Below are 72089 nucleotides of genomic sequence, written 5' to 3'. Positions count from 1 at the left end.
TTACAATTAGTAATCTGTAAAGGTTCTCAAAGCATGTAAAGAAAATAAAAGTTAAGTGCAAACATTTAGGTGCAGTTTGGATAGTGAGATTGGCATTTTAATAATAGTTTTAGTAATAGATTACTACATGTGGTCAATTACTGACATTGGTAAATGACCCAAGGAAAATTGATTATAATTCAATACATGATACGTGAGAAAAATCTACTAATTCATTTTATCTATTTTATTCATATTTTATTCAAATGCTTGATCCTCTTCCCCAGGGTTTTCGCATGAGGGATCCCTAGGAGAGCCGCCAACTCCAACTACCATCCATGTACGATCCATCCCAGCCCTGATCCAACCAAGTTCTATTGATCATGTCCCCTTCCCAACAGTTCTACCTTGTCCTGTAACTCAGCGGTAGAGTAGCGAACTCCAGGCAAATCTGAAGTGCATGGATACGAGTTATGCCTTGGAATGGACATTTCCGAAACCACTTTGTTTAAGAACAAGGAAGCTATAAGTAATGCAACCATGAATCTCATGGAGAGTTTGATCCTAGCTCAAAATGAATGCTGGAGGCTTGCTTAACACAAACATTGGTGAGAATCCAATGCCCTGAAAACCTAAGGGGTTCATCTACAAGGTTCATCCATGGAGGGTGAGTCGGCCTAAGATTAGGCTGGAAGGGGTAGTTGATGGACAATAGGTGAAAATTTATGTACTGCCCCTTGTTGGTCACAAGGGATGGAGGAGGCTAGGTTAGCCTAAAGATGGTTATTGGCTGAAGGACGCAAGGTGCCCCTGCTTTTTCAGGGTAAGAAGGGGTAGAGAAGATACCTCGAGCCAATGTTCGAGTACCAAGCGCTACAACGCTGAAGCAACCCATGCCATACTCCCAGGAAAAGCTCAAACAACCATCAACAAAAGAAGAACTCGTCTTCTTTCCTTTTTTTTATTACCTTCTTGGCGTATGTATAAGATAAGATCTAATCCATTCAATTTCTAAAAAGGATTACTAATCCTTAACTTTTCAAGGAATCCTTTATCATTGGTTGTGAATTCGCGTCTGATCTTCCACAATTTCTCATAGACTGATGTTGGGATATCGTGAAAGAGGATGTAATGGGGGTCTTTCATGAATTTGATTCTTTAAGAAGTTCGAAAAGAGCCTTAAAGACTTTCTTAGCTCTTATCCCGAAGAAAACGGGGGCCTCAAAGGTGAAGGATTTTTGTCCCATTAGTCTTGTGAATGGGGTTTATAAAACCATTTCTAAGGTCCTTTCCAATCGTACGAGTATGGTTATGGAGAGGTTCATATCGAAGGCTCAAAATACCTTTGCTAGGAAAAGACAAACTCTAGACTCAGTACTTATTGCCAATAAATGCTCAGAGAGAATAATTAGAGTTAAAGTTCCTGGTATCCTTTGTAAGCTGGATATGAAAAAGATTTATGATCATGTGAATTGGGACTTCCTCCTTTATCTTCTTAGGAGATGTGGTTTCGGGTAGAGGAGGTGTATGTGGATTAAGCATTGTGTATCTACAACATGCTTTTCTATTTTGGTAAATGGTACCCCAGTGAACTTCTTTTCTAGCTCTCTTGGATTGAGGCAAGGGGACCCGCTGTCCCCTTTCCTCTTCGTTATTTTGATGGATGCACTTGGTTGGATGGCAAAGGCTGCAATTGGAAAAGGGTTTATCTCCGGTTTCCCGACAGATGTTCTAACAATGGTTTTATCAATGTTTCCCATCTTATTTTTGCAAATACATCACTCTTTTGCAAGTTGGATTATGGCCAAGTCCAATCATTAAGGGCTCTATTGCTCTCTTTTGAAGCAGAGCTTTTGGTCTCAAGGTAAATCTTGCGAAGTCCGAGATGGTCCTAATGAGAGTGGTGAGCTATGTTAGAGGTTTGGCAAGCATTTTAGGATGTAAGGTTGCTTCTTTGCCTATGAAATATCTCGGTCTCCCCTTGGTGGCTTCAATTAAAGCTAAGCCCATATGGGATGGGGTAGTTGAGAAGATCGAGAAAAGACTGGCAAGGTGGAAAATGATGTATCTGTCGAGAGGGGGAAGAATAACTCTTATTATCTTTCTAATCTTCCTACTTATTTTCTATCATTGTTTCCTTTGCCTTCAGGGGTGGCTAATCGAATTGAAAGGTTATTTTGTCTTTTCTTATGAGGATGAGGTTAAGTTCCATCTTGTTAGTACAAGGTTTGCTCTCCAATTTCTGGCGGAGGGCTGGAGTTTCGCAATTTGAGGATTTTTAATAAGGCCCTCCTTGGTAATGGTTGTGGCAAATATCATCAAGAGGGGGAAGTCTCTCTGAATGGAGGTACTTGATTTGAAGTATGGGAGTGACTAGGGGCTGGTGCTCTAATGATGTGAGGGGAGTGTATGGGGTGGACCTCATAAATTTATTAGGAAAGGATGGGAGGTTTTTGCTAATTATATTAGTTTTATGGTTGGAGTGGGGTCTAGGATCATATTTGGGTATGATGTTTGGTGTGGTAATTTTGCTCTCGACGGTGTTTCTAGCTCTTTTTCGAATTGCTTCTAACCAGGATGCTTTAGTGTTGGATCTTTTGGACAGCTCTGATGGCTCTCATCAGTGGAATGCTCGTTTTATTAGAGCAGCCCAAGATTGGGCAATTGAAGTCGAAGTTCCTTAGCTTGTTATCACTCTTTGAGCATTGGTAATCATGGGGTGGATGGGTTGCTTCGGAGGCAACTGGGAGCAAGAATGTAACATACGGGTCCCAAATTAGGGTTTAGAATTATTATTTTATTATTATTAGTAGTAGTAGTACTATTTTTAGTAATTTTTTTATAAGATCTGTTTTGAGATAGTGATTTTATTTAGGGTTGAACAGTAACCAGCTGGATCGGCCGCCAGATTCAGGAACCTGCCGAAACTGGTGGAGAACCGATCGGCTGGTGGCATAAATTAGTTCAAACCAACGTAGGCCGGTTCGTTCCCGGTTTGAACCAGGGAAAAACCGCTGAACCGGTGGATGGTTTATATCTATTTATTAGTTATATATGAAACAACGCCATTTCACTTAAGTGAAACAGCGTCATTTTAAGTCCAAAGTTTTGAAAAAAATATATATATGAAATGCCCCCCCCCCTTCTTTTTCTCTAGTCGTTTCTTCTTCCTCCAAGCTTTCCCTCTCAAATCTCTCATGCCTCTCATCTAGGCTCTCATAGTAGAATCGCAGATCTCTCATCCCTCATTTCAGATCTCTCATCTCCCTCTCTGTCTTAGTCTCATCTCCCTCAAGTCCCATCTCCATTGCAGAACCCTCATCTCCCTCTCAATCTCAAATCTCTCATCCCCCTCTGAGTCTCAGTATCAGTCTCATCTCCCTTGCAGATCACTCATCTCGCTCTCAGTCTCAATCTCATCTCCCTCGAGTCCCATCTCCATCGCAGATCTCTCTATCTCAATTACGCACTCTGCAATCGCGCAGTCTTGACCTAGATTCTTTTTTCTATGTTTCGGTTGTTTGGTTATTTGTAATTTTGTTGTGCGATAAGGAGATTTGCTTGAGTTGAGAATCTTAGATCTCATATTTGTGAGATTTTTTTATCAAAGAGTGAAACCGAAGGGGAGACCGATGAATCGAGGATAACAGGCCGAAACTACACCAGCAGGTTTTACCCCCCTTCATCGACCGATTTTGGTCAAGACAATCGCCTGAAAAACATATTGGTGCGGTTTCGGATTTTGGACTGAAACCGCACCGTTATGAACGGTTTTCACCCCTAATTTTATTTAGGTGAGATTCTTCCACCCTCTTCAAACCCATGTACCTCTCAATTTTAATTTCCTAGTTGAAAACCTTTCTAATTGGTAACCAATTCACACAGCAAAACCCTAGAATAAATACTCTTTTCCCCCACAACAGTCCCTCCATCAAACCAACATCATCCTTGCAGCCACAACCTCCCCACGGGAAATCAAATTTTCTCCTACACCTCAAACTAGAGCTACATAGCAATTAAGCACCTACCTTGTTGGAAACCACCACAGAGCACGCCGACCCCTAAACCTCTCTCCATCGCTCTCTCTCCACTGTCAATAACCAAACAGCCCTTGTGTTTTGCTCAGCCCAACGTTGACCACAGGGAACGTCAGAACACTACCCAAGTTGCTCAGAACTCGCTGACCAGGCACTCCCAGCCACCCTAAGCAGCTGTCGCATCTCCTTTCTCTCTCAGTGAGTTGAATCCTTCCCTGTCGCATGATGCTCCTCTCCCGTAAGCCTCTATGCTTCTTTTTATTGTTTTGTTTTCAGCTTTCCCAAAAAGTGCATGCTTGTTTTTGGTTATTACAAAAACACCCTTCCATTGCCCTTAGATTTCCGTAAAGCCTTGGATACTTTTTTTTTTAATAGGTAATAAAGCCTTGGATACTTTTTTATGATGTAAAGCCTCGGATACTTTTAAGCCTAATTTACACTTCTGCCCTCATTTGCAAGTCTCTTATTGGTTTTATTGTATTTCAGAAACTATTATAATATTTTAAGTGGGCTGACTCCATGTGGGCCTGATGTTTAAATTTGGCTGGTTGTATTTTACAGAAAAACCCTTTAATATTTTTTTACATGGGCTTGATTTTACTTGGGCAAATATTAGCTCAAAAACCTTATTTCTCAGAAAATGCTTAGGAGTTAAATTATGTTATTAGGTATTAATATTTTTACAAATCAATTTACAGCAGTATTTTACAAAGGCTCAGATTTTATTTTCTTAAGCATTTTGAACGTTATTAAAACTATGTTATAAAGTGAGATTTCCGCAGCTTGTCTAATAGATCTGTATAAAGCTGAATTTACGCTACTAAGTATATTTGAAAGATTAAATATGATATTTGCGTTTAAATAATTATATGATATTAGTATTTACTGAATTCAGTATATATCTGAATATTTTGTTAGATTAAAGTTCATGATATGTATTTAATTGAGTAAAATGCTACGGCACGTTCTTCTAGAAATTTAGTAATGTCTAGAACCTCGTATAGGTAACGAGCTATGAAGTAGGATCCAAGAAGCAGCACTAAGAGATCAGTAGCATGATCATAACTTTATGTGTGCCGTACATATTCTGTTTCTAGAAGATTCCAGGGACGAGCCTAGTCCCATCTGCTGTTTGCCTCCAGCGCCTTTATGGGCTGGGCTGGGCTGGTTTACATTCAAACTGGGTCCTTCAAAAGGTTGATGAAATTCGCAATTGTGTAGGGATATCTTGTGATGGTTTCAAGGATCAGTTTAAAGCTCTTATTATAGTCATTGAAGCAGGACAGCCCCTTTTAGCTAGATCTGCTTCTAAAAAAGAGAGGGAGCTTAAGAGACTTTCTTGTTCTATCAATTATGATGCAAGGGAAGAATGTGCCAGTAGGGGGAGGCACAATGATAGGGAGAATCTTGGTGTTTTATGAAGCCTAAAATAATAAGAAGTTTGTGGGGTTGCTCCTATACGGGATGGGTTTCTCTCACTTCCAAGGGTGCCTCAGGTGGTATTATAGTGATGTGGGATAAGAGAGCAGTTAATTTGGTAGAGTATGTCGGTGAATTTGTAGCGGCTTGCTCTTTCAAGAACGTGGAAGATGGTTTTGGGTGGGGTTTTGCTGGAGTATATGGGCCCAAGGTTTACAGCAATAGAAAATTTCTTTGGGATGAGCTTACTGGTTTATGCAGTTGGTGGGCTGGCCCTAGGTGTATTGGATGGGATTTTAACATCACTCAGTTCCCGAGTGAAAGGTTAGGGGACTCTAGTTTTGGTTCGCCCATGACTGACTTCTCCTTTTTAATCTTTGAGCTGGATTTGGTTGATATTCCTTTGGATGGAGGAGACTTCACTTGGTCTAATGGGAGGGCTTGGTCTAGGCTGGACAGATTTATTGTCTCCTTCATGGGAGGCTCATTTCCCTGACCTATGTCAGAAACGTCTTCCTAGGCTATGCTCTGATTATTTCCCCCTGTTATTGGATTGTGGGGGTCTACATAAAAGGCGGAGATACTTTAAATTCAAGAACATGTGGCTGAAAGTTGATGGATTTATGAATAAAGTTAGGCCGTGGTGGTCCTCTTATCATTTTCGGGGACTCCTAACTTGTTTTTGGTTGGGAAACTTAAAGCCCTAAAAAAGGATTTGATAAAATGGAACATGACAGTCTTGGGGAACATTAATGAGCAGCGGAATATCCTTTTTCAGGAGCTGCAGTGTTTTGATGAAAAAGAGGCGGACGGGGCTCTCTCTATTGACAAGGCAAGGAAAATCATTGTGGTGACCAAGCTGGAAAAAATCAACCTCATGGAAGAGATCTCTTGGCGACAAAAATCTCAGGCTCTTTGGTTGAAGGAAGGGGACAAAAACACAATATTTTTCCACAAAGTAGCTAACTCCCACCGAAGATACAATGCCATTGAGGTTCTTCACTTGGAAGGTAGGGTACTCACGGATAGGTGGACAGCACTGAAATTAAGGACCATATTGTTCACTTCTATGATAAGTTCCTCTCAGAACAACACCCTTGGAGGCCTAAGGTAGACGCTCTAATTTTTTATCTGATTTATCAGTCAACCTCGTCTTGGTTGGAGAGATCGTTTGAAGAGGATGAGGTGCCTAGTGTATTAAGGGGGATGGACAAAGACAAAGCACCGGGACCAAATGGCTTCTCTATGGCTTTCTTTCAAGCTTATTGGGACATTGTTAGGGACGACATCACGAAGGTTTTTCTCGAATTTCACTCATTAATGAAATTTGCGAAAGTCTCAACACTTCATTCATTGCCCTTATTCAAAAAAGGGCAAGGTCGGTGGAGGCGAAAGAATTTCATCCCATAACCCTGGTAAGTGGGGTATACAAGATCATTGCCAAAGTTCTAGCTAATCAGATGAGCTAAGTCATGGGGAAGATCATCTTGAAGTCACAAAATACCTTTGTTAAAGGAAGACAAATTCTTGACTCAGTACTTATAGTTAATGAATGCTTGGGCAGTAGAATCATAATCGACACCCCACGTATTCTTTGCAAACTGGATATGGAGAAGGCGTTTGATCATGTTAACTAAGATTTTTTGGTGTGTATTCTTGGCAAATATGACTTTGGGGTGAGATGGTGCCAGTGGATGAAACATTGCATCACAACCATCAAATTCTTGATTTTGGTCAACGACACTAGTAAAGGTTTCTTTAACAGCTCTCAGGGTTTGAGACAAGGGCACTCTAATGTCAACTTTCTTGTTTGTTTTAGTTATGGACGTGTTGAGCATAATGTTGAAGGTGGTGGTGGATAGAGGTCTCATCTCGGGGTTTTCAATGTGTGGCTTATCGAATGTTAGTTTAAATGTCTCCCACCTTCTCTTTGCTGACGACACGCTGATTCTTTGTGAGCCAGATCCCGACCAGATTTGTTCCTTGAGGGCACTTTTGCTTTGTTTTGAAGCTGTCTCCGGCCTTAAGGTAAACCTATCAAGGTCTAAAATGGTCCCAGTTGGCTCCATTCATAACTTAGGCGAATTGGCAGCTATCTTGGGCTACAAGGTGTCATCCTTGCCTATGAAATATCTTCATCTTCCCTTGGGGGCTCCCTAGGAATCCAAGGCAATGTGGGATGGGATTACTAAAAAGATTGAATGTAGATTGGCGGGTTGGAAGAGGATTTATTTGTCCAAAGGTCGAAGAGTCACTTTAATCAAGAGCATGCTATCTAACCTCCCAACATACTTTTTATCTTTATTCCTTTTGCCTGCAAGGGTGGTGAATAGATTGGAGAAGTTTTTCGGGATTTCTTGTGGGAAGGCTTAAAAGATGCGAAAAAAATCCACTTGATTAAGTGGGATAAGATTTGCACCCCTTTATCTTGTGGCGGTTTGGGGTTCAAAAAGTTGAGAACCTTTAATAATGCACTATTAGGGAAATGGCTATGGCGGTATCATCAGGAAGGGGATGCTCTTTGGAGGAATGTGATTAATGTCAAATATGGGAGCATTTGGGGAGGTTGGTGCTCAAATGAAATAAGAGGGGCATATGATGTGGGAGTTTGGAAATTTATCCGGAATGGATGGGAAGATTTCTTTAGTGATATCAGATTGGTGGTGGGAAGGGGAACATGAATCAGATTCTAGTACAATATTTGGTGTGGTGATGTTGCCTTGAAAAACGCTTTCCCTTCTCTTTATAGGATTGCGTTGGACAAGGGTGCTTCTGTAGCCAATAACATGGACATTTCTTCTGGCTCTCTTCAATGGTCTGTGAGGTCATTAGAGTTGTCCAAGATTGGGAGGTGGGAGACATTACAGAATTTTACATTGCATTATATGCAATGAATTTAAATGCTAGAGGGGGAGAACAGGTTGCTATGGATCCATTCGGAGAACATGAATTTCTCGATTGGTTCCTTTTTCAAGGTTAAGTCAACCCATTCTCCCAATGTTTTCCCTTGGAACATCATTTGGAGGAGTAATGTTCCTCTCAAAGTTGCTTTCTTTGGCTGGTTGGCCTCCCATGAGAAAATATTGACTATTGACATGTTGAGAAAGCGCGGTCTTCATATATGGATTGGTGCTTCATGTGTAAAACAAATGGAGAATCGGCGGATCATCTCCTTCTTCATTGTGATGTGGTTAAGGCTTTTGGGATGAAATCTTTACTAGGCTTAGCATTGCTTCGCTTGGGTCATGCCTAGAAGGGTGGTCGACTTGCTATCATGTTTGAGAGGAATTCAGCGTACGTGCCAAATTCTGGTTGTATGGAAGATGGTGCCTCTATGTTTAATGTGGTGTACTTAGAACGAAAGGAATGGTCTCTACTTTGATAATCGGGAACGTTCGAGGGGAGGGTTTAGGGACTCCTTCTTTCATACTTTGTTGCTATGGGCTTCAACTATTGTACTGAATGAGATTAGTTTTAATGACTTTTATGCTGCTTTTCACAGCACTTGGCTTGTAATTAGGTTCATCTCTTGTATACTTCTTGTGTACCACAGCCATGCCTAATTTGTGGATTAATAAATTCTTATTACTTATAAAAAAAAAAAAAATTACGTTTCTGCATGAAAAATGTGATGTTTACCTATGCTACGCTACAAGCCAATTCAAGGTTAGCCCATTTTCATGAACCTCGATAAATTACGATGATATGCTTGTCAAATTCTGGTTGTATGGAAGATGGAACCTCTATGTTTAATGTAGTGTACTTAGAACGAAAGGAATTGTCTCTACTTTGATAATCGGGAACGTTTGAGAGGAGGGTTTAGGGACTCCTTCTTTCACTTTGTTACTATGGGCTTCAACTAGTGTACTGAATGAGATTAGTTTTAATGACTTTTATGCTGCTTTTCACAGCACTTGGCTTGTAATTAGGTTCATCTCTTGTATACTTCTTGTGTACCACAGCCATGCCTAATTTGTGGATTAATAAATTCTTGTTACATTAAAAAAAAAAAAAAAAAAAAAAAAATTATGTTTCTGCATGAAAAATGTGATGTTTACCTATGCTACGCTACAAGCCAATTCAAGGTTAGCCATTTTCATGAACCTCGATAAATTACGATGATATGCTTGTAAACGAGACTATGTATGCTCTGCTGATATAGATTATTGTTTTTTTTTTTTTATAAGTGTATAGATTATTGTTAGAATGGATGATATGTTATGAAAATCACATGTATGCCATGTAATGTTCATGTAGTGTTCAGAATATGTTACGCCATGTCTATGCTAAGCTATGTTGCGTAAGACTCATGTTAATATGACATGTTTAATGTTATGACATGCACAAGACTATGTCATGCCATGTAAATTCATGAAGTCAACATGTTCACATGTATTATGAAAGTTAGTAAAAAAACACATGAATGCAAACAAGCTTTTAAGATTGGCCTTATGTTATGGGTGGGTGTGCAAGTCACGGATTCAAGTGTGGTCCACCACATGTAAGCTATTATGTTTTGAGGTGACACAGACCCAAGCATGTTTCACCACAGGTTATGATATGTTACGTAGTGCCACGGACTCAAGTGATTCACCATATGTTATGTTATAATACAGACCCAAGCGTGTTTCACTACATGTTATGATACATTATACGGTGCCACGAACCCCAGCATGGTTCACCACATGATTTATGCGGTCAACAACAATTGGACCGATGCACATATGCTATGATGGCCATTAAATGGGTGAAAGACAAGATGAATAAGTTATGTATGAATGATAGGAAATGCATGGAGTCAGTCATTCATGCATCCATGTTAAATTTCCATGATCATGTTTGATTTTGCTTATGTTACTAATGAAGGCAATGTTAGTATCGCATAGAACTAACTTATATAATTTCTTTTATGTTTCAGCTTTTATGTTATGAACGATTGTAATGCTAGACAAGTTTTATGGTCCAATGGATGAGGTATTTTTATGAGATTGAAACTCTTTACCGGGCATTATGTTACAAATGTACGTAATATTCTTGACTTACAGAAAGGGGCGTTACAAAGAAGTTCACCATTCAATCCATGTACAAGGTGTTGTCTTCTCAAAGTCATCTTTCTTTTCCTTGGAAGAGTATGTGGAGGAGTAAGGTGCCTACCAAAGTTGCGTTTTTCTGCTGTTTGGACCGTCTGTCTTAGGAAAATCTTGACTACAGACAATTTTAAGAAGCAAGGACTTATTATCATGGATTGGTACTATATGTGTAGAAAGAATGGTAAATCTATGGATCACTTACATTGTGAGGTGGCAAGGGCATTATAGGATGAGACATATGGTAGGCCCGGGCTAGTATGGGTTATGCCTAGAAGGGTGGTGGATCCTCTAGCTTGTTGGAATAAGTCTACATGGCAGTCCTTATGTAGCTGCTGTGTGGAGGATGATTCCCTTATATCTTACGTGGTGCATTTGGTTTGAAAGGAATGAAATGAGCTTTGAAGATAGTGAGAGCGTTCTTTGGATGAGCTTAGAAACCTTTTTCTTCACACTATCTTTGGTTTTCTGCTATTGTACTCAATGGAACTAGCATTCATGATTTTCTCATATCATCTTCTAGTTCCTAGATTGTAATTAGGTGTTTTCTTCTTTATACTTCCTGTGTACTCAGGGAACACCTTTTAATGTGTTTCAGTAAAATTTTACATTTACCTATAAAAAAAAGGTATGATAGTACTGAGGCTTCCAATTGTATCAATATGAATAACAAACAGCAACACACTTCATATCAAGCATATGCTCTTATCAAAAGATTCCACCACAAAGGCTAGCAAAAAGGCGAATGCCAGCCTCAGAAGCATAAAACTAAAACTAAATAATGCATCCATTGAATGTTGATGAATTAGCTCTACAAATCACACCATACCTGGAGAGAAGTTGAAAGGGCATGTAAAGGCAAGCCTTTCCCAAGTGCATCTTCATTAGGTCGGAGCAATGCCAACAAAGTCTCCTTTAGGGGCTTCAGTAAGGTAGCATCACTAGCAGCTAAAGGGCCTAAATGGGCGCATGCAACCCTCAGGGCACTAGAATAGTCACCAGAGCTGACCAGCTTAAGGAATTCAACCTACCCGGCAAACAGATCAAACAGTTGCATTTTATGTATTTATACGAATAGAAACTGTTTCATTCAAATAAAGCCGCTGATGGTATAGAATAACTAACCTGCTTTAGTTTGAACAATAACATAGGATTTTGCATAAAAAAGTTAGGATCCATTGCATTAACCTCTTCCACAACCTCAGCAGCCATTCCCTTCCTAGCTAGTTCCTTCAACCCCAGCACAATCTCATATTTATCCTCCCTACTGTTAACATCTAAAATGAAGTGTTTTCCTAAGCCCTACAGAAAATTAATATGTCAATATCTACTTGTCACAAGGACTAAATATAATTATCAAACAGGTACCTGTTGTTCCTTTAAAGTATAAGAACTGGAAACCAGGGTAGTCGTGCTAAGCTCTAGTCCATTGCATTCATCAAAAGACATGCCACATTTATCATCATGTCTTCCCCTCCATCTCTTGCGTTTGCTCCTCTCTCCAGTTCCATGGGTTCTATATCTCTGCAGAGCTCTTGGATTTTCAGACTGATGCAATCCACTGGTGCTACAGTCTTCATGGTTGCTTGATGGCTCACAAGCATATCGTAACTCAACATCCATTCCTTGCATGCTAGAAACATCAGCATTATTTTCAGGAGAACCATCCATATGAGTATTATTAATGGAGGTCTCACCATCAGAATGTTTATTGGCACCAGAATCGACTTCAAGAGAACAATTTCTTGATGAACTACACCTGGGCTCTAGTTGATTAACTTTAGGTTCCAAAATTGCCTGCATTTCTGATGCTGAAAGCATCATGAAACCTTGGTGAGATACAACCAGAATTTCTAAAAAGGGAAAAGAGAATCAGAATTTAAAAAAAGAAAACAAAAAAAGCAGGAAAGTTTGACTTTTACCAGAAGTGGATGCAAGGCCTGAATCCACGATTCCCCTATAAACACAATACTCACAAACAAGCTCATCAAGCATGGAAACATCCAATCTCATCCTACACAATTCATTCTGCAATAAATATAGACACCAATAAATACTTACAGGCTCAATATACCAACTACCCAATGACCAAAAAAGGAATAGAATAGCACTACTCCAGGAGAACAATACAAGTTCACTAATTTGATAAATGAGCATGAAGAAAGCATTTTTTTTTTTTTTTTTTGATAGGTAAAAGAAATTTTATTGATCCTCGTAAATAGGCAAAGCCCGAGTACACAGGGAGTATACAAGAAAAGCCTAGTTACAGAAACTACGTGCTACGGATAGTAGCATACAAATCACTAAGTCCCGTTCCATTCCATGCAATAGAGTGGGCCCAAAGTAACAGAGTATGAAAGAAAAAGTCCCTAAAGCTGTCCGGGGAGAAAGCATATTTTTTAAAATGATAAAACTGAAAATGTTGGTATCATTTAAACTTAGAGGTACAACAAACATGTAACTTCAACAGATATCAGTTAATAAATAAATATTTCCAGCCTGGCACTGTTTTTTTTTTTTTTCTTTTTCAAGTAATAAAAAATATCAATGCTTAAAGTTTCCTTGCTATTTGCTATTTACTATTTTTGTTTAAAATAAAAACCCACAACTCCAAGGATTGTGATGTTACATATAAGGGAAAACTCAAGAACTCTAAGGCTGTGTTTGGATGTTGTGCTACGTTGAGTTGAGTTGAGATGAAAGTTGAATAAAATATTGTTCGAATATTATTTTTTAATATTATTATTATTTTGGGATCTGAAAAAGTTGAATTATTTATTATATTTTGTATTGAAATTTGAAAAAATTGTAATGATTAAATGAGATGAGTCGAGATGGGTTTAGGATCCAAACTGGCCCGTTTCATTCCCGGGTTTCTACTGGTTCAGCCATTGATTAAAAGCAATGCAAATAAGGAACACCTCAGATGAATCAATATTTAATTTCCAAGAAAAAAAAAAAAGGAGGGATAAATTATGCAAAATCATGATGGAATGTGATGCTGTCTTAATTCTTGCAAAGGTGCAACTAGTCTAAATGATCAAAATCTAGGCCCCTCCATCCTCACAGGGTGCCTCCAAGTAGAACCACAAGTACAAATGTAGGAAGTCAATAGCCTCTCAATGAGATTGGTCCACTCTCCTCTATTATGGATGATGGAGATAAGGTTGAATTCTTCCCACTGAACCTCTACCGCATATTGTATATATACTAGAATGTCATTTTTTTGTGCACTTCAAATGAAATGGTGCTTTCACCATCTTTTTCTCTCGATCCAACTTTATGAAGAAAGTTATGAAATGACTATTAATCAGCGCCCGTGCCAATATTAAAGTTGGAAGATAGATCAAAGAATTTTTAGAAGTTTGATCAGGAAGTGAGAAAATACTAGAGATCAAATTCAATGTCAATTTTGTATATATCAAGAGAAAAGAAAAACCCCTTCACCTATAGAATATAATATACAGGACCAATTCAGCTACCCAAGTATAGCTAAATTTCCAATCTCTGAAATATTGCAAGGTGTTGACCTTGCCTCTTACATTTTGCTGTTAAACCCCATGCTACTAAAAGAAAACAAAATCAAGGATATGGTGAAATATAATATTTCTATTCTTATAAACTCTACATTGATAAAAATTTGATAACCTGAAATGCCAGAAATAAATCGCCCTTGGAAAACCTCAAGCTATCAACTGCCCCCTGTCTTGTGAGCTCTACAGCATGTGCAAGAGCTTGTACATCCACCTGGTTTATTAAATCAAATGCAAAATGACAGTTATAAGAGGCATGCTACATTTTTATAGTTGATAGCAAAACCCACGAACAAGAATACCAAATCTTTTTTTTTTTCCTGTTTTAATAAGAATACAAAGTCACTCATTATTTGTTTGATGAAAAATATTTCTACTTCGGGGGAAGATGATGATTTGTTTCTTGTTGTTTGGTTGAAACCTTGAAAAAACTCGTGTTGGTAGCACTGAAGATATCTATGTTTTCTTTATGACGAGGAATCCCGGAGACATTGCAAATGCAACATATCTTTTACACAATTAAACCCCGAACCAATGTAATGGGTCCCCATCACACAAATCAGGTAAATCATCAGCTTTTCACCGATGGGACGTGACCCCAAAAAATTGTTTGCACCCAAGGGTTCAAACATTGACCTGGAGAGAGCATGCAACTAAGACTAAGGCCCTTACCACTTGAACCAACCCCTAAGGGTTCCAAAGATATCTATGTTAAAGCTAATAAAACCCCAACAACATTTATAGGCAATGGTTGTTGCCATTATAGCAGTGGGAAAGTTTTCTTTTCCTTTTTTTTTTTTTTTTTTTTTTTGTTTGTTTGTTTGTTTGTGTGAGGGAGAGAGAGAGGAGGTGGCGGCTGGGCGGTGGCATAGGGAGGGAGGATGTGGTTGTAGTGGGGGTAGGGAGGCATGTAGGGAGAAAGGTGATGGCAATATAGAGAAGAGGGAGGTGATGAGGGGCACATTCTTTGGTACAATTTTCTGTCAAGTGTTAACAAAAAGTTTATCCTTTGAGCAGTAAGATAGTTCTCATTTTACCTCAATTTAACATCTGAAGACAATTAGCTGTAATTCAGAAACCTCACCTCATCAAAAGGAGGTGCTTCATAGAGACTCTCACGTGCTATTGCAGGAGGATCACGCTCATCAAGAAGCAACCTCTGAGTAAGATCTGAAACAGGCGATACAATTCCTTGGCGAAAGCAATATCCTTTGTGTATGCTGCATATCATAGGGAGAAGATTGAAAAATAAAGAGTCAATCAACAACATGCATCACAGGAACACAAGCATCAGAGTGATGATATCAACTGAAAGTGAATAAAAGAAGCTGAATGATACGTTATCAGATATCTCAATGTCATCGAAAAGACTGGATCATATGTGTTTAGATGAGCTCTTAAGACAGAGGACATCAATCCAGCAATGTCATACCTCCTCCTTTCTGACCACTGAAAAAAAGAGCCAAATATATCAAACAATAATAGCAAGAAACACTTAACTTCATCTTTATCAACTAAAACATATGAAACTGAAGATGAAACATCATTTTTTTTTTATAAGAAATCAAATTCATCAAAAACAAAAGGGTGTACCAAAGTACACAAGAAGCATACAAGAAAACCACCTAATAAAAAAGGACGGAAAAGAAAAACTAGCAGACTAAGCCCTAACCCGCGATGTCCAATTCCACAAAAATACACTACCCTCCAGAGACAAAACTCTACTATCGTAATGAACTTCCCCTCCCAAAAAAGCATCAAAAGCCTTAAGAGACTCATAACCATCACACAAAAGTCCCACCATATGATGATTTTCCTTCAATCATTAAAATCCAGGGTGAAGACTTTTTCCCTTCCTTAAACCTTCTTAGCAACTAGCAGACAACAACTCAATGGGAGAGGATCCTCTTCAGAGGACACTGCCAACTCTAGGCCAGATTGAGAGACTGAAAGCCCCCATCAACACCCCCAATCCAACCACATCACACCTATCTAAGTTGACAAAAGCCCTGACTTTTTCCTTCAGATCCATAGGAGGATTAGCCATAACAGCACTCAGCATTACCACAACTCCAGAGGAACCCAAAGAAGCTACTGAGGCACCCTTCACACCAAAACAGCAACAGCAGCTCCATTCAATATCTCAGAGTTGGAATTACCTACAGGGCAAGCCATGTCCACATTATTTGAAAAAGAAGGGGAAACCATTTGAAAAATGCCAGCAGAATCCAAACCTGAGACTTGCCAGAGGGTGTCCCATTCGCTAATCCATTCACACAACATGTGGTTTGGTGGTTAGGCATCTCTAAATTAAGGCCCATACCCACTCTTGAGCTATTACCAGCATTGTCTACCATGACACGTCAATCAAATATAGATGTATCTGAAATAGATTAAGTATAGCAAATAAAATTCGTTCACAATGTCTGAATCTAGGGAGTTTTGGACCAAGACCAGCATTAATTTTATTCCGTGAGATCCTTGTCATTTTGGTGGAGCAGAAAAGACCGGAGGGCACAGACGCATCATAACAACTACCCACAATAGGCTCTCACATGGTTTCAAATTTTCATTGCAGTTGTACTTGGCTTCGCCTATTTTCAATGAAATTCTTATTTACTAATCAAAACAAATTTCATTGCAGTTATTTTTCTCACCAAATTGTCAAGTTCGAAGAAGAGAGATTGTGTTCATTTATCTGTGAAATATCATGGTTACAAGTGAAGATACATAGGTGCAGTTGGTTTTGTTATTTCCATTGTTACTGTAGAGCTTTCAAGTTTGCTGAGAACCTACAGGCCACACTCCATCCACATATTAAAATATTTATCTTCAGAGAAACGTAAAAAAAAAAAGATAGAATTGAAATATGTTACCATATCCTATGATTGACAGGTGAACCAACCTGTTGATCTTTCATAAATAAAAGCCAACAGACATGAAATAAAAAACAATAGAATACATTATAGAGTTTTTGCTGTCTACAAACCAACAACATAAAGTCAAAGTAGTCCAAAAGAACATCAAATACTTCCCACCTCGTTTGCCACTGGAGAAGTTTTATCATCTTTGTCATATATAAAGGCAAGAAGAACATGCTTGAATTCCTCATATGCTTCCTTCAAAACAAATACAGACATCTGTCAGAATTCACAATTTAAACAAGAGAACGGGAATTCCTAACAGGTTCAAAAATTTTGCAATTAACAAAAAATATTATTTCAAACCAAAACAACAAAACTAGGGTTGAACAATGATTTATCCCCAAGAAATTCCGTTTTGATACCAATAAAGTTAAAGGGATTCCTAGTCCTGCTGTTTGGAATTGTTTGGGTTCTGCCGTGATCTTAGAGTTTGAGCTTCAGAAAGGTTGGCATGGGAAGTGCTGCCGGAGGAAAAAATAGGGTTTTAATCAGTTCCAATGCACTTAACCATTGCATCTTCATATTTTCTTGGGATCTTGATGACATTACACGGTTTATGCCCCGCAACAGAATAGAAATGAAATAACTTGCTTTCCACATACTCTGATATGCGAGTTCAATTTTTAACTGCCAATAATTTACTGAACGATTCTCTTGAGATAACAAAAACCTCAATTTTGATACCAGCCCTGTTTTTATTTACATATCAACCTTCCCATTCCTAGAAAGAGAGAATTTATGCATAGTTAAACACTCTATACGATAGGGGAAATTATCCACATAAAAAGGAAAGTGCTAACTTCTAAGGACACTACACGTTTTAGTACAAAGTCTTACAAACTGAGTTGGCAGTTCACGATTGGTACCACATCACCAATATAATAATTACAACGGTAACTTGCCTTTTGATTCTAGCTTCTCATTTGTAATAGTTGGTACCCAACACCTATGTAGTAACATCTGTAGTGTATGTAGCAAGTACAAACAAATTTAAAAATAAAAACAAATAAAAATCAAGGACTCATAAATTGGCAGAATTGAAAGATTATTACTACTCTATCAATAGCAAACGGAAATAGAATAAGTGGTAGCAGTCAACTCTGTCCCAAAGAAATAAAGGACAGAAAGTAGACAAATGCAGAAAAGAAAAAAAAAAATCGGAAATACCGGGTAGGCATCAAGAGCACAAGGAGCGAGAGCGGTCCTCAGGCAAGCCATTGCAGAGTCGCGACCTTCGCTAGTTCCTTTTCTCAACTGCTCAATAAATTTCTTCAACAAAATTTACAAAAAAAAAACACAAATTTCATATCAGAAATCTAGATAAATAACAGATGCCAAAACGCAGCGTTCAGTTTCCCAGATAATTGAGGAAACGAGGAGATAAGAGAACCTCATATTCCAACGGCCACAACTTTTCTGAAACGATTAGAAATGTTCGGGAATGAAAGATTCAGTATTATTTCGCCACATTTCCTCAATAATCAAGCAGAGCATTGCGACGCACTCACCTGCTTCTGTAACCGGAAGAGAAGCCGACGATCGTCGAGAATGGAAGGCGCGTGGGAGCGGAGGAGATCCATGGCGGCGTCAATGTCACCGGCCTCTAACGAGCGTCTGATCTTTGATATGGTCAACCTCGAATGGTAAGACGAAGAGGACAGCGAAGTAGAAGAAGAATAAGAAGAACAAGAAGATGATGAAGGAGAAGAAGGTGGAGAAGAAGAGAATGAGTCCTCGAGCAGGTTCTCTGATTTAGCAAAATCGACGATCAGAGCGTCGAGGGCTTCCCAACTAACTGGCGCGGAATCCATTTCGTTTTTCTCTGGAAAATCTTGAGGGCGAGAAAATCTTACTGTTTGGTTCTCTGTGGAGAAAATTTCTCGGGAAATAAGAAAGGCGGCGATGTAAGGTAAAAAATAAAAAGTTGCTTGGATTTTATATATGTATAGGACCAAAGGTGCCAGGTGTCTTAAGAGGAATGCCAGTGAGTTAAGGTTTTGGTATCCTCACCTGCAATGTGAAATTGAACTATAACTGGCATCGACGTGGAAGTGTAACATTCGACGGACCAACATGAGATCACATGCCTAAAATTATCTGCCCAAGAGGCAAGAGGTTGTTCCTTATTTATCAATGGCCTGTTTCCATAGGGCGATTAATTTTAAAAGTTTTTTAATAAAAAAATTAATGTTAGGATTATTTAATTTTTAATAAGTTAAAAACAACATTTGATAAAAAGCAAACGTATTTTTTTACAAAGTAATTTAAATTTTAAAAAGATTATTAATAAGTAAATACATCTGTATAACTTTTAGATAATTATAATTTTTAAATTGTCTATAGTTATAATTTTTAAAAAAATCAAATAATTATCTTTTATATTTCGTAGACTACTTTTTTAATCTTTTTCTTAAATAAATGTAATATATTTTAAAAGTATTTTAAATATATAGTTACTAATAACAAATAACTTTTTAATTATATAACTTATTACTTAAGTTATAAACAATAAACCCTTAAGCTATAATCTATATTTCACACTGCAATCTCATACATGTACTAAATGTTGAAACTAGACGCGATGAAGCCTTAGTCTCAAATTAAGTGTGTTTGTAGATATATAAATGTGGTCAAATTTATATACCATGTTTATTTTAAAAAGAGTTTTATTACTTACAAATAAATTTGCGTACCGATCTGTATATTAATGCTGCTATCTTTATATTTAAAATTTAAATTAACATAATTTTTATTAAAGTCTTACTTTTTGATCAATCAAATTGAATAAGTGTGCGTATTAGTGTGCAAAATTGCTTATAACTAGATTTTCCATTTTGAAAAATGATTTATGCAATTTTAAAATATATAAGTTTTGCTTTTTTATTAAAAAAAAGGACAAATTTGATAACCATATAAGAAAAAAACTAACTTTTTACAATATACAAGTTTCGCATTAAAAAAAAAAAAAGACAAGTCGGATAATCATATAAAAGAATTCATTTTTATATTAATCTCTAGTATTTTCTAAAGAAAGTGCACATGGCTTACATATTTTAGAACTATTTATAGTATTATTTATTTATTTATATTTAAGTAAAAAAACATTTTAGATAAATAATAGTAGAAAGTATTGATATTAAAATAGTGTTATTCGGAAATATTATTCATCTCTCATTTTTTTTTTTTCCTTTTAAAATTAGCATAGCATCCATTAAATAAAAAGAAAACAATTTAGTGAGTGACGGGAAATTTTCATAATGCCTAAAGAATTTTCGTAATGAAGAATGTCTATATAAGTCACAAATGCAATACAATTGCCTTAGTAATTATCTATTAACATGATTCTAAAGCCTATGCTGAGTCCATGTTGTTTGCTTGAGAGAGAGATATATATATACTACTAGATAGGAGCAACGTGTAAAGTACGTTTATCTAATTTAATGAAATAATTATTTAAAAAAATATTATATATTTCATAAAAAAGTTGATTTCAATCAATATTTTAAAGCATATGGGAAAAAAATATAAAATCTAGCAAATATTTGGGGTAATGATAGTTAAGTAGAGTATAATAATTACATGCTTGCATAGATTAAAAGATAAAAATATTAGTTCAAAATATAACATAGTCTATCACATATTTATAACATCAATAGTTTTAGCAAAATTTCATGTGATAAGTTTAATACAAGCCCAACAAAAACATTAGTTCAAAATATAACATAATCTAACAGATATTTATAGTATCGATAGTTTTAGTAAAGTTGTCTGCGATAAGTTTAATACAAGCCCAACAAAAACATCAGTTTAAAATATGAGTCTTTTGATATTTTTACTCTGATCTATCATTTTGTGTCATCCTGTACAGTATCAATAGAGACGACATTGAAATTCTTGTACTGCTTTTGGTTGAGTCGATTGAGGTCTACTAAAAGTTTAATCATCCACTTTTTCAGTGAAACTTGTGCCATAAGATTTTCTATATATGACAAATGTTCCTACAAAGGGAATTTTTAATTATAATTGCATGATTAATAAAAATTTAAAGACCCTATATGCTGGAAATTTATGTCTTCTAAATTAACACAAATTTTTGAATGCAATGTTTTTAATTAAATTACTATGCACGTTATAAATAAAAATAAACTTGATATAATAGACAAGTATATAAAAATCAATTTAAATAATTTTGTTATAATTTACTTTTAATACTTTTTTTAATATAAACTTTAATGTATTTATAGATAATGTATTAAATATGTTAAAAGATAAACTTTTCTACTCGCAACAATAAAACTAATGGAAAATAAGAAAACGTACATCTCTAATATGATTTATAAGCTCCATTGCCGAATAACCGAATGCTTTTTTTACAACTTCACTATAGAGAATAAAATGTATGTTGTAACAAATATGGTTGCACACAATTAACCAAAAAGTTCTTAACTTTTCAGTAATAAATTAATCGATGGGAAAAAACTAAAATCTTTCTAAAATACTTAGTAAAAAAGATTAAGAATTTGGCATATTTATTACATTTTTTTAGCAATAACAAAACTTATTATAATAATAATTTTCAAAAAACTAAAAACTTTCATCCCTTGCATAGAAAAAGAGATAAAAAAATATATATTTGAACAAAATATCCTAAGTGTTTTTGGTTTTATCATCACAATATAAATTTTGGTTTTTTGAATAATGTAGTGAATTTACAAATTCAAAAATAATATAATATATATTATATTTATGAAGTTATGTAGATGAATATATAAATAATTCAACTGCATTAGATTATAAATAACATTATATTTTCTTACAAATATATAAAACTGTGCCATTTTGAATCATGATGAGTGAAAACCCTAAGCTCTCATCCCCCTCTCACTCCGTATCACTCACACCGCAACCACCCCCCCAAAACACAAACCTATCTTCCCTTTCTTCTTCCTACTTCAGAGAACTATCCTCTCCTCGCCTCGCCTTGTCCCCATCCCCACCTTCTTCTCTTCATTTTCCTCTCTCTCTCCCTCTAGACCACCCACTGTAGCTCAGCACTCAAATCCGCCATGAATCTACCGTATGGGTAAGATTTTCGAACTTATTTTTGCAAACTTCAAAAATTCTTGTGTATTTCTATTTCGTGTTGTCAAATCTGTAGATTGAAGAAAATGCTAGAATATTTTCTAGTCAGATCCGTAGATTTCGAGGAGATTTTTAGGTTTATTTTTCCCTTTTATTACTTTGTCGATTTGGGTCTATTTTATTGAGAATATTTGAATAGAAGAATCTTTGGGGAATATTTGTGGGTTAGATTTGGAAATCTGTAGATTTCATGGAGATTTTAGGGTTTTTTTTGTTTTTATTACTTTGTTGATATGTGCTTGTTTTGATGAAAATGTTTGAATGGAATACTTTTTGAGGAATTTTTTTTGGGTTAGGTTTGGAAATCTGTAGATTTTGTGGAGATTTTAGGGTTTTTTCTCTCTTTATTACTTTGTTGATTTAGGTCTATTTTGATGAGAATGTTCCTTTTATATTTTGTCTGAGCAGTGTTATATGATATTAGAAGGAAATGTATTTCTTCGGGTTTTACAGAGTATTCGAATTGTAGGAAATGTATTTCTTATAATTGAAGGCTGCATTGAAAGACTTTTATGTTCTACAAATGATGTTGTGTTAAAATAATTTACTAGTTTGGGAGATTGAGGTCTACAGGGTTGAACTTCTTAAATGATCCAAATGTTAGAACATGTAGAAAAACCTTTATCTAGAGCAGTATAGGAGTTTCCTTTTTGTACTTTTTTCATGTACGTCTGTGCTCTTCTTTCATGTAAACATTGGATTCACCATGTGAAAATCAATGAGTTTTTATTTGTACGTTCATTGTACTCTATCTATGTTGGTTTGTTGGTATATATCTCATCTACTTTATACTGCCCTTAACATTTCTAGTATCTCATCTATTCTGGTTTGTTGGTCTTTTGTTTGAAACATGTGGCCCTCAATATCAAAAACAACTTTTTCTTACGCATTTCATCTGTGGTCTTTAAATGAATATCCGGTAATGCATATGAAAATCAATAAATAAAATTATTTATCCTATATATACACATTTAATACACAGGATATAACATAGAATAAAATGACGTAGGCGGCAAATTACTTTAAGATTTTGAATACAGCCTACATTTTGACCCACAAACTATAAGAATACATAGGAAAGTATAAAAGATTTTCTTAAGTAGATTATTTTTCGTGCGGGCAGATTTTCCTTACCATCATGACTTGTCATCTTAAAAAAATTAGGGGTTTTATTATTTTGGTTTGCATGCATTTTTGGTTTGCATGTCATTGTTTTCAAAAAAACAAATACAACAGAACACATAAGTAGAAATAAGATACTATAAGAGTTAATTACAATAGTCTTAGTGTAGAATTTGTTATCTTCTTAGAACATAAGAACATAACCAAGCACAACATTGAACATAACCAAGCCAAAAAGACAGCATTGAACATAACAAAAAAAAATCAAAAGAATTAAGAAAACAAATACGGCCAAACACATAAGTAGAAATAAAACACTGTAAGAGTTAATAATAACAACCTTAGTGTAGAGTTTCTTATCTTTTTAGAACATAACAACGTAACCAAGCACAACATAGAACATAACCAAGCCAGAAAACAGAACCCATTATGTTTTTAGATCTTTTTATGCAACTTCTTATATACAGCATGAACCATTATGAACCAAACAAAAAAATTGCATAAATCTGAACAACAGCAAATGAAAGATAACAAAGTAAACCACACTATATACTTACAAAGATAAAAACCAGAAATGTGTGAAACTTTAAAAGTCCCCAACTAACAAGACCTGAAAAAAAAAATCACAAGAAAAAATCAATAGAGAACAATAAGCACTGCAGTAAATAATGAAAAAAAAGAAGAAAGAAAAGGTAGTAGGGTAAAGAAAATAACCCACAGAAAAAGAATAAGCACTACAGAGAATCGAGAATAATCCATAAAGGAGAAAGAAGAAATAAGAAGTAGCCCACTAAAGAAATATGTACCTCATAAAAAAATCACCAAATTAGTTCTCACAACCAGCTAGCAGTAAACCAAAAATAAGAAATAAATACCATTTTAAAGTGCACTGTTCTATAAAGAAGAAAGAAGAATAAAAAAATAACACTAAGGAAATATATACCTATAAAAGAAAACACCAAATCAGCTATACGAAACAAGCTAGCAGTAAACCACAAATCAGCTGTAAAGACCCTTTTAAGGTGCATGTTCTCCTCAATCCTCCAGGACATCCTATCACCATACAAAACCACTGCTGAAACCAATTAAACTGCTGCAAAACCAATCATACAGATATAGGAAAAGGTAAATCTCTCTGTTGAAGAACCAATCAAACAGGTATGAGAAAAGAAAAAACATGCATTTATCTCTTTATTTAAATCTATGACATAGATCTCTTTGTTTAAATACCTGACATAGATTTAATTTTACTTGTACAGAGAAGTATTGAAAGAATACCATGAGTCATGACTATTATGATGAACTGTCGAAATGATGCATGGTTTTTTTATTTTCTTTTTTTGTTCAGTAATGAAAGTAGCATTTTATTTATTTTTCATCTTTTAATTTTTTTTCTTCAATAATGACTACAGTTATCAGAATGTAAAAGAGATGCATAGATTTTATTTTATTTTTTTATCCAATGAGATCGATTTAATATTTTTTGTGATTTTTTATTTATTTTCTAGGTTTTAATTTATTTATTGGCTACACAAACAAAAATTTTGTTCTGAATGCCAGTGGCAGTGGGCTCAATTCAGCTGTTCCCGAATCTAATGTGTGTTGTATTTGTTTCTAATGGACTAGCATTATAATTTAATCATTAAATCCATAATGGGATGTGTTATTTTATAGACACATGGAGGCCCCTACTCTCACCCCAATTAAATAGAACTAACCCATTGAGTTCTATTAGTGTTTTAACTAACCTTTTTGGCCATTTTATTTTATCTCCTTGAAAGTGAGGGGGCTAAGACACGTTAGACTAACTAAAAAGAGGGTAGAGAGTAGCTTACTCCATAGAGACAAAAACTTCCTCTTCTCTTTTACAGGAACTATTGAAACTGAATGGAAAACTCATCACAAATGTATGGAGGTATGTTTTCTTATTAATTTTCTTCACAGTTTTGACAAGAGATCTTGGTAATCTCGGATTTATTCAAAATCCAACAAGTGGTATCAGAGCCAACTTGTCATATTTGTGAGGAAATAAGTTCCTGTTTTGTGAAAATTTTTTTTTCGTATATGTTTTTTTTTACCACTCAAGTTTATCTTTTTTTTTTTGTTTTTTTGTTTTTGGAGTTCTTGGATGACCAAAAATTTCGCTTTTGAATTTTTGTTGCCAATGCCGGTGTGTAGCTCACCGGAAATGTCAAAAACCGCTACTTTTGGTGGCCAAAATAATCTTTTTTTATTTTTGTATCTTCATTTTTTGACTAAAGTGGACTATCGGAGACATGGGAGGATGCCGGAAATGTCCTCATCGGTGTCTCCTCATCCAGATCGGCCGGAAAAATGGTTCGCATGGCCGAATCGGTGGCCAGAATAGTGTCCGGAACAGTTGCAGCGTTGGAGTTCCTTTTCACTATAGTAACTCGGATCGGACATGTTAATTATCTGGGTAGGGTTTTGATTCAAGTTATGGCTTTGGATTGGGTTTATTATAATTGTCTGGCCCATGTGTTATTTAGACCCTTGTCTAAGGGAGTGGTTTTGAGAAAGGTAAATGTGGACAAAGCCCATATGTATGGGTTGATGAATTATATATGGGCTGAATTGACCAAGTTTGACCACCCAGATTTGACCCCAGCTTTGACCACCCAGTTTGACCATCGGGTTTGACCTGATTTTGACCCGGTTTGACTTATTATAATAATAAAAAAATATTAAATAAATAAATGTAGTAAAATGGTGCTGTTGTAATATTTGATTTTTTTTTTTTTTTACATATAATTTTATTCTCGAAATAGAGAATCTTATATGGAGATTATGTCATTTTATTGTAATACCGATGGTTTGGAATGGCTATGTACCCACCTCTCGTGGGACTAGTAATAACAAATTATCGGAGTTGTTATTATTGATCATGCTTCCGCTTAATGATATTATACTAAGATTCATACAAATAGTGAATTTACCCTATCGGCAAATCATTATTTGGTAGGATGCTTAGGACGATAAAGATAATAGTTAAGTACTTGGCACTTGGTGGCCTAGTCCTATCCTCTCGGTAGCGGGTCATTTTAAGTACTTGTATTTAATTATTCTGCTTTATCATGCGTAAGAGTCTTTTAATGTATCTTGGGCTCTAGCATAGTATGTAAGAGTCTATTTTAAATAAGACTCTGGCATATGGATATAAGATTACCTTGAGACATTTATGGGTGCATGTTTCTTATTCCACATGCATAATAATTTTTTATTATATTCTCCTCAGCTTATGGCAATGCGGCTATGTCTCTCTCTTTATCTGCCATTAAGAGTTTGACAGGAACCACTTATGAGGATTGATATGAGTCTCTCACTATTAATTTGGCTATTATGAATTTGGATTTGAGGATCGATGCGCCTGTTGAGCCCACTAGTGAAAGTTCTGCGGCTGAAAAGACTCGTTATGAGCAATGGGTGCATTCTAATAGGACTTGTCTCATGATTATGAAGTATACTATTGACAAGTCTATCAGGCTAAGCATAGCTGATACTGATAGTGCTAAAGAATATCTTGATGCTGTTGGGAAGAAATTTATTAAGTTTGACAAGGCAGAGAAGGGAACTTTGATGAAACTTCTTACTACCACAACCTATGATGGGGTTAGTGGAGTCCGAGAGCATATCATGAAGCTTACTCACTTATTTAATAAGCTCAAAGGAATGAAAGTTGAGTTAGCAGAGAGCTTTCTTGTATGGCAAGTGCTTGAATCTTTACCACCTCAGTTTGATGCACTCAAGACCACTTATAATGGTCAGAAAGATGAATGGAGTTTGAGTGAAATGACTGCTATTGTAACTCAAGAAGAGGAGATGATGAAAAAGGCCAAGTCTCATGCTGCCTTTATGGTAACTGTTGATAAAGAGAAGAAGAAGTTCTTCAAGAGTAATAGTAGCAACTTCCATAAGATGAAGAAATATGGAAAGCCTCCTCAACAAGCTGGTATGAGTGTTCCAAATGGGCCTAAGAAGGAAGTCTTTAAGGGAAAGTGCAACTTTTGTCATTTGTTTGGGCACAAGAGGATTGATTGTAGAAGATTTAAGGCTTGGATAGATAAGAAAGGTACACATTCACTACTAGTGTGTTTTGAGTCTAATCTAGTCGATGTACCTTCTGATACTTGGTGGCTAGATACTGGTGCAACCATTCACACTACAAATTCTTTGCAGGAGCTAAGGAATCGCAGAAGACCAAATGACACAGAGTTAGTAGTAAATATGGGCAATGGGGTGAAGGTTGAAGTTGAACACATTGGTACAATCAGACCTATTTTGGCTTCTAAGCATGTTTTGAACTTGTCTGATGCCGCTTTTATACCTTCCATCAGAAGAAATCTAGTCTCTGTGTCTGTTTTGGACAAATGTGGATATGTTTTTCATTTTGGAAATGGAAAGGCTACAATCTTTTATGACTGTATTATAGTTGGTACTGCTACCTTGTATGATGGTTTATATAAAATCGACTTACTTCCTGCTTCTTCTAGTGTTTCTGTTGTGAATACTGTAGTTGGCTCTAAACGTACTAGATCCAATAAGAATTCTTCCATGTTGTGGCACAAAAGGTTGGGTCATATTTCTAGAGAAAGAATGGAAATGTTGATTAAAGATGGCATTCTAGTTGACTTGAATTTTTCTGATTTTGAAACTTGTGTTGCTTGTATCAAAGGGAAACTTCCAGCGAAAACTAGAAAGTAAAAGATTAGTAGAAGTCAGGAGATTCTAGATTTAATTCATACTGATATTTGTGGTCCCATTTCACCTGCCGCTTTGGGAAATTATAGATACTTCATTACCTTTATTGATGATTATTCTCGTTATGGTTGTATTGAACTCATTCGAGAAAAATCAGACTCATTGGAAGCTTTTAAGGTTTTTAAGGCTGCTGTGCAACTCCAGAAAAATAAGAAAATCAAAGCGGTAAGATCAGATAGAGGATGTGAGTTTTATGGGAGATATGATGAAATTGGTAGAAATCCTGGACCTTTTGCTAGATTTCTCGAGGCATGTGGTATCGAGGCTCAGTACACAATGCCTAGAACTCCTAAACAGAATGGTATTGCAAAAAGAAGAAATCGTACTCTCATGGATATGGTGTGGTGTATGCTTAGTCATTCCACTTTGCCTTTTGCCTGAATTTTTGTGGGGTGAGGCTCTGAAAACTGCTACATATATTTTGAATCAAGTGCCAAGTAAATCAGTTCCTAAAACTCCATATGAGTTATGGTCAGGTAAGAGACCTAGTTTGCATCATTTCCGTGTTTGGGGCTGTAAAGCAGAAATAAGGCATTATAATCCTCAGCAGAAGAAACTTGATCCTAAGACCATTACTGGTTATTTTGTTAGTTATTGTGTGGGATCAAGAGGCTCTAGATTCTATTGCCCTTCTAATGTTATTAGAATTATTGAATCTGATCGAGCCATCTTCTTTGAGGATGTTAGTGACAGTGGGAGTTCAACGACACGTGAAATTGTATTTAGGGAGGAGCGTGTTGTTGTACCTGTTCAGGTTACTTCCCCAGCAGTTGCTGCACCACCATTGACAGAGGGAACCAGTACTATTGTCCAAGACCAGGTTGTTGACGCTATAGCTGATGTTGATATGAGAACATATGATATTGTTTTGAGGAGATCACAAAGAAGTCGTAGACCAGCAATTTCTAATGATTATATTGTCTATTTGCAGGAGCATGAGTTTAATACTAGTATGTCTCTTGATCCAGTCTCTTTTAATGAGGCTATTGATAGTCCTCAATTTTCATATTGGATAGATGCTATGCATGATGAGATGGCATCGATGTGTCGAAACAGTGTATGGGACTTAGTTGAACTACCATGTGGCTATAGGCCAATTGGTTGCAAATGGGTTTTTAAGACCAAGTATAATTTTGAAGGTCAAGTAGAAAGGTATAAAGCTAGACTTGTTGCTAAGGGCTTTAACCAAAGAGAAGGTATTGATTATAAAGACACTTTCTCACCTGTTTCTACCAAAGATTCTTTTCGGATTATTATGGCATTGGTAGCTCATTTTGATCTCGAGCTGCATCAAATGGATGTCAAAACAGCTTTTCTCAATGGATATCTATTTAAGGATGTGTACATGAAGCAACCAGATGGTTTTCAAGTGGAAGGAAAGGAACACATGGTATGTAAGCTTAATAAGTCCATTTATGGGCTTAAGCAGGCATCAAGACAATGTTACTTGAAGTTTGACGAGATTGTTACCTCTTGTGATTTCAAGGAGAACCTTGTTAATTAATGCATATATTTAAAGATCAGTGGGAGTAAGTATATCTTTCTTGTTCTTTATGTTGATGATATATTACTCGCCGCAAATGACATTGAGCTTCTGTTTGAGACAAAACACATGTTATCATCTCATTTTGATATGAAAGATCTTGGTGAGGCCTCTTATGTTTTGGGCATCCAGATATTTCGTGAGAGAACTAAAGGCATTCTTGGATTATCTCAGAAAACCTACATTAATCGAGTTTTAAGTAGGTTTAATATGCATTCTTGTTCTCCTGGGAAAACACCTATTGTAAAGGGTGATAAATTTTCTAAGTCTCAATGTCCTCAGAATGATAATGAGAGAACTCAATGCAAACGATTCCCTATTCATCAGTTGTGGGCAGTTTGATGTATGCTCAAGTATGTACACGACCTGATATTGCTTATGTTGTTGGTGTACTTGGAAGATACTTGAGTGATCCTGGTTTGGCTCACTGGAAAGCTGCAAAGAAAGTACTTAGGTACTTGCAAGGCACTAAAGACCTAGTGTTTACATATCAGCGATCTGACATTCTTGATATAGTTGGATATTCTGATGCCGATTTTGCAGGTTGTTTAGATGCCAGGAAATCTACTTCCGGTTATGTTTTTATGATGGCAGGAGGAGTTGTTTCTTGGAAAAGAGTCAAACAGACACTTACAGCTTCCTCTACAATGGAGGTAGAGTACGTAGCTTGTTATGAGGCTACATGTCAGGCTATATGGTTGCGAAACTTTATCTTGGAACTAGGTGTTATGAACACCATTTCGAGGCCGCTGAAGATATTTTGTGACAATTCTGCAGCAGTTGCTTTCTCTCGAAACACCAGAAGCTCTTCTCGTTCCAAACATATTGATATTAAGTTTTTGTTTATTAGAGAGAAAATAGCCGAGTCTTGTATTTGTGTTGAGCATGTTTCCACAGAACACATGTTAGCTAACCCACTAACTAAAGGTTTAGCTCCAAAATTGTTTCAGGACCATGTGACTCATTTGGGATTGTTAGAGTCTTCTGTTGTAATTAGTTAGTAGGAGTTATGTGATCATTGACTGTTTGCTTATATTGTTTATGCTCATATTCTGTTTTAAATATATCCACGTCAATGTATGTCTGAGTCACGCACATTTTGGACAGGCCGTACTTTATGTATTGAGACATTTTGATTAGTTTCATGCCTGAGTCACATGCATTTTGGACAAGGCGATTGTTTATGTAATGAGACATTATGTTTGGTCTCATCCCTAAGTCACGCCCATTTTGGACAGGACATACTTTATGTATTGAGACATATTAATTAATCTCGTGTCTGAGTCACGTGCATTGTGGACAAGGCTTATTACCTGTCAGAGATAATCTATTTAGTCTATGCCTGAGTCAGGTAGTTGTGAGTATAAGTTTAGTGTCATATATCCTGTCGATATAGTCACTAGACTAGGTACTACAACTGCATTTTTTGGACAATGCCTATTGTTTTAAAGACATTAAGATTTATCTCTAGGGCTTCTTCTGTAAATGGGTGTTTGCGTTTATGTTGTGATTAATTATAATGATATCCAAGTGGGAGATTGTTGTATTTGTTTCTAATGGACTAGCATTATAGTTTAATTATTAAACCCATAATGGGATGAGTTATTTTATAGACACATGGAGGCCCCTACTCTCACCCCAATTAAATAGAACTAATTCATTGAGTTCTATTAGTATTTTAGCTGGCCTTTTTGGCCATTTTATTTTATCTCCTTGAAAGTGAGGGGGCTAATACACGTTAGACTAACTAAAAAGAGGGTAGAGAGTAGCTTACTCCATAGAGACAAAAACTTCCTCTTCTCTTTTACAGGAACTATTGAAACTGAATGGAAAACTCATCACAAATGTATGTAGGTATGTTTTCTTATTAATTTTCTTCACAGTTTTGATAAGAGATCTTGGTAATCTCAGATTTATTCAAAATCCAACAATATGTGCAAGTGTCGAGGAAAAAGCTCATGAAATAGAAGAACTGAAGGTAATTTTAGAGTAATAATATTATATTTCAAAGATAATCCATTAATATAATTCCCATTAATTCCTATTTTTTTTTTTTACAGGAAATAATTGTTCATTTAGTTCTTTTCAAGTGTGTGATAGATACGAATCTCTTTAGTGCAGAAATTATGAGTGATAATGGCATGAACTCTTGGTGAAAGGGCCACAGATAAGTGCGTCAGCTAGCTGAGCTGCCCATGCTTCTCCCTCCAAACTTTCTTGGTCTTTACACTCCTCCTGCATGTTCTGTTTCTATTTCTGCTTGCTGATGGCATTGGCGGCACAGCGAAGCAACAGCCACGATCAGAATCAGTGCGGCTGGCTAGTCAATCTATCACGCTTGTATTTGTATAATTTTTTAATGTATTTTATGATTTTTTGGTGAGTTTTGATTTTTTTTATTAGCTAAATTCGGTCTTGATTTTTTTATTAACTAGATTCATGATTTTTTTAGTAATGAGTCAAAAAAATTTTATTAGCTAGATTCATGATTTTTTAGTAGCGAGTCTTTTGACTTATTTAATATTTTTTTACGATTTATGCCTTTTTTTTTTTTTTTTCAATCCTCATCATTGATCATTTAATATTTTTTATGATTTTTGCCTTTTTTTTAATATTTAACATTTAGCTTTTAAACGATGTTAAAATATAAACCGGCCCGGAAGCATTATTAACATTTATATTACCTATACACGTTAGGACACAGGTACTGACACAACTGCTTAATCATGCATTGAAAATGGACAGAGTGGACTGACGAAAAGAACAACTGTAAAGTACAACTGTCACTGGCTTGAACTGCCAACAGATTAAAATAATTATATAATAAACACATTTCAAAGAGACTTGCACGGACAACATGCACAAAAACTGAAAGAAAGAGTAAACGGAAATGGAATGAGAATTTACTGTTTATTCCTGTAGCAGTGAGATAAATGTTTATTATTATAGAAAGATATTCCATTAATTTTATGAGAAAACCAATAATTCACAACTGAAAGAGAAGAAAGAAAAGTGAAAGGATACACATTTTCTTCTAAAGACCAAATATTGATGATATGCAGCAAGAAATTAAACCAAATTCTTGTCTGTATGCCCATAATTATAAGAGAGGCTGGAAGAAATGTAGCAAATGAACCAGAAGCCCGACAACATAAATCTAGAGTTGTTTAAATGAATAAAATTTTGAAGGAAGGAAAGTTACAAACAATAATTTTAACACTTTGTCAAGATCTCAGCTCCATCTTCGGTTATTAGAATCGTGTGTTCAAATTGTGCTGACAGGCTCCCATCTTCTGTAACGATTGTCCAGTCATCATCCCACATCAAAGGATTACTGCTACCTATTGTAAGCATTGGTTCTGCATAATTTACCAAAACATGCACGCTATCATCAATAATCTGAATCTGAGACATTTCAATCATTAACTTCGTAACCACAACAAGAATAATTATCAAAGAGTCTGTATAGAGGAACATAGACAATGAGAGCTGAAACCATATAAGCAGTGAATGTCCTTGCTAGTCCCCAAGATCTGTGGTGCGGTTGTTGAGTGCACTCCACCAAGTGCATTCCAGAGTCTAATTATCTCTTTTTATCCTTTCAAATTGAAAGGACATGCCAGGCCCCGGTTCCCAGGGTTAGACTCTTCCCGATTATAAGCCTACGCAGAGTTTGAATAGAAGCAATCTTGAAAACATGCACTTCTTGTTATAACTAGACTGTGCTACTCACTGGGCATGGACACGCTCTATGAAATCACTGGCCACGGTAAGAGATCCTAACATGAATATCAGGCATGCTCGTATGAAATCACAATTCTTTTCAACAATACATTTTCATTTTCTTTATAGTATGGATTCCTTGAGTTTAGGAATCAATTTCTGACTAACTCCAAAAATCCAAGGAAATCATGCGAAGCCATGACCAGCCACTAATCTAAAGAGTCAAAGACTCCTTCAAAGTCAAAATCATCAGGTTTGAATCATTGACTACAAGTATTACATCCAAGGAGTTCAAGAAACATCCAAAGATCATTCAACAATTGGATTTAATGCAATCTTTACAGTCAGTGTTAGTAGTTTATCACAAAAAGTTGAACTGCCAAATTACGTCAATAAAGCCATCTTTTGTTTTTTACAAAAAAGTACAAGGTAGCAACTTGAGTCAGCACAGACAAACTTCTGTCATTCCATCAATAATGATCTCTATCAGACCTACTTTGTTTTCTAAACGTACAGATTTGAATAACTTCTTTTAAGAAAATTGCAGAGAAACCACATCATAATTCATGAGCATGAGAATCCATGGGCAACTAAAGATAATTAAAATAACTTCATAAGGGAAAATTAAGTACCAATTGTGAAGGTTTGATTCAACATCATGCGTCCAGCATCATTGTTCCCTGAAAAGAATTAAATACCATTACAACAGAGTATGCCAGAGCTACCGTGGAAAATGTACACATGGTGTAGGGAGATAGAGGCCATCTTGTGAATGAGAATTCATTATAATGATACCGGAAGAACTTATCAAAAATACTGAAAGAAATTAAAAATGCAATGACCAGAATTACTGAACTTCATTTTTTTTTTTTTTGATAAGAAGGAAAAAATTACTGAACTTCAGATCACTTTATTGCTTTCAATTTCTGAATAAAGGACCATTCAATGAGTACATAAATTTAGATCATAGAATAGCATGGCAAGTTGCATTTAGGTCAAATGGCATGTCTTTCTATGTTTGGGATGGTCTTATCAAAGTTGATGTACCATTGATGTTAGCCAACAATTTGCATGACTTGGAAGAAATGAGCAGAACTAAAGTATAAAATCTGATCTAAACAAGATCTCACAAACCAAAATCAATATTGGCATTGAGAGCAAAGGCTAAGACAAAAATGAATAATATAGAAAGAAGCAATATAAAAGCTTAGGAAAATTACTGAAGTGTAGAATAACTGGATCAGCATGAAATACACGCCCAACCCCATGGCCAACAAACTGTCGAACAACGCCATAACGATATTTATCTGCATGGTCACTTAGGGGGAGAAAGACGTGCGCACATGCAAACACATGTTTACAATAAGTTAGTGTAAAAAAGAAAATCAACATTCACGTATAAACTAAAAATGCCAACACAATCTTCAATAATTACAAGTATCTAAGATAAAAGATTACAGAAAGTAACAGTATATTGACTCATTAAATCATAAGAGTTGATCATTTTCTTTTGACAAATTTCCTAACTAAAATGATTTGATAAGGGAGCAAAAGATAAGTTAAGCATAGGGAATAAGATGCGGCAAAAAGAAATGGCAGACAACAAACATGCAGTTCTCTAATTCCTAAAAACAAATTCCATGACATAACCACAGAGACTGCAGAAAAAGGAGGAGAAATCAGAACCAAAGGATTAAGAAATAAAAATACGGATGAGGACTTACTGAATTGTCTTTCCAATTTTCTTGAAATCAACTCCTGGTGCACATACCGATATTGCTTTATATAGACATTCTTTAGTCACCTGAAGCATAAATCCCAACCAATACCAGGTATAAATATAAGTAACATAAAGAAGAAAACATCTCTACGTGTTAAACAATCTTCTTTAGGACCAATGTCATTCAAGAAACTTTTCCTAAGAATGTAAAATAATACCATGAACAAAACGAGTGCACAAAAGGTAACAAATAAAAGGAATTGAAACTTCTAATTAATGCCAAAATTAATTTAACATGTCAACAGATCATTCTTAATTTACATTTAGCATAGAGATATAATGACCATCCAATTTAACCATACTTGTTGCAAATCAGTACACATTGCTCTCTCTTTAGTTACCACTTAAAGTCACAAATACAAAATGTGGTAAATATGTCTTCCCTTCAATCTCTATAGTCTATTCTTTGCTTTTAGGTTTAGTAGAAGAAAGATGGAGAAATCAGGAGTGTCCTTGAATAGCTCTATTATATTTATTTGTTGAGTAACTCTGTTATGAAATGCTTTGGTACCTCACATTAGTGAATTTATCTGTTCTTTTTATTATTGGCACAGGGTGTCCAAGAACAAAGTCCTGACCAATCCCGGGCCTGCACAAGCTCTCGGCAAGGAATTTCACGCAAGTGCACATTGGGTAATTCAAGGGGAAGTTGCCCTAGTCCGATGGCCCCTAGAAATTGTTTGCACCCAAGATAGTGAATTCATCCCATTAACTAATAAAAATTTCATTAATAAGTAATGATTCTGGTGGAGTTAGGAAGGAGTTTGTACCCATTTACTGAACCAAGAAAGATGTTGATTTCCTAACAACAAACCACATTGTTCATGAAGATATAATTTTTATAGACTTAATTTCCAAGTTTCCAACTATCATGAATCTTAAATTGATTGCAAGGGGCTGTTCCTAGATTGAAGTCAAAGATAGCTACCTGAACTAGCTGCCTGGCCTCTTCATCAACGTCTCCACAGAAAAATGTTGCTGATGTATCCCCATGATACCCCTGCAAAACACAGTTACGTTTCAAGTAATACTTGAGATCCAAAAAAGCAAATCATAGAATGTGCTGCATGCATTACAAGATATGTAAATGCAATATGCTGATGGTATGAGATTTACAGAAAAATCTTCTGATGTTGTTATCAAACAAAATACTTGAGTGGAAAACAGGGAGTGGAGGGATTGGGGGAAGAACAAAACAAAAAGGGTTGATTGAGCACAAGACAGAATGATCACCGCCAAATTAAGAAACAATGGAAGTGGGTTAATATCACCACTTGTTTACAACAAAAAAGTGAATAAGAAAATGCTTGAAACATTACCCAAGGCCTACCACACAGCAGCATGAGCATCAATGAAATCAATCCAAAAGAACTTTGGAAATACTAAAGGAATATATCGATAAGATCAAAACAAGGTACGTGAATATCTCATCTCCAAAGTCTAAATCTCTATCAAATCATGCATGCCCAAAATAAAACCTGCTTACGTTTAGATAAACCGTAACATCAATATTGATAATATCACCATCCTGCAAATAAAATGTGTATCAGTAATTTGATCTAAATTTATTTTTAAACAATTAAACATACTGGGTTAAGTGACTTTAGAACTTAAAATGAAAGGACCTCGAGAGCACGGGAATCTGGTATTCCATGGCAAATGCATTCATTCACTGACGTGCATACACTCTTTGGAAACCCACCATAGCCAAGAGGTGAGGGATAAGCACCATTATCAATTATCATTTGGTGAACGGCTTGGTCAATTTCATCTGTCGTTATGCCTGGCTGCCACAACACATAAATTTTGATATATGAAGGTGCTTATCTCCAACATCATGTACTACAATCTACATTGCATCTATATATAATTTCCTTGTCAGCGACCAAAAACAAGCCAATGCTAGAAACCATCAATTGTTTGCAACAGTGAAGTGAGGAAAACTGATGGTAATATAAGAGACAAATTACAATACTTTCAAGTCAATGCTAACCCACAAAACCCAACTCTTATGGACAAAGCCATTAGCGAGAGAGAGAGAGTGAGAAGAAGGAGAGGGGGGGGGGGGGGGGGGGGGGGGTTGAACATCATGTATTACAGGGAGAGGAAAGATTATGCTATAGATCACAAATTAAATCTATTTGAGAATGGGTGGACCAAAAGTATCACACCTTGACTAAAGTCCCAGCATATTCAAGAACCTGTGCTGCAAGCCTTCCAGAAGCTCTCATGAATTCGATCCCCTTCTCATCATGCACTTCAGGTCCACTTGCAATTCCGGGTGGTTGCTTAGATTTCACATAAGGAGGCCTCAGTATATGACCTGGAACAGGTCGACGAGGAGACACTTTCCCAGGCTTTAGACTTTTACGCTTGTTATTTGACAATTCCTCTAGATTTCTGTTAATTTCAACAGAAAGCCTGTCAAATATCTATCTCTGAAAAATATATGGCATGCACATATGCGATTTCATGATTGATCATGTCAAGTCCTCAATCCTATGAAAAAAAGGCCCAAAGAGTGGCCATGACCAGATCATGAGTTTAAACAAAGCAGGAATTACAAACCCAACCCCGGAGAGCAAGAGCTTCTTCTAATGTACACATCAAAAGCGTAGAAGAAAAATCAACCCAAAATGGCATGCACAATAACATCATCTTTAGTAATGCCTTCATCAGACAGAATTTTGTACAAACATCAGTCCTTTGAAATAATCATGTCACTCCAACTTTTAAAGTAGTTCAAGTACAATAGCCTAAATTAAGTATGGGTGGGTGGTGAACAAGACCCCAAATTATTTGGGAGTGAGAAGATATTACATTTATAATGATTTAGTGAAACTCCAATTGTAAATTTGATTAGTTTGTTTGGAGTACAAGTCCAAATGTGGCTTGAGTTTTCCTTGGGTTGTTAAATATGGTATCAAAACTAATCCCAACCACAAGTGTAGGACTTAAAGTTGTGCCTCCTAATAATAAAATGGCCTGATGAGGATGTCAAGGATTTAAGGGGCATATTGTTTTTTTTGATGAGTAAAATCAAAGTATATTAATGAAAAGAATAGGCAAAAGCCATGTTCAGTACAAAGAATGCCCTACTACGTAGGCTCACTAGCTACCAGAAAATCATGGAAAGTTTGGCCATTAAAATTAACTGCAATGGCCCATGTACAAAGAGTTCTAAAAAAGAAAGCTTTTAGTTCCTCCATAGATCTCTCTTTGTCTTCAAAGGTCCGTTCATTACGCTCTTGCCATATGCACCACATTCTACAAATCGGAATCATCTTCCACATAGCCTTGATCTGTTGAATGCCCCTCAAATCTGTCCAACAATCCAAAACCGCCACCACTGACTCCGGCATTACCCAGCCTAAATCTAGTCTACTCAATATCTCATTCCATAATCCTCGAGCTACCTCACAGTGTAGTAGAAGATGGTCTACGGATTCCCCCCCTTTCTTACACATGCAACACCAATCTACGATGATCACCCTCCTTTTCCTCAAGTTGTCCGTTGTGAGAATCTTACCCAAGGACGCGTTCCACACGAAGAAAGCTGCTTGGGGAGGCGCCTTATGTCTCCAAATCTTTTTCCAAGGGAACTGGATGGGGGACCCTTGCGAGAGAGATGTAAAGAACGAGCGAACCGAGAAACATCCTTTACTTGTAGGCTTCCACCATAGTAAATCTGCATGCTGGTTGCTCCGTTTGAGTGAGTACAAGAGGCTGTAAAATGCTGCAAAACTGTTCAATTCCCAATCATGTGCCGCCTAGCTGAAGTTGATGTTCCACTGGATTTGTTCCCCAACCATCCCCATGACCTCCGCTACTGAAACCTCCTTATCCCTTGCGACCCTGAAGAGGGCCGAGAATTGGTCCTTTAGGGCACTGTTTCCACACCAAGTATCATGCCAAAATTTAATCTTAGTCCCGTCTCCTAGACGAAAATTTGTATGGCGAGAGAACACCACCCATCCTCCTCTTATATATTTCCACAGTCCCACTCCATATGCCCCTCTCACCTCATTGGTACACCATCCCCCCCAAAGGCTACCATATTTGCTCTCAATTACCATCTTCCATAGCGCATCTGGTTCTTTATGGTATCTCCACAGCCATTTTCCGAGTAGCACCCAATTAAAGGTTCTCAAATTTCTGATGCCCAGACCGCCATAAGAGAGAGGTCTACACACCTTCTCCCACCTTACTAGGTGGAATTTGAATTCCTCACCTAGGCCTCCCCACAAAAAGTCCCTCTGCAGTTTCTTTATATGAAGTGCCACTCTTACTGGAATAGGGAACAAGGACAGGAAATAGGTCGGCAAGTTAGATAGAGTACACTTGATTAAGGTAATCCTACCCCCTTTTGACAAATACATTCTCTTCCACCCTGCTAATCTGCGCTCGACCTTCTCAATCACTGTATCCCATAGCGGAGCCGCTCTCGAGGCAGCCCCCAGCGGAAGACCAAGGTAAGTCATAGGAAGTACGGAATTACACCCTAGAATATTCGCCAAAAATCTTAGACGTTGCACACCTCCAATAGGCACTATCTCTGATTTATCAAGGTTCACTTTCAATCCTGACGCTGCTTCAAAACAAAGTAAAAGTGCCTTCAAGACTCGGACCTGGTTGTAATCAGCCTCACAGAAAATAAGGGTATCATCTGCAAAAAGTAAATATGAAATATTAAGAACTCCTCCACCCGGGGATCCAACCGGGAATCCGGTCACTCGCCCATTATCAACCAGGGCTGAGATCATTTTGCTCAAAACCTCCATCGCCACAACAAAGAGTAATGGAGACAGCAGGTCTCCTTGTCTTAGGCCACGTGTGCTGTTGAAAAAACCAGTTGGTCTTCCATTTATCAACACTGAATATTTCACCGTAGATATACACCAATGGATCCAAGATCGCCATCTTTCTCCAAAACCACATCTTCCAAGGATGTCAATTAGGAAATCCCAATTAACATGGTCATATGCCTTCTCCATGTCTAGCTTGCAAAGGATCCATGCATTACCCGCTTTCAGTCTACTATCCAGACATTCATTTGCAATAAGAACCGCATCTAGGATCTGTCTATCCTTTACAAAAGCATTTTGGGGCTTTGAGATGATTTTTCCAACAACCTTGCTAAGACGATTCGCAAGAACCTTAGAAAGGATCTTGTAAACCCCATTTACAAGGCTAATAGGTCGAAATTCCTTAATCTCCACTGCCTTGGCCTTCTTCGGTATCAAAGCAAGCAAAGTGGTGTTTAGGCTTTTCTCAAATTTACCGATGGAATGGAATTCCTGGAACACCTTCATGAGATCTTCCTTTAGTACATCCCAGCATGATTGAAAGAAACCCATAGAGAACCCATCTGGACCCGGAGCCTTATCTTTAGCCATCTTCCTCACCACCTCAAAAACCTCAAGCTTCCTCAAAAGGCCTCTCCAAACTGCTGCTGTCCATAGAGTCAATAGAGTCGAATATCAGCCCATTGGGCTTAGGCCGCCAACCCACCTGCTCAGTAAGAAGCTGTTCAAAAAAACAAACTACATGATTGTTAATACTTTGTTCATCCTTACAATCTACCCCATCAATCTTCAGCATCTCTATATTATTGTATCTCCTGTGGGAGTTGGCTACCCTGTGGAAGAATTTAGTGCTACGGTCTCCTTCCTTCAGCCATAAAGCCCTCGACTTTTGCCGCCACGAAGTCTCTTCTAGTATAATGATCTGCTCAAGTTCTGCGATCAGCCCTAGTTTTTGGGCTGATTCCTCCTGCGTTAAGGTCCTATATTCTTGTAGCCTTTCGAGCTCTTGAATCTCCCTAAACTTACTTTCCTTGCGTGCTCCAATATCACCAAAAGATTGTTTATTCCAGTTCTTTAAATCTTGTTTTAACGCTTTCAGTTTACCCGCAAGCATGAAGCTGGGAGTACCCTGGAAATGATAGGAAGACCACCATTGTCGCACCCTATCCACAAATCCTTCTGACTTCAACCACATGTTTTCAAACTTAAAATATCGAAGTCTTCTCTGTATCCCACCACAATCCAACAAGATAGGCCAATGATCTGAACAAAGACGTGGTAGTCTCTTTTGCCAAACCTCCGGATAATGAATCTCCCACTCAGATTAAGAATCTATCTAATCTGGACCATGTCTGATTGTTGGCCCACGTACAAGGGCCCCCCGCCATTGGTAGATCCACTAAGTTTAACTCAAAGATGCATTCCGAGAAGCGTGACATTGCTGGGCGCATTCTTCTATTTCCATGACTCTCACTGGGAAATCTTGTTACATTAAAGTCCCCGCCAATGCACCACGGAAGGTCCCACCAGCTGTAAACTCTAGCTAGTTCATCCCATAAAAGACTCCGGTCAATATCTGCATTTGGGCCATAAACCCCTGCAAAAGCCCACAAAAAATCATCTGCCACACCTAAAGGAGCATGCCACCGTGAATTGCCCTATAAACTCCGCCCTTTTCTCCACCACTCGTTGATCCCACATAACCAATATACCTCCTGAGGCCCCGTTAGAAGCCAGATAAACCCAATCAACGTGTACACAACTCCATATACTTCGTACGATTCTTGTAGTTATTACTTCCAATTTCGTCTCCTGTAAACAAATGATGTCCGCCTTCCACCCTCGCAACAAGTTTCTTACTTGTAGCCGTTTATTCGCCTCATTAAGTCCCCGTACATTCCATGAAACAATTTTTGGTTTCATTTAGGATAGACTAGCCCCTTCCCTTTCATCCTATCCCTACTAGAACTACCTTCAGAGTTCATGGACCAGGTTAGTCTGTTGAGCTCCCGCTGTTTCTTAGACCCTATCTTCCTCTGTTGTTGATGACCCGCTTCAATAGCGGCGAGTAAAGCCATGAACTGCTCCTCATACCCATCACACCTCAAACCCACAATATCTTGTATGTCCTTTACTGTGTTGAAGACCCAGTCCGAGACACGAGCTTGATCTGGAAACAGGCAGTTTAATGGGACAGGGTTCTGTATTCTTACGTCCATCTGTTCCTCCATAAGTTCTTCCCCAAGCACGAAACCCACCTCCGTAAGTTCTGTATTCTTACGTCCATTCTCTTCATCTGAAAGGAAAATGTCTTCATTGGCCGAGAACTCACTGCCCCCTGTTTCACATTCTTCCAACTGGTTATCTTCTTCGTACAGTGCAGGTGTCCTTTCTGAGCCATCATCCCCTCCCCCACACTCCATCGGTGCTGTCTGTCCAGTTTCGGAGGGGAGAACAGGTCTCGGTGGCGATGGGATGTCCACCGCAGCTTCTGTCGGAACTTTCTCCTGCTGGCCCGGCGTTGTCTCTGCCTTTTCCAAGCTTTCGGCGACATCTGTAGTAGCCGTCGGCAGTTTCTGTTGCTGTCCTCTTCGCATGGAAGATTCCGGCACCTCCTCTACCTGCTGCAAGCTGTGCGTCGACGAAACGGGCACGGTACGGGGCCCTGCCCGTGCTTTCCACTCCTTCCGGGTCGGTTTAAGTGAGACGGGCTTAGGCCCTTGCCTAACTCGGCCCTCATAATTAAAATGTTCCCCGGCCCTCATAATTAAGGGGCATATTGTATACCTCAGATTGAGTCTAGAAGGGTAGTAAAAAGAATCCCAAATTATCTAGGAGGGAGAAGTTCTTGCTGTTTATAATGATTTCAAGTGGCCTCAATTGAAACCTGGGCTAGTCATTTTGGTGTATAAGCCTAGATGTGACTTGGACTTTCCTTACCGACGCAAACTGTGACCTAAACAAACTCTTGTATATGAATTCAGCAATATGTGATATAGGTCTACACTGGCCGAATCAGTTAGCTAACCACTTAGTCTCGATGGATTTTTTTTATTAAATATATGAAAGGGATACCATTTTTATGGTTTTAATCGTAGTTAATTGTATCTTTACTTTTTTATTTTATTTTATTTATTTATTTATTATTATTATTATTATTATTTTACATTAGTTTGAATTATGCAATCACAAGATTTCATAAATCGCTCCCATTTCTCACAAATATTTGTAACCATGAGTAAAGTACTACTTGCAATTTCAAATTCTCTGCCAGAAAGGAGGAAAAAATACAAAAATACAAAAACAAGAGAGTCCATTAAATTCCATGCCATATACAAACCCCACTTAAGGTTTCATTTTTATGTTAATAGATTTTATTGCAAAAAACTATGTTTTACTGCGATCAAATTAACAAAACAACATGGCATGGCTCATATCGCAGAGTCATACTCTAAGGGTCATTATATTAGAGCAGCATGGCATCAGCTCTTCCACCACGTCAAGGTGACACTCTACCGCTGAGTTATATCCATTGCCCCCCATCCTAGTCACTATGGACGCATTTGCCCCCGGAAGATATTGTCGATATATAGAAGTACGTCTTGTTCATTAACATCTTGGAAATATTCTGCCATAGTTAGGGCAGTTAAACCAACTCTCATACGAGCTCCAAGCAGTTCATTCATCTGACCATATACTAGAGCCACTTTTTATTCTGCAATATTAACAACATGGCACAGCTCATATCGCAGAGTCATACTCTAAGGGTCATTATATTAGAGCAGCATGGCATCAGCTCTTCCAAGAATTCAGATCATATGGATGCAGCTGCTCATGGCAACATCAATGATCCTGATATGCAGCCACACTCTTCATCGAATAGACTTGTCTCTTGTAATAAATCTGTAGATAATTTACTAAGTAGCCCTTCTTCTAGATGAGCTATAATGTACCTTTATGTAATTTGAGAAGTAGTTAGTCTGCAGCTGTACAGAATTTAGGTGGCACGAATATTCTCTAGTTGGTTAGCATTGTCTGTTCATTTATAAAGCAGCAGCACTGTGTAAAAGTTTTACAATACACTTTTATGAAATGCAGTAAGCATTATTCCTCATCCTCTATTTTCACTCGTTTTCCTTTGTTTTTGTGTTTTTTTTTTTTTTATAAGTAAAAAGAAATATATTAGAACATGAAAAGGGCAAGGCCCGACTCGTTTTCCTTTGTTTCTCTTGTTATTCTTACATGGTATCAAGAGCCTCAGAGTGAGAACTTTTCTCAAATGGCTACTGAACCACCCCATTCTCCTTTTCTTGACTTCAATAACCTCACCAATCCATATAGACTTGACCATGGTGATAACCCCTCAATTCCCTTGGTCCCTGACCTTCTCACCATTGAAAACTATACAACCTGGTTGAGAGCTATGTGTCAAGCTCTTCGTGCCAAAAATAAGCTTGGATTCATCAATGGAACCTTGACAAAACCATAAGCTACCACTGACCCTCTCTATGATGCGTGGGAAAGATGCAATGATCTGATTGTGTCTTGGCTTTACCATTCTATCCACCCATCCCTTAAATCCAGCATTGCTTTGGTGGATGATGCTGCACAAATCTGGGATGAACTCAAAGACAGATTTACCCAACAAAATGGTCATCGAATTTTTCAACTCAAAAAGGCATTAACAGGTTTGCTACAAGACAATGATTCTGTTAGCATGTATTTTTGCAAGCTTAAAACTCTGTGGGATGAACTTAGCATATATGACTCTATGCCTAGCTGCATTTGTGGAAAGTTGACCATCTTGCTTGTCAGATATCAAGGGATTGTGTGATACAATTCCTTATAGGGTTAAATGACTTGATCCAAGTTATCCGTGACCAAATTATGCTCCTGGATCCCTTGCCTCCTTTAAACAAAATTTTCTCCATGATCCAACAGCAAGAGATGCAACATCTCATGCTGTCTGGTCTTCCATCAATAGACTCAATGGCCCTTGCTGTCGAATAACCATACACCTCCCATAAATCCTTTTCTAAAACACCTCAGCAACCAAAGCGAGATAGACCCTTTTGCACTCACTACAAAATACAGGGCCATGTCCTTGATACTTGTTTTAAGGCAAGTAATGCCCCAGCCCCCACCTGTACCCACTGCCATATGATAGGCCATATAGCAGAAAAGTGCTATAAGCTACATGGCTATCCACCTAGGCACAAACTTCATGGTAAGACTAAGCAGAATGATTTCTCTACCAACATGACTTCACTCGAGCAAGAGGCTTCCTCAAATGACAAATTGACCTTCACCAAAGAACAATATCACCAATTGTTGTCTCTACTGCAGCCAAAAGAAGTCTCCATTGCCAATCATTCAGTCAACACTGTCCAAGCAGATTACACACACCCTTCCACTATGAATGGTATCATTTCTTACTTCACTTCCTTTACTCCCACAAATACCCCCACACACATGCCTTGGATCATTGACACTGGTGCTACAAATCACGCGATCTACAGCACCAACTCCTTCTCATCAATGACCTCTCAAGTATCATTTGTAGTTAAACTCCCACATGGCCACACTGCACTTGTCACTCACATTGGTATTGTCGACATTCACAACACATTAACATTAACTAATGTGTTATGTGTTCCTTCCTTTCATTTCAATTTAATTTCTGTAAAGTAGCTATAACCAATCCACTCTCTTGCTGTTTTATTTTCCTTTCACCATTTTGTTTTATCCAGGACCTTTTGTCATGGACCACTATTGGTATGGGTGAGATGAAGAATGGTCTCTACCATTTGCTTGCAGAACCAGTGTCACCAGCAACTCTCTTAGATCATTTTGCAAAACCACTTATTTACATAAAAATATCTTTGTTTCAGCTACTTTCAAAAATGTTGATCTTGTTTCAGATCTTTGGCATTGTCGAATGGGTCATACCTCTCTTTCCAGATTACATGTAATCCCAGATCCTCTTATTTCAAAATCATGTTTCTGACATTTCTAATATCAATCCATGTTTTGTGTGTCCACTTGCAAAGCACCATAAACTTCCATTTCCTGTTAGTTCTCACAAAAGCAAAACCATATTTGAACTCATCCATTGTGATATATGGGTCCTAACTCAGTACTAGCTTATGACGGAATAAGATATTATTAGACCATTGTAGATGATTACTCTAGGAGTACTTGGATATATTTACTCATGGCTAAATCAAATACCAGACCATGCATTGAAGCCTTTTTAACCTTGTTAAAACCCAATTCCACACCAAAGTTCAAACACTTCGAAGTGACAATGGCCTTGAGTTTCACACGATAGATTTTTTCAACAAGAAAGGAATTATTTACCATAGAACTTGTGTGGAAACCCCCCAACAAAATGGGTTTGCAGAAAGGAAGCATCAACATCTTTTGAACATAGGTCGAGCCCTTAAAATCCAATCTAATCTACCGAACTTGTATTGGAATGATTGTATACTCATAGCAGCTTACATAATTAATCAGATTCCCACCCCTTTACTCTCTAATAAGACACCATTTGAGCTCCTCTTTAACAAACCTCCTACTTATTCTCACCTGAGAATTTTAGGCAGCCTCTGTTTTGCCTCTACAATTTCTCAACATAGACAAAAATTTGACCCTCGAGGTAGACATTGTGTCTTCCTTGGTTATCCCTTTTGGGGTAAAAGGCTATAAGCTGCTTGATTTAAACATAAACTCAATTTTCATCTCTCGAGATGTTACATTTTATGAACATGTATTTCCATTCCGTCTTCTCAATTGCCATCTCCTGCCACTTTCCCTCAAACTCCTTTGCCTTTTATTTCACCTTCTCCACCACCACTCAATACTCCTTTGCCACTCATATCAGAAACAACCTCCCCATCATCTACATCCCCAGACATTTCCATACTTCCTTCCTCCAATTCTTCAATTCCATCAATATCAGAACCTTCATATTCTCTAGAAGGTCCACTTGAACCAGAAAAGCTCACTAATACCTGCAGGACTTCCATTGCCAGCAAGCAACTTTAATCTCATCCTCTCAATCAGTGAACATGGGCATCAGCTCCATCAGGTATCTCTTTTCCTTTAGCTTCTTCTATTTCTTATCATAACTTATCTCCTAAATTCTCTTTATTTTTTGCTACTATCTCCTCCAATCATGATCCACACACTTACACACAAGCTGCCAAAGACCCTGATTGGTGTAAGGCAATGGATACTGAAATTAAAGCTTTAGAGCTCAACAACACATGGACTCTCATAGATTTACCCGTTGGCAAAATCCCCATTGAATGCAAATTTGTATATAAAACCAAGTACCATTCCAATGATACTGTTGAGAGCAAGAAAGCAAGATTAGTAGCTAAGGGTTTCACCCAACAAGAAGGGGTGGATTATCATGAAACCTTTTCCCCAGTAGTGAAGATTGTCACTGTCAAAACCATCATTGCCCTTAACTGCAATCAAAGGATGGCATCTCCACCAATTTGATATTAACAATGCCTTCCTCAATGGCAAGCTCAATGAAGAAATCTAAGTGAAAAGGCCACCTGGATACATCACAGGACAACCTGACCAGGTCTGCAAACTAAACAAAAGTCTCTATGGTCTTAAACAGGCATCACGCCAATGGTATGATAAATTTTCCACTTCCTTAGTTACCTTTGGTTTCACTCAGTCCAAGGTTGATTATAGCCTATTTACTTGCATCACTACTACTACCTTTAATGCATTACTTGTTTATGTTGATTACATTGTAGTTGCAAGCAATTCTCTTGAATCCATTTCAGTTCTCAAGACCTTTTTGAACACACATTTCAGAATAAAAGACCTTGGAACCTTAAGATAATTCTTTGGCATTGAGGTTGCTCAATTCCCTAATGGAATCCACCTCTGTCAAAGGATATACTCTTTAGATATTCTTTCTGATTTGGGCCACTTAGCTTGTAAGCCTTTAAAGCTTCCAATGGACCAAAACCACGAATTGAGCAAGTTATCTGGGACACCCCTAGTTGACCCTACCTCCTACAGACAGTTCATTGGTCGATTGCTTTACCTCACCTTAACCAGACCTGACATAAGTTACCCCATCCAAGTTCTAAGTCAATTTATGGACCACCCCTCTACCTCCCATCTTGCTGCAGCTCACAAGGTATTGAGATACCTCAAAAATGCACCTAGTCAAGGCATCCTCCTCTCTTGAAGCTCTCCACTTCAGCTTAGAGGCTACCGTGATTCAAATTGGGCTTCCTACCTAGACACGCAAATCAGTCACTAGATTTTGCATCTTCTTGGGCCATTCTCTCATTTCCTGGAGATCCAAGAAACAAACAATTGTCTCAAGGTCCTTTGCTGAAGCAAAATATCGTGCAATGACATCCATTTCTACTGAACTCACTTGGATGTGGCAGCTATTCACTGATCTCTCCATCCCTCATCCACAAGCTGCTGAACTTTTTTTGTGACAACCAAGCTGCTCTACATATAGCAACCAACCCAGTTTTCCACAAGAGGACAAAACACATTGAAGTAGATTGTCATCTTATCTGAGACAAAATACAAGAATGCTCATGACCACACAAATTCACAGCTTGCTGACATTTTTACTAAGTCTTTACCCTCTTGTACTCTTTACTCACATCTCTCCAAGATGGGAATAGTAAACCTCTATTCTCCATCTTGAGGGGGGGTATTAGAGCAGCATGGCATCAGCTCTTCCAAGAAAACAGATCATATGGATGCAGCTGCTCATGGCAACATCAATGATCCTGATATGCAGCCACGCTCTTCATCGAATAGACTTGTCTCTTGTAATAAATCTGCAGATAATTTACTAAGTAGCCCTTCTTCTATATGAGTTGTAATGTACCTTTATGTAATTTTAGAAGTAGTTAGCCTGCAGCTGTACAGAATTTAGGTGGCATGAATATTCTCTAGTTGGTTAGCATTGTCTGTTCATTTTTAGTATAAAGCAGCAGCACTGTGTAAAAGGTTTACAATACACTTTTATGAAATGCAGTAAGCATTCTTCCTCATCCTCTGTTTTCACTCGTTTTCCTTTGCTTCTCTTGTTATTCTTACACATTACGCAGTGTCATTCCCACTTAAAGTGGAGCCCTGGGAAGAAATGTGAAGACCATGTGTTTGATTTTATATGAGTCTTAACAAAATAATAATAATTTCAAGTACAACATTACACACCTTCTATTGAATAAAAGGTTGGTTAAGCCAGAAAGCGTTCTGGATAACTGCAACGTCACATGCTTGCTTCCTACAAAAACAGCCAAATTAAGAAAAACGCAAACCCAACTTGAGATACCATTAGTGATATGAAATCCACAGCAGATTATAACAATTAATCTTCCTTTCTTAAGCAAGCTTAACAACCATTTCATACAAATATCACCTGAAAATAAACTCCTTGAAAATTTTTTGATCTAGTTAGATCATTAATACAGAATACTGTTACCACTTGCCGCTGGCTTCTAACTCAAATGGCACTTTTTCCGGCCGTGGGTTCACAAAAAGCTCCCTTGAAGAATTAGAATCGTTACATATATCGCAGCTCTCAGCTTCCAAGAACCACAAGAAACATTGAACAAAAAAAAAATGGGGGGAAGAAAGTGAAGGACCTGGGTTGTAGCGGAAGATTTGGTGAAGAGGCGGCGTTGAACGAAGGAAGCGGTCTCCAACAAAAGAAGAGAGAATCGTTGGTCGCAGAGACTTAGCGCCTACCATTCTTCCCGTGTCTAATTATCCTTCTTCTCTCTGTGTACCTTATGACACGAATCGGAACCATTGTCGGCCTCTCTTTGTTAAGTACAAATTAGGCCTCGGCTGAGGCCTCTTAATAGACTGTTCAAGCCCAAGGCTGGCCGGCTGGGCTCAGGTCAGCTATTTGGCCCAAATTGCCTTTTTTTTTAACCATCTCTCACCTTATATCTCTACTTTAGTTTAATAAAAATTCTATATAAAATTACTTTTATATACTTTTTAGATATTTTATTAAAGTGATACAATTAATCACATTAATAAAATAAATAAAAATATATAAAATTAAATATATATAACAAAACTCTTAGTTTAATATTGCAAATTTACCGTTTATAAATTAATAGGTATTGCTAGAAATTTAAAACCTTTACATTGACACGAATGTCCTTGTATCTCTCGATCACTCCTTATCGTTATTACTTAATTTGAGAATTAAGCACATAATCATGACTCTGCTATAATATTCTGTTGTAGCACTTAATTAATAAGATTTCATTTTGGAATTTGTTGTAAACTTTTCATAGAACATCACTTTAATTTGAAAGTTTTAGTTGTTGAGCCAAATTCAACTTATTTCAAATCAATTATCGATGAGACCCGCTACTTTTTCAAATTTTTATAAAAAAATAAAATTAAACTTATTCCAGCATACTTCATACATTTTAACATAAAAAATTAAACACATTTAAACCTAAAAAAGTTAAACTTATTTTAATAGAACTCACATAATATTACTATTTATAATTCATCTTAACATCTAAACGTAGCCTAAACTAATGAGTTTAGGCCCATTCACTCTTACAATTATTATCAAATTAAAAAATGCACTGAGTACTAGTCACAAGTCGAGAGTTAAGTACTCCCACATACCATAAATTTATTTCGTGTATGTATATATATATTAAAACAAAATTATTTATTTGTAGTTATTTATTTTATACTGAAATGATTTTTTTTGGTTAAAATTACCAATCCATTCTCGTTATAAATAGTCATTTACATTACAAATAACTCATCATAATATAAGTTATTTTTTATATTATGTAATCGTCTGTTGCAATATTAATTAAATTAAGAGTACTGTAAGTATTATAATCTTCATTTTTTTTTTTTTTTTGGTGCGTGTGTTCTAATATTTATCACCCATGCATGCATTAGGATATTTATATATATTCGTGAGAACCAAACAAAATGAATCATGTACGTGGGTCAAGACGTTATCCTCACAAATATTAAAACCTCAAATCTAAAAGCTAGCATGCAGCTTCTTTTTTGTAAATAAAAACACCTGCTGCATGGCATCAGAATTGGTCGAATAATTGCTAAATTACAAACCGGGTTTGCACTTTGCGGAAGACAAAAAACCCAACGGAAAACGAAAGGGTATATATATATATATATATATAATTCCAAGCATCAAGCTGCTGCATGCATGCATCCACTTTTGTTTTCTTGCGTAAGTCCAAGCTGCCAAAGCTTCAAAACAAAGGCAAGAAGATGACATACATCATTAATTTGAAGGCGATTTTGGTGGTTACACGAAACTTTTGCTTGGATTTATTAGGCTGCTTTGACATTACGAAAACAAAAAAGGGAAAAAACCCTTTCTCTTCGATCGACTCATCATGGATTCCTGAGGCCCGCCCGCATCATGAAATGCGGTCATGTACGTAGCCCATGCATGCCAAAAAGAAGTCATTTTCATGACCCTCTTCCTCGACGACGAAAGCAGGTTGGAATCCAATGCTAACAGAGATCATGCTTTGGGTAAGTCTTAGTTCCTGACGCTGGCCGTGGTGCCCACGAACCCTATCGATCATTTCTGTTAAACATTTATCGATCCGAACCCCCTGCATGCATGATGCAACACGTCAAGAACTAGGTCCAACCCTACAACTTATACCACATTTCATTTCAGTGGCCATGCATGCTTGCTTCGAGTTTGCCTGACAGTCAAGCACTTTAATTAAATTCTAATGATTGTCAGATAGTTTTTCAACATCGACACCTACGTTCGATTGATCGATCTGATCTTATCGTTGGATATGATATCAATTAAAACTGATGTTTATACAAGGAGCATCCACCAAGGATGTAGTACGAGATGGCTCCCACAAGAATAAAAAAGTTTTTTATTTTTATTTTTTTTATATTTTTAAACATTTTTTTAAAAATTTAAAATTACTAAAAAAATATTTTCTTAATCACTAAGTAAAAAAAAAAAAATTATCGAGACCCAACTTTTGGTAACAATAACATTTTTGTCATACAAATAGTACTTTTAATTATGTTAAAATTCTTTCATACTTATTTTAGAATATATTCATAACATTCTAATATATTTGATAATATGACTCATTTTTTACCGTATTTAGTTTATTGCATAAATCAATTAAAATTAATTAATATCATTGATTTTTTATATTTTGATCATTCTTTCTCTCACTCCATTCACTAGCTTATAAATAGGGATAGATATTACGAATCTAATGACAATTAAATAGTAAAGATATATAAAACCATCAAAGTCTCTCTCCCTTATATATTCTCTCTTTTGATCCATGCATCTCAATTTTTATTTTATTTTATTTTTTACAAATTACACGATATAATCATTAAAATATGCAGAGAATATAAGAGAGCTATTGTCATTGTAAAAATAATAATATACTTTTGGTGTCAACGCGCTAGAATGAAATTAATATTGTCCTAAATTCTTCCATTTTATAAGCCAGTTGGTTTGCAACTCAAAGCTAACTTTGATGTAGCTGTTAGTGTGGCATCTAAGTGTTTGGGTGTGGGGGTTGTCATCAGGGACTGTAATGGAGATATTTTTGCTGCTATGTGTGCTAAAAGGCCATACAGTTGCCATGCCTTTGTTGCAGAATGCACTGCTCTTTGGGAAGCAATGGTGTTGTGTGAGGATTTGGGTTTAAGGGGAGTGGTATTTGAAGGGGATGCTAAGTGTGTAATTGATGAGGTAATGAAACACAGGAGGGATGATTCAAGGTTTGGTCACCTGGTGGAAGGCCTGCAGCAGAAACTGATGATGAACAATCGGTGGGAAGTGAGTTTCACTCATAGGGAGGGTAATGAGGTAGCTCATCAACTGGCTAAAATGGCTATGTTTGGGGAGGATGATGTGTATTGGATAGAGGAGGGACCAGATTCGATTTCTAATCAGATTTTCATAGACAAAATGTATACTGATACTGTTATAAGCTGAATATGAATACAAAGTGATTCTTTTCAAAAAAAAAATTCTTCCATTTTATATGGACGATCGAACCTGAGACTACTGCACGTGAATAATCCATATATTTCAACTCTTGTATTTTAAAAATTAGATAATTTTGTTTTATTTTTTGTGTGAAATCATTAAACATGCATTCGGAAAGAAAAATTCTACTCATTATCCCCATATCACACACTATACATACTTTTTTTTATTTATTAAATATATGATATATGGATGATGAGGAGAATGATTTAATTATCTTAAGAGGAATAAAATTAAAAAATATATATTGTATAATATATGAAATGTTGAATAGAAAAACTCGTTCAAAAAATGATGATAATTAAGAGCTCAGTAGACAAAATGGTAGAATCAAACAATTCTATTATGTATAGTCGTCGGCTACAATTGATGTGCAATCAGCTGACGTCAGCTACTAATAATAATAATAATAATAATAATGAAGAGAATCCCCTTTTTGCAAACGTCCTGATTCTTCACATTTCGTTACCAGAGAAATCCCACCTGCCCACAACCACTCTATGCCCATGGATCACAACGAGGGCTAAACCATTATTGCAACACAAAGCTTGAAGTGAAAGCTTGACCTGGAATTTGAAGACCAAGATGACCATTGCAAGTTTCGCTTTGTTGAAGACTTAGATGAAGATGGTATCGTTTCTCTGCACTCATCCATAAATTTTACGCACTTTAGATTTGTGATCCGAATTGATTGCATCTTACTAGGAGTTTTTGCCTAAAAATACGCTTGATAAGTATTTCTCATCATTAAATTTAGTATTAAAAAAACTCAAGTTTTGGTGTTTTTCTAGCTCTATCCCTTCTAACAACTCATAGAATTTCTCTAATTTTTTAGTCCCTTCAATCTCAATCATAACAAGCGCCTCCTCTTTTCATGGCTACTCAAACCTTTCCATCATCTTCAAAACTGAGTTGTTGGGATCATGGCATCTTCCTAAGTTTCAACAATGAAGACACCCGCAAGACCTTCACTGAACACCTTTACTCTACCTTGACATGAGACGAAATTTGCACCTTTCGAGATGACGAGGAGCTCTTTAGAGGGCTGAACATCTCTATTGAACTAGTAAATGCGATTCATAGATCAAGAATTCTCATTGTGATTGTGACATCTCCAATTCCCAAGTACGGATATGTGGAAATCGAGGCGTTGGGATGATGACAACACGCGTCACACACCCCAACAACAAGTGCTAAGTGTGTGCACATGCAACATGTGTAAAACAAAAGATGCTGCGGATAAATAAAAATCAATCAACTAAGTATCTGAATTGTTAAATACAAATTCGTTTAAATACAAGCGTTTCAAAAAGTATTACAATTATCCAATAAAAACATGATTAAGCCAAAATACAATAACCAAATACGGAAATAAATCTCAATACACGAGAATGTGATCTTTGATCACTCCTCCCGTGCAACTGCATCCTCAGACTCTACATCAAAATCTACTGTACCATGAAATGGTATCGCATGTAAGTAATAGACCAAACAGTCCAAGAAATGAAAATACATTCATGTCACAACAATTATGCGTGCATGTGATGAAATATGCATGAGACTTAAAAATTATTTTTTCCAAAAATAATTATATTCCAACACACTCCAAAATCTTATTTTGGCCTAAAAACCAAGTCCATCAAAAATAACATCCGCCATTTTTTTAGAAAATGGCACAAAATAAAAATCCATCATTTTCCCAGAAAATCGTTCACATAAGTCCATTTATTAAAACTAATTATCCAATTTTAAACTATATGCACAATGATCTCCCCTAGGAATCATCCACACACTGGCTCCCTTCATCACACTACGAGTAATGATCGTGTGTGTAACGTTGTAACAAGCGAATGCCCAGTTTCACGCACAGTGCATTTGTTACCAAACATCCTCTAGCCACCTCCAACAGAGGGATCATAGAGTCGGCATGAGAGCATTACTATCTCGTCTGATCTCATTGTCGCCCAACGATAACTTAGAGGACATCACTCAGTATATTAAGCTCCTGAATGACCAGAGGAGTTCCACCAAAATAATGCCCCATCTCAGCATAGAATTGTGATACACATGCACCCAAAAATCATCTTACACATGAAAACCTGTTTTTCATTCATGCTCATGAACATGCATGCAATTATGCAATGTATAACATGAATCCAAACAAGGCATAAAAATACCAAGCACAATCCAACTTCACAAACAACTTCATCCTCCAATCCAACAAACTCCCAAATTCCTCGCACTCAACGTCCGGTAAAACCAACCAGATCACAAAGAATTGTTAGTGCAAAATATATTTAAATCTCAAAAAGATATTTGAAAAATTACTTACAGTGCTTAAAAGGCAAAATCTGGAAGATGATAGCTGAAAATAGTCTCTCGACAGGAAACAAAAATCAACAAGAAACTCAAGGCAGCTCACAGTTTAGACAAAAAAAGGGCAAGACAAAGGGCACAACAGAGCACAAAAAGACCCAAAAAAAAAAAAGGAAATGAAATGGGAATAAATCACTAGCTTATCTCATGAAATTACTAAGGAAAACAATTTGAGAAAGAAACAACATGGAGGCTCACGGTTGGCCTGTCGGGGGAGAAAACAGGGGCATGTAAAGGGCCAAAAATAGAACACGAATTGGGGCTAAAATAGGGCAACAATCAGACCAAAACAAAAGGAAAAGCAAAGGGATTTCACAAGCTTGAATCATGAAAATACCAAGGGAAAATTAGAGAGAAACTGGGCTTGAAGGGCTCACGGATTTACCTACAACAGATGAGAAAACGGATGAAAATAAAATGTAAAGAAAGAAGGGTAATGCACGGTTTTACAGCAAAAAGAAAATGAAAGCTTGGAGATGAAAATGTAAACTAATACCTGAACGAAAACTGGAGGAGATAACTATGATAAACACTAACTTGCCAAAGAAATAAGCAGAAATGAAAATAGAGGAAGAAGATGAAGGTTACGACAACGAGAAGCAAGGAAGAAGAAACTGAAATGGAAAGGAGAAGAAGCAACAGCACAGCAGATGAAGGAGAAGAAAAGAAATAGAAGAAAGCCCTAAGGGCATGGACCAAATGACGCCGCTTAGGGAAAGAAATAAAAGAGACAGGGCTAGAGCAATGGGCTGGGTCGAAAATGAAGGGGCTTGGCTCAAAATCAAATAACAATCCCACTAGAAACAAGCTCAATAGAAAATAAAAGGTCCAATAGAGAAAAAAGGCACAATAAAAATAAATAAAATTCAAATAAAAATACTACAACTCAATATTAATAAAATAAAATAATTAAAACTTAACAATAAAATAATTTAAATTTGAGAGTAATTTAAATGTAAAATAATTATTGATATTAAGAAAGCACATTATTTAAATTTCATAACTTGAAAATCACAAAATAATACCATGAAAAATACGTTAAATTTAAAATAAGAGGACCACTAATTATACTAATTTAGATACTCATTCAATAAAAATATACGTAAATACAAGATATCACGGTCGTCTTCTCTAAATTAAGGTTACTGCACATCTTCTAGGCGGCAGTTTCAAGAGAAGGGACATGCCATCGAGGGAGGGAGGCGATTCAAAAGATCTGTGTGGGAAGAATCGAGAGAGTAAACAGAGAAAGGGAGGGAAAACAAATGGAAACTGAGGAGGGTCTCAGGCACATTGGCTTTGTTGCCCAAAACGATACGTTTTGATTTTTTTCCACATTAGCAACCACTTATGTTGCATTTACATGAGGCACTTGTCTCCAGGATTTTAAAAAATCAAATTATAAGAACAAATCAATCAAAAGCTGGTTTTAGTAAAAATTTGGTACAGTAAAGGAAAGGAAAGGAAAGGAACGACCACAGCCATCGATTAGCTAACAATATTGAATATGTCCCATTTTTCACACTGAAAGGGATCGAGTTGAAATTTAAAAGTACAGATCGATAAGCAACACCAATTGAATTAAGAGAGATCAAAAGAAGAGAAATAATAGAATTAATTAATGATATCTATGCAACACAATACATTATACATTTTATAATACAAATTTTAAAACAAAAGTATTTTTATAAAATTATATTATTATTATTTTTATATATCCGTGGGTGTTCAGGCCAGTTTATGCACACATCGACTAATCCTATGGAGCCATGAAGTTAACGGCCAGGTAAATTTTTAGTAGCCTTGAAGGAACTCGAACTGTAACCATTAGAGAGCAAACCTAAATCTTGACCAACTAAGCTTCCCCATAGGGTTTGTATTATTTTTTATAAAATAATAATACAATTTTATAAAAATATCATCACTTTAAAATATAATTATATAAAATATTATAAAAATTTATTAGTTTTTATTATTTTTTTGTGCATGTGAATGATAGACAGCTGATCTTCTTTCTGTACATGTGTCGTGTGTATGTACATGCATGACGACAAATACAAAGTTTTACAAATAAAAAATTCTATCCATTATTTTCATATTATATGTAGTTTTTTTATTTTTCTTCTTATTAAATATGTGGTATATGGATGATAAGTGAACGAATTTAATTATTTAAAAAAAAATAAAACTAACAAAAATTTAGAAAAATAAAAATAAATATAATAGCTAGTATAGGAATTATGAGTAACAAAATTCGATAGAAACAGGCAGGAAAGATGGCCTGCCACGCATTCAATATCTCAGCGGCCTACCAGGACTGTTCCAGCACATTCATATTAATTCCAAAACCTTAAAAATAAAATTACAAAATAGAAATAAAAATAAATAAATAAGAAAAATTCTTCTTGTCATCCTCACACTTCACACACCACACTTATTTTAATTTTTTTTTATTTTTTTTATAATAAATATGTAGTGTGTGGATGATAAATAAAATAATTCAATTAGTTTAATAAGAATAAAATGAAATAAAAAATAAAAAAATAAAAAATAATATTTTAATATATAAAGTGTGTGGTGTAGGATGATGTGTAGCATTCCTCAATAAATAAACACCCCACAAAACGATGAAGGATATATCAACAATCGAGTTGATTATATATATAAATATATACATATATTTAGTTTCTATTAATAAACTTATATTTTAAGATCAATTGATACGGCCTTCCAAAATGTTATTTTTTTAATTCTATTAATAAATTAATAAATTTATGTGAACTGTCCACATCCTTACATGCAATAACTAATGACTAAATGATAGATTACTGCATCATGTTAGTTATCATGAAACTTATAATTAATCTCTCTCATGTATAATACCTTTTCCATGAATGAGTTTGAATTGAAAAAACATTTTACTTGTATTGATAATTGTTAACGTCGTGTTTCATACGCTTATGGGCCGAGCTCTCAGTAGTTTTGGTTTTCAGTCTTACAACTTGCGAACATATAGAAAAGATCGATAATAGGTGACCTTTTGGTGGTTGGGAAGTTTTCGATACCTAAGTCAATAATGCTCCTAAAAAGTATGAGGGAGAGTAGAGACAAGTAGAAAATTTAAAAAGTTTAACGAGTGTGTAAAGCGTAACCCCTTTTCGATACATGATTTTGAGAGTCAAGCAGCCATGCCCTGCAGCAAGGGAGAAGGGTGTCTTCCTGAAATCCATTCTACCATACCCATTTAATGCGGCATCTCTCTAGGGCACGTATTTAATGCGGCATGATCTACTAGTGAGCCCATTTAATGCAGTGTGACCCTCTACTTCTTCTTAAAGTTCAGTCTCATTGAGATTGTGTGTTATTCTTTCCTTTTCGTCAGGGCAGATTTCTCGTGCTTCCTAGGTAGTGGACTATCCTCCACTCCAAGGTTCCGAATCCAATTTATACAGGTTGAGAGCCCTTTAGAACATTGGCATTGGTTTAGCTATTTTATTTTTCAAAATTTGACTAATATGCAACTTTTTTTATTTTAGCTAATCACTCAAAAGTTGAAATCTACATTGGATTAGCTATTATACTCTCTATAATAATAAACTATTATTATTTTTTATTATTTATATTTTTAAATTATTTTTTGTTTTGTTAATACGTTTTATTTTTATTTCACAATATCCAATATTATTCAAGAATCATATATTTCAGTTTGCACAACAGAATGTGAAGGAAACTTGGCCGCTGGTGGAAAAATGAAAGGGATCAACTGTACGAGTGAACTTGAAAAATGATTAAATATTCAATATGAAAAGCTACAATTCATTTCAATATGACTTCTATTTTAAAAAGACTGTAGCTCATCTTGTAAATGAAAATAGTTTAACTAATTCAATGTAGATCATTTTTTCACCAGATTGGCTAAATTATAAAAAGCACTGGTATTTGGCTAAACCAATGCCAGTGCTCTTAGTCGAGTTAACAGGTGGCTTGGTTAGTATAGGCCCCTGGGTGTTGGGCTCGGCCACTGGGCATTTTGGGCCCATGGAAAAACTCTTAACAATAATGTAATTTATTATATTTTTTTATAATTATGTTTAATCATTTTTCAATATGATATTGATAAATATTGATTGGTAATTAAAAAATAATAAATAGTTTTGAAGTCTTTTGTTACTACATTAGAATTGATTAAATTATAATAATTAATAATTAACACATTATTTTGGTGATAAATCATAAATTATTTAAATATATATGTATGATACTCTAATTTTTTTTTCAAAGCATCCCAGTGAATTGTCGTGCTGTCTGAGTTCTATTAAAAGTAAAAAGAGTACACACACATATATATAATATATGGATATATAGGAAAAAAATAAGAATAAACACATAATTATCTTTATAATTATATTTTTTATTCTCTAAATACCCGACCCAGGACCAAACCTGAGATGTTTATAACTTTCTTGCTAGTCTTTAACTTCCTTACTGCATACGTCAGTCACATAAAACTATGTTACAAAAGTTTTAGAAGTTCAAGAAAAAACAAGTAAAAATATGGTTGTCAATCCTTTGACAAAGAGAAAGAGGCAAAATAAACTATTGGAGCTAATTGAGAAAATGACTAGCAACAAGATCAACGACAAGCAAGGGATTGAAGTTAGGGTTACAAACTTACCCCAAAGTCCAGCAAAATTGAAAGCCTAAGCAAACAATTATGTATCCAACCATCTAAAACAAAAAATTAAAACTTGTGGAAACCATGCTCTTAGTTAATTAGAAAAACTACAAGAGGTAAGAGGATCTTTATAACAGCCCGCTAGAAATTCAATTAAGGAATTTCTATTGACTTTAGGAACCTCGTGAAAACTCTGTAAGTTTACACGAATCGACTAATCGCATAAATTTTAGCCTGTCAACATAGTTAGTGTTATCACTCACTATGGTGCCAGAAATGCGATTTTAATTATTTGAGATAGTTAAAAGTATCAGAATACATTATAGTCTACACCACTAGGCTTAATTGAATATTTAGAATTTTTCAGTACTAAGTTTATTACGTTTATTTTTGGAGTGAATAGTAACCTCGGTAAATGTACTGAGCGCAGTATTTTTAAAATCATAGTGTGAAATGTCCAAATTAGGATAGCGATATTTTATTTGGACACTTAGCAAGATCTTAACCACACATAATGAATAGTATTAGATACTTGGCACAAAGAGAAACCATTAGATGGAATTGTGAAGGAAATCAATGTGTGAGATCATGACACCTAAGCAAAATACACATTTGGAAAATATCTTAAGAATAGAGATTTAAAATACACATAGAAAGATTTTAGCCACCTTACTCTTCCAAGTCTACTCCACATTTGGAAAATATATTGAGCTGATTTTTATAGATATTATTGGATAGAATATTTTGAGATAATATTTTATAGATATTTTGGATAGGAGAAAACCACACTCAACTCTCAACTCCAGCCTTATCATCTCCCTTATCTCTTCCATAAGCATCTCCAGCCATCACCCACGAACTTATCTTCATTTACACGTTTCTTTAAAAGAATATCAAACATTCTCTCTTGGACAGCTTTTAGGAGTTCTTTTGCATGCCCATTTCGAAGCTGTTGTAAGTGTTTTATCATAAAGTCTCCTTCATATAAGTTGTTCCTTTTTTAGTCTAGTTTACATGGATATCTTATTTGCCCCATTTGAAGATCATTTGGTCAGTCAAATATTGTGTAAACTATAGAAAGGTCATTTTGGGAGATAAACTGGAGAATATGTTATAGTTTGGAGTTTTTGACCAAGCTAATGGATAGATATTGGTTCGAAATTTTTATGGAGTATTGTTAACATGTATATATGACTATTGGTTGAGGATTTTTGCATGATTGAAGGTTTTGATGAAATATTTGCTTAGATTTAGAAACTTAGAAACTGGAAGAAGAAAAACAGTTTCTATTTTGAGAAAGTTTAACTCTTTGGTGGTCTAAACCTATTCTAATGACTTTGATAATTTTATTGGAGGATCCTAAGTATCTTATATACATGTTATATTATTATTTTGAAGATATTTGATATTAGTTTCAAAGATATGAAATTTTATGCAAAGAGATATTCAGATAAGCCAAAGTGTGGATGTTCTTGGCTAAATTTATGTTTTGGTTAATGTTTAACCATGTGATCTTGAATTAGAAGCTTATATATGTTTTAGGACATCTTTTTAAACCATGTGATGGTTTGGTTTGAAGATCACATATTTATAAGTCATAGATCAAAAGGTTGATCAAAACAAGTTGGAAACAAAAATCAATAGAAATAGCATATGAGAATTTCGGCCCTATGGAGTTTTAATAGTTGTGATTAGTTTTAAATTTTTCTAAATTGATATTTGAGTTGAGGATAAAATTTACATGAGGAATGTAAATTTTGGTGACTTTTGGAGTTAGTATGCAAAATTCTTAAGTTATGGGTAAAACGGTCATTTTCCTACATGTAGAAAGTAAAATGGAAATTTTACTCTTTAAGTTAGTATTTTTCCATATTTCAAATTATTAGTGATTTAGTACTAACTTTTCGAATCACTAATTACAGTTCCTCGTGATCGCGCTTGAGGTTTTATAAGAAACGCGGAGATCGAGGTAAGTTAGCTTTTAACTTACTAGCAGTCTACTGTGTATGTGTGCTAAGTAAAAGAACTACAGTGTATGTATGTATGTTATCATATGTGTCATGCCATGTCAAGTTATCATGTAATTGTCTATTATACAGAATTTATTCTGTCATCAATTTTTATCTGTTACATAATATATTCTGTTATATATTACTGTACATTACAAGTACGTCATGCTAAGTATGTCATCCATTACATGTAAGTCAAGTCATGTAATATTCACTGTTGCAAGTATGTCATGTTAAATATGTTGTCTATTATATGTTATGCCATGTTACGAAATGTTTCTATCTCAAGTTGGTCATGTATTCTAAGTTATGTTCAAGTCACGTTATGTTACGTCAGGACTTCAGTCCTTTCGTATTCCAGTCACGTTTCATCTTGAGTATATTCAGTTTATGTAGAATACATGGGGCCACAACAACTGTGGAGTATGTATTTTTAATGTTAAGTCAAGTTTGTGTAGAATACATATGGCCACAACAATTGTGGAGTATGTATTTACACGTAAAATACATGGGGCCACAACAACTGTGGAGTATGTATTTTTCATGTTAAGTCAAGTTTGTGTAGAATACATGGGGCCACAACAACTGTGGAGTATGTATTTTTAATGTTAAGTCAAGTTTGTGTAGAATACATGGGGCCACAACAACTGTGGAGTATGTATTTACACGTAAAATATATAGGGCCACAACAACTGTGGAGTATGTATTTACACGTAAAATACATGGGGTCACAACAACTGTGGAGTATGTATTTTTCATGTTAATTCAAGTTTCAAAGCAAGTTTATGATAAGTCAAGTTCAGTTCATGTTTCAATTTAAGTTATGTCAATTATGCTATGTTGTACGCTAAGTTATTCTTTAATTACTTATGAATTTGATTATCCATTTATGCTTTTACTGTCATACATGCATCATTAGTCTGTATGGAAGTTTTTTGTTAACTTGTTGAGATTTGTAATCAAATCTCACTGTGGTAGTCCCAACTACCATTCCCCCCGAATGGTAGATCTTGTTACAGGACCTGAAGGAAGATCAGGAGCTGACCAACTAGATACAGTCGACTGAACGACGGTGCGTCGTTAAGGTTAATATAGTAGTTAAATTACTACTTGTACGATGGAGTTGCATCTCCAGTACTTTTAGATCATAACTATTTTGGAATAGTTCTGTGATCTTAGTTATTCAATGTATCTTTATATATGAAGTATGTTTTAAGTATTTGGGATATTTTAATTTAGTGCATAGTATTGCTAAAGAAAAAAATTATCCGCTGCGAATATTGCATAATGTTAGATGCATGTTAGGATTATTGCATCTTATATGTCATGAACGGGGGCAGGTAACCTTGTGTTGCATGTCTCGACGCTTCAAATGTCCGTCCAATCCCAAATGGAATTTGGGGGCGTCACAATCTTTATGCAAATCCTTGAGAAATAAAAAGGAACTATTAAGGTACTATGAAAAAATGGGAGAGAAATAAAATATCAGAGCATATGTATGAACAAAATATCTTACTTGATGAGTTCGAACTGTGATTGGTTCACACAAAAAAAATGGTGGTGGTTCCATATGGATGAAGCTGCCCTTGATCAAAATATAGAAAGAATTACAAAAAAAAAAAAAAAAGTCAATGTTTCAGTTCCAAGTCATAAGTTCTAGGATATGTTGGAAAAGATTCACACCTGAAGTGTGAATCCGCCACCGTGTGCTGCTACCCACGGCCAACTCTCACTTCCCTTAGCTTCATAAACATCTCTAGACCATTCCCTATCAATTTCGTATCTTGGTTTGTCCTAATTCAAAAGTGGGTAATTTACTACCCATGACCACAGTGTAAAATACACTGTTACGTTACTTTTTCTCCGCCGTTTGCAATGTCGTGAGCTTTCAAAAAATATCTTATAGCGCTGTAAGTATTTTCCAAACTCTACTTTTAGATTTAAATATATTTTGCTCTTACAATATTTATTTGTTAGATTGGTTGGTTGTTTCCAGACTGAGTCCGAGGAGTTCGGGGGTCGGATGGATTGAAGACGGAGTTGCTTGGTTTTGTTGATTTGTGATTGGTTGGTTATTTCTGCCTTGAGGCGTGCATTACATGGAGCATACATGTGCATTTTATTTAAATTGAGAAAATTTAGTTTTAATCGTGTAGATGGATTTTCGGTTGCGTGAGTATCACGACCCCAAGCCGGGATGGGGTATTATCTCGGTAGAGCCCCTTTGATAACTCGGGAGCGTAATATACTGAGTGACGTCCCCTGAGTTGTCGATGGGCAACAACGGGAGCGGGCGTGATGGTAACGCTCTCATACCGACTCCATGGCCCTTCGCTGGCGAGGGCTAGAGGATGCTTGGCTACGTACGCGCGGGGCGCGAAATTGGGCATCGCTCGTTTAGGTGTCACACGCGTGGTCATTACCTGCGGTGTGACACAGGAGCCAGGGTGTGCGGATGACCCTAGGAGAGGTCGTGGTGCATTCGGATTAATTGGTTATTGATATGAATTGGATTTGGGCCAAATGAGACTTTTGGCGTGAGTTGAAAAGTAATATGTTTTTGGGACCAAATGAGATTTTTGGCGTGTGTGGAAAAATATCGTTTTATGGGTTAAGTGCATTTGCATTCTTTCATGCATATTGTTTGAATTTTAATATACTTTTATCTAGTAGCGTTTGGAACTTACTTACCTGCGGTATCATTTTTGGTACCGTAGATTTTGATGCAGAGATCGAGGAAGAGGCTGAGCCCGAGGAGGCGACTCCGCCGGAGTATTGATTTGGGAGTTTATGCTTTGTAGTTGGTTTTGAAACAATATTTGTGGTTTGTAATATTTTATTATGTATGTTTTGAACGGGTTTGTATTAAACATAGAAAAATTCTGGTACTTAGTTATATGACTCTGTTTATTCGCTGCGTGTTTTCTTTTGCATACTTGTTGCATGTACACACACTTGACACTTAGCGATAGGGTGGTGACCCGTGATGTCATCATCCGAACGTCTCGTTTTCCCCAGGTCCGTACGTGGGATTTAGGAGCGTCACAGAGAGACTACAAAATGAAAGAAAGAAGCGGGATAGGGAAGAAAAATAATAGTCTAATTTTGAAAACGTGACTGTTGATGGTGCTAATACTTATTTGCGGCTAATGTTTTCATCGCTAAATCAAATAAGCCACGTTGCCAAGGGTACAAATTAAATAATTTTTTGCGACGACTTTATTCTATGGTAAAAGACAATTTAACTCATCACAATAATTATTTTTTCACTAAAGGTTTATATGCTGTCCATGTTTATTAATCAGAAAATAAATTAGTCACAAAAATTATAGACATTGTAAGAAAAAATATTTTATCATTAAATATTATATACCATGATAATTTCATAGAAAAATATCTATATTTATTCTCTTCAATAATTTAGATAATAAAAAATTACTTTTTTTCACGATATTATGCCGCGGAAAAAAAAAAACTCAGTGACAAAAACCACAATATATGCTGTAGTGTTAACTAATACGGATAGGAGAATTAATGATGCCAATATGGAAAAGGCCGGTAGGTGTTGCGGGTTAATATATATATATATATATATATATATATAGTACTCGACAGAGAGATGTGGGCATAGGGATTATGTATCCCCACCAACAATGCTTAGCTCCAAAATGGACCACATGATCCCATTTAAGCTAGCTAGCCCCTATATCAGCTTAAGGGCACATGGCCCCAATAGTTTCAATATTATTCAGCGCTTTTTAATGTTCCATCTTTTGTCAGAATTGCTTTCACATTTATGAGGTATGAATTTTTTTTTATTTTAGTTTTATCCGTTTTAATATATTTATAAGACTGCATGGACCACTTCTGAATACAATAATCCTTATGTCTATGGCATTATCTAAGACCAAGGTACAATACAAGTTAAACAAATTTAGGTTTGATAATAAAAAAAGCTCCCTAGCTTTATATATATATAAATGAAAATGATACTTGCAACTTAAAGTGTGTAAGTCTTGAACATTTCGCTGCTCATTTCCTATGAAATTCATGGCCTTTCTTTGCAGGTGATGTAGCGGGGAAAAATGGGTATTTTCTACGAGTGAGTAATGTTATACACTACACTCTTATCTTATTTTCATTCTATTAAATAAGATGTGGCACATTTATTATCATTGGATGATAAGGAATCATGTAATAAATGATCTTTTAATGGTGATAAATATGACACATTTTACTTAGTAGGATGAAAATGAAATAGTAATATAGTGTATAAAATTTCTTTTATTGTAGTGACCACAATTAATTTTTTTCAAAATGAGTTTGGTGAACTTGCATACTCACTCTATAGTTGTGCTTAACATTGTTTACATATATATATATATATTGAGAGAGAGAGAGAGAGAGAGAGAGAGAGAGAGAGAGAGAGAGAGGGGGGGGGGGGGGGGGGGGTGGTTTGGGTTTAGACGGCAGAAGCTGTATTTGACTGTCGCATGCATATATATGATTATATTTTATTTGGTACATGAGCTTTCCCGACATATACTTATATTTGGGAAACTAAAAAGTGTTCATTCGCTTCCTTTAAATTACTTCTTCTTTTGTCTGTCTGTTTTTGGGAAAACATGATCGATGATCTTTAGTCATCTTCAATATCTGAATTGGAATTTGGCTGGGCTATGGATTTGTCAACTACTTCACTCAACTTGGTCAAGTTTTTGGTGCTTTTAACGTACACGTACAAGTGAATGTTAGTCCACATATGATACTCATGTAAAGGCCATTCAAAATAGTTAAACAGTACTATAAAAATTTCTTGATTTGAAGGTACTTAATTAAGAGATAGAACTTCTTCTTCTTCTTTTTCTTTTTTTTTTTCTTTTTTTTTTTTCAAATTTTTTTAAGAAGAGGACGTTACGTACTCAATACACCAAATATTATGAACAACGTTTTTCTCTCCTCAAAAATAAAGCCAAAAGTCGAGTCATGTACTATGTGAAGCCAGATTTCTTCCAGATTCTCGCTCGAGCCAATGTCGAGCAAGATTTTAATTTTTTCCCCGTTCCTGAGGCGCCAATGTCGCTCAAGTCACTGTTGAGCCAAAATCTATCTCCAACTCAGCTATAATCAACGTCGACGGAGAATTACCACTCGATTAGACAAAATTGTATGATTCAAATATGTCACAATTATACATCTGTACAAAGCCTAGCTAGCTAGCTAGCTACAAGTTCACCAATAAATTGATGGTCTACCTATATATATATATATATATATCCAAAACCCACCTGATCATGAACGTACGTCGAACACTTGGCAACATCCTAGAGGGAAAGACTAGAATTTGATGATGTTAAGATTGTCATGATGAGCATTCCGAAGTTAAAAACCATGTATGTATGACTTTGAAGCTAGCCAGCCAGCCAGCCTAAATTTAATTTGTACGACTTTGGAAAGAGCTTAACGACGTAAGACGCAAAAGTCTATGATCACTTTTAACAGCAAGAGGGAGGGGTGGGGGGTCCAAGAATTTGTCCCAGGCCTGACTTTGGAAAGAAAAAGTGATTAATGCTTTTAGAAAACGAGAGGACCATTCGAGCACTATCAAAGATCGAGAACCCTCATGTCTTCGTTAATTAATTAATTGGATGTGAAAAGCATATCCCATGCAATATCATTTCTAAAATTAACTTCAAACTTACTCGATCGATCAACACGACCTTGAGATTCCACATTTTGCTTTTTTTCACTTTCCTTTTCTTCTTTCCATGATCACTCTCTCTCTCTCTCTCTCATCTGATGATCTTTTTGCTGTTCTTGAAATACGTACACATGATCTTTCCACTGTTTTTTTTCTACGGTTTAGTACCATAAAGACACGGCAAAAACTAATGTTCTTTGGGTCCTTTTGAATTTTAGACATAGTATATAAAAGTATAACGATCACACTCTTTCATTTTCCCCCCCTTTTCCCATTTTTTTGTCATGGCCTTGGATCCACCACCCATTTAATATATAGTTTTGACCCTAGACTTGAGAATCATCAATCAATCTTGGGGTTAACGTAATTGAGAAATATTCCATCAATGATCACGATTCCCTTTAGCATTAATTGTCTATGCATCATGATAATGACATTTTAATAATAATACTACCAAAACAGGTAAGCGGACATTATCTTCAAACATCCTTCACCACTCATTTAAAAATTAAGTAAAAATGCAGAAACTAACCCAGCTGTCAGTAATCAGCTAGTCAGGTTAGTTTTAGCTCATGATGTTCTGATCTTGTGTTGCTCAATTCGTTAATTAAGCTAGCTCTAGCTAGGAATACCGAGATCGACTTTCGATCAACCATATGTTTTAGACCCCATGTGTCCCTGATTTCCCTCTCTCCTCGTAGCATTCAAAACTTTAGGCTAGCTAGCTTGCTGTCCGTTTCCCTCCTTAATTTGAACTTCCTTACTTCCTTTTCTCTTTAATCTATTCTTTCGAGTATCACCGGTCTTTATGACTAACGTCGTCCAAACAACAAAAGGGAGGAGGCCGGGAAAAAGCACGTTCTTTGAAGATTGCAAAAATGGAACTTTTAATCGATTCTGCCATTTACATTAATGCAAACATCACGAGTCATATAAGTACAATGTATTTTGGTTGACTTCAACTAGAGTACAAGAAAAAAAAAAAAAAAACAAAAACAAAAGCTGATATTCAAAGCAAGTGCTCTAGTACTGATCAAACTTTTTTAAGTCATACTAAAGAAAATATTCCAAAACAATGCAAACAATTATATGCAGAAGATCGATCGACAGAACATTTGCAGTAGTACTGTTGCAGATGCCATTGATTAGTATATCATAATTCTGATAATTGGAGAAAATGGTTGATCATCAGATTCTCATTAATCATTCAGACGCCTTTGACAGCATGCATGCACGCATATATAGGTTCAGCTAAAGCAAACCAAAATTAGAACTTTTAGACTAAAGGGTATTGAATCTTTAGCCATAGGAGAGAGGAAGAGGGCTGGGGCTGGGGCTGGGGCTGGGGCTGAGGTCCTCTTTGCATGACTGCCGGTCTGCCACCCGGCCGGCCCCCAATTTCCATGCAAACTAAAGCAGTTCTGTACGTTCTAGTTTTCTGTGCCCCAATCTCACCTAAATCCATGCATGCATGTGCCTGTGTCCATTACCTTTTTTTTATAATCTAAAGTGATCTAAACTTAATTCAAGGAATCTTACTTTATATGTCTCCCATGCATGCATCTTTGCTCGACCGAGCTAGGGCACTAATGTCATTTATATGCTGGATATATATATATATATATATATATATATATATATATATATATATGTATATGTAGATGCAAGAGTTTGGCAAGTATTAGGTGACTAAATTGATAAGTTTGGATAGGACTAAGTGACTAAGATTATAGACTTCATCTTATTTTTTATTTTGTAATTTGGATGGATGTAAAACACTTTAACTTTATCTATAACTATTTTGAGTTTATCTAAAAATTATTAGGAAGTGTTTTAGATAAATCATGATCAAAAGTGTGAATGAGAACAGTTCCAAGGGTTCAATAATTCTTCAGAGAAGAGTTTGAATGAGAAATTGTTACAGATCAGAAGATTAAGCGTCAGTATTCCATCAAAAGAGTCCCTTGCGATAGAGTTGCTTCGTCAGCAAAATCCTATTACAATTCAATCTGCTCTAGATCATTTATTTAAAAGATCATACTGGTTAGGATCTCAAAAAATCAATTTTGGATATTTTTTTAGAGCACTTTACTGTGCATACTTTGGTGAAAAAATTCTTCAAAGATTTTCATCTTGTTTTTCTCAAAGAGTGTGATCGTTGATCCAAGATTAAGATAGTATGATCGTGATTCAGCCACTGAAATTTTAAGAGAAAAACTAATATTTAAATGTCATTAGAGGTTCTGATAATTACTGCAGTAGAAACAAACGAGTTGTTTGTCATATTAAGTAAGAAAGTCAATTGACAAAAATTTTGTAATTGAGACTTACTTGCACTTGATTTTCAAATAATAAAATTGACTATTTTAGGTTTGGCTGCTCTGTAAGGTTTTTATCTTAAAAAAATTCTTTAAAGAATTTTCCTACATTATCAATATTGATGTTATGTAATTTATTTATTTTATGTTATTATTTAATTATTAAATAATTATATGATTAATGATTAACCAATTTGATAAGTGAATTAATAGGTCTTTACGTTAATATACAGGAATATTTAGGTAATTTTAATATATATACATTATTTTTTCAGCATCGATAAATTCATAGCAAAAGTAGTTATTGAACTGCTTACAACTCAAAAGAGAGACAATAATTAAGGAGGACCACGAGCGTACGATCCAAACCTAACCTTTAAGTACGAATTTATAATTACACTGAATTGAAATCTTTGAATATTGGAAACATAAATCGAGCTCATTGTCTTCCACCATCACTACAATATTAACTATCAATCGACTTGATCTTAGCAATTACCTTTAACTTGAAACAAGACATGAGGATGATCAGTACAGCTTCCACCATTAATCACTAGTTAATGATGTCATGTCGTGTGTTTGTGTGTGTATATATATATATATTATATATATATATATGTATGCACGTAATTTTGTTGATATAAATAATTAAAATGAGATGAGATGAATTGAGATAAAATGAGAGTTAAAAATTAAATAAAATATTATTAAAATATATTTTTTTAATATTATTTTTATTTTAAAATTTGAAAAAAGTTAAATTATTTATTTATTTTATGTAAAAAATTTTAAAAAAATATAATAATTAAATAAGATGAATTGAGAAATTTCATGAAAATAAACTAAGCGGTGTCGAATTGGCTGTTTGGATTTTAATATATTGTAGTTTGAGTTGGGATTCATAATTTTGGTTTGAAATCGGTTCAGAAAAGTTGATAAAATTTTGAAAAATCAAAAAGTCTGTGAGACATGATGCATTGGCCGCTCGAGCTATATATTAATTTAACCTGATTTGTGCTTTACCAATTAATAAAAAAACCAGCTTATACAGTACGATTTTCAGATCTCAGGGAGAAAAGCCATAATTCAAGATGTTTTGTAACGTGAGAGAAAGATCAGAGAATAATAATAAAAACACGAGCCTTTTTACGTCTTAATTAAGCCTATTGGTAATTCTGATCTTCTCCTGATCATACATAGACCATTCTTATGATCAATTAGAAATCTTTTTATTGGGATCTTATTAATGAATTAGATTTACTTTATAATATAAATAATTTTATAATTAATCTGACATATTACATCAAGTCACGTCAATTAATTGAGGTGGTGGCTGAGGATCTGAAATGGTTTTGTTTTTTTTTTTTTTTTAGTTCTTCAAAACTTTTCTACTTCGCCAACAAGAACTACCCGGGGTTTATTCATAATTAACATATATATATATATATATATGCATTATAATTTTTATTTTATATATAATAAGGCATATATATATAATTGATCAGATCACTTGGGGACTATTTATAGTACCATGCATTCAATGTTTTAATAGCACTGCATATGCTTTCTTTTCATAATTGTACTATATATATATATAGTACTGTGCTTTGAATTATTAATGGGTTCATGATCAAATTACATGAAAGAGCAATTTGTCGTGAATGTAAACGACTGATCATGAAAGCTTGGGGAATTTCAAGGCCTAATGATAACTAAGCTTGGAGATATATTCATATGAATGGAATTATACTGCAAATTAATACAATGTACATTATATACATATTAAATTTTGTTATCTCCAATCACACATTCTGATATCATCATGTCACATCACTAAATTGTCATGTGGTTGTGATGATAGGAAGAATAATATTATTTATTATCTATTTTCTTATCATTCTATGATCATGTGGCAGTAGATAATTAGAGACTATTTATTATATTTTAATTAAAAACTTATTATCTAATGTCACATCATAGAATGATGAAAAAATTAAATAGATATCAAAAAATCTGATACACAACTCGTTGTGAAAATTGGACGTATCTAACTACCGATTATTAT

The 72089-nt window shown here is 35.8% G+C and overlaps 2 protein-coding genes across 6 annotated transcripts in view; both read right to left on the bottom strand.

The window, feature by feature from the left end:
* LOC122305746 overlaps nucleotides 1–18898 on the bottom strand; it is a 19924-nt gene extending 1026 nt beyond the window's left edge. The window contains exons 1-11 of the mRNA XM_043118303.1: nucleotides 18488–18898; nucleotides 18147–18248; nucleotides 17094–17174; nucleotides 15395–15504; nucleotides 15140–15275; nucleotides 14171–14269; nucleotides 12445–12550; nucleotides 12220–12333; nucleotides 11891–12147; nucleotides 11648–11824; nucleotides 11352–11549 (exon numbers count right to left, since the gene is read on the bottom strand). Coding sequence (XP_042974237.1) covers nucleotides 11352–11549; nucleotides 11648–11824; nucleotides 11891–12147; nucleotides 12220–12333; nucleotides 12445–12550; nucleotides 14171–14269; nucleotides 15140–15275; nucleotides 15395–15504; nucleotides 17094–17174; nucleotides 18147–18248; nucleotides 18488–18790 — 1683 coding nt within the window. The 5' untranslated portion in view covers nucleotides 18791–18898. The remainder of the gene's footprint in view (nucleotides 1–11351; nucleotides 11550–11647; nucleotides 11825–11890; nucleotides 12148–12219; nucleotides 12334–12444; nucleotides 12551–14170; nucleotides 14270–15139; nucleotides 15276–15394; nucleotides 15505–17093; nucleotides 17175–18146; nucleotides 18249–18487) is intronic.
* A 13694-nt stretch (nucleotides 18899–32592) lies between these two features.
* LOC122305716 (methionine aminopeptidase 1D, chloroplastic/mitochondrial) lies at nucleotides 32593–49686 on the bottom strand. 5 transcript variants are annotated; one of them, XM_043118288.1, is made up of 12 exons: nucleotides 49524–49648; nucleotides 49298–49423; nucleotides 49093–49162; nucleotides 48894–49008; nucleotides 37240–37468; nucleotides 36694–36855; nucleotides 36555–36596; nucleotides 35997–36068; nucleotides 35013–35092; nucleotides 34509–34606; nucleotides 33921–33968; nucleotides 32593–32924 (listed from the first exon to the last, which is right to left on the bottom strand). In XM_043118288.1, exons 4-12 carry the CDS (start codon nucleotides 48974–48976, stop codon nucleotides 32779–32781), a joined length of 960 nt encoding a protein of 319 aa, XP_042974222.1. In that variant the 5' UTR covers nucleotides 48977–49008; nucleotides 49093–49162; nucleotides 49298–49423; nucleotides 49524–49648; the 3' UTR covers nucleotides 32593–32778. The 5 variants fall into 5 exon arrangements, 3 of the variants coding, with proteins under 3 accessions (XP_042974222.1, XP_042974214.1, XP_042974227.1); XR_006241216.1 differs by lacking the exons at nucleotides 48894–49008; nucleotides 49298–49423 and adding an exon at nucleotides 33062–33227 and having other exon boundaries at nucleotides 32688–32924; nucleotides 49524–49686; XM_043118280.1 differs by lacking the exons at nucleotides 48894–49008; nucleotides 49298–49423 and having other exon boundaries at nucleotides 49524–49686.
* Nucleotides 49687–72089: the final 22403 nt, after the last annotated feature.

Source organism: Carya illinoinensis, chromosome 1 (genome assembly GCF_018687715.1).
Source record: "Carya illinoinensis cultivar Pawnee chromosome 1, C.illinoinensisPawnee_v1, whole genome shotgun sequence".
NCBI lineage: Eukaryota > Viridiplantae > Streptophyta > Magnoliopsida > Fagales > Juglandaceae > Carya > Carya illinoinensis.
This window is presented reverse-complemented; position numbering and strand designations above follow the sequence as displayed.

Excerpts from the sequence above, each read along its gene's own strand:
- LOC122305716 (XM_043118280.1), bottom strand. The coding sequence starts at position 49,629 with ATGGTAGGCGCTAAGTCTCTGCGACCAACGATTCTCTCTTCTTTTGTT. Across the intron at positions 37,469-49,092 it reads AACCTTTTATTCAATAGAAG|AAATCTAGAGGAATTGTCAA; the intron begins GTGTGTAATGTT and ends TGAAATTAACAG. Across the intron at positions 36,597-36,693 it reads CAGATTCCCGTGCTCTCGAG|GATGGTGATATTATCAATAT; the intron begins GTCCTTTCATTT and ends TTTTATTTGCAG.